General features: G+C 39.3%; 1 protein-coding gene across 1 annotated transcript; it reads left to right on the top strand.

Moving 5' to 3' along the window:
- Positions 1 to 29,925: 29,925 nt before the first annotated feature.
- Positions 29,926 to 71,089, top strand: PDZD8 (PDZ domain containing 8). Its single transcript, XM_083363388.1, has 5 exons — positions 29,926 to 31,387; positions 43,338 to 43,460; positions 47,356 to 47,458; positions 65,126 to 65,288; positions 66,545 to 71,089. Exons 1-5 carry the CDS (start codon positions 30,531 to 30,533, stop codon positions 68,854 to 68,856), a joined length of 3,558 nt encoding a protein of 1,185 aa, XP_083219514.1. The 5' UTR covers positions 29,926 to 30,530; the 3' UTR covers positions 68,857 to 71,089.
- The last annotated feature ends 1,000 nt before the right edge of the window (positions 71,090 to 72,089 follow it).

Below are 72,089 nucleotides of genomic sequence, written 5' to 3'. Positions count from 1 at the left end.
CATTATATTACAATTAAGATTAGAAGAAACAGTGGGAAAGGCTCTGTCCTGTGCCAGCAATATGGACTTTTAACAGCAGAAACATCTTCCAAATAGCTTTTCCTGCAGCTGTTAATAGCTGGAGAAATTAAAAGTGGGAGAGGTGAGGCAACATCTGCCCCTAAGCCATTCAGGGCTTTAAAACTCAACACCTTAAATTGTGTCCAATGCAATTAGCAATCAGCAGATTTTTTAGTATGGGTTATTCTTGACCCTATGGACAGTACCAAAAGGATATGACGCTGGAAGATGAGCCCTTCAGGTCAGAAGCCGTCCAATATGCTACTGGGGAAGAGCAGAGGGCTAGGAGTAGTAGCGCCAGAAAGAATGAAGCGACTGGGCAAAAGCCAAAAGGACGCTCAGCTGTGGATGTGTCTGGTGGTGAAAGGAAAGTCCGATGCTGTAAAGATATTTTCTCCATAGGAACCTGGAATGTAAGATCCATGAATCAAGGAAAGCTGGACGTGGTCAAACGAGATGACAAGACTGAACATCGACATCTTAGGTATCAGCGAACTAAAATGGACAGGAATGGGTGAATTTAATTCAGATGACCATCAGGTATACTACTGCGGGCAAGAATCCCTCAGAAGAAATGGAGTAGCCTTCATAGTCAATAAAAGAGTAGGAAAAGCAATACTGGGATACAATCCTCAAAATGACAGAATGATCTCAGTTCGAATCCAAGGCAAACCATTCAATATCACAGTAGTCCAGGTCTATTCCCCAATCACCGGTGCTGAAGAGGATGAAATTGACCGGTTCTATGAAGCCCTACAGCACCTTATAGAACTAACACCAAAAAATGATGTCCTTATCATCATGGGGGATTGGAATGCTAAAGTAGAAAGCCAAAAGACAACTGGAATAACAGGCAAGTTTGGCCTTGAAGTACAAAATGAAGCAGGGCACAGGCTGATAGAATTTTGTCAAGAGAATACGATGGTCATAGCAAACACTCTTTTCCAACAACCCAAGAGACGGCTCTACACATGGACATCACCAGACGGTCAACACAGAAATCAGATTGACTATGTGCTCTGCAGCCAAAGATGGAGAAGCTCTATACAGTCAGTAAAAACAAGACCAGGAGCTGACTGTGGCTCAGACCATGAGCTTCTCATTGCAAAGTTTAGGCTTAAACTGAAGAAAGTAGGAAAAAGCACTAGGCCACTCAGATATGAATTAAATCATATCCCTGTTGAATATACAGTAGAGGTGACAAATAGATTTAATAGATAGACAGAGTGCCTGAAGAACTATGGACAGAGGTTCGCAACATTGTACAACAGGTAGCAACCAAAACCATCCCAAAGAAAAAGAAATGCAAGAAAGCAAAATGGAAGCTTTGCAAATAGATGAGGAAAGGAGGGAAGCGAAAGGCAAGGGAGAAAAAGAAAGATATACCCAATTGAATGCAGAATTCCAGAGAATAGCTAGAAGAGATAAGAATGCCTTCTTAAATGAACAGTGCAAAGAAATAGAAGAAAACAATAGAATAGGGAGGACCAGAGATCTTTTCAAGAAAATTGGGGAGATGAAGGGAATGTTTAATGCAAAAATGGGCATGATAAAGGACCAAAATGGCAGGGACCTAACAGAGGCAGAAGAGATTAAGAATAGGTGGCAAAATTACACAGAAGAACTATACAAGAATGAGCTTAACGTCCCTGATAATCACAATGAGGTGGTCACTGACCTTGAGCCAGACATCCTAGAATGTGAAGTGAAGTGGGCCTTAGAAAAGCTGAGCAACAACAAAGCTAGTGGAGGTGACAGTATTCCAGCTGAGCTATTCAAAATCTTAAAAGACGATGCAGGAAAAGTGCTACACTCAATTTGCCAGCAAATTTGGAAAACTCAACAGTGGCCACAGGATTGGAAAAGATCAGTTTACATTCCAATTCCAAAGAAAGGCAGTGCCAAAGAATGTTCAAACTATCGCACCATTGCACTCATTTCTCATGCTAGTAAAGTTATGCTTAAAATCCTACAAGCTAGACTCCAGCAGTATGTGGATCGAGAACTACCAGAAGTACAGGCAGGATTTCGAAGAGGCAGAGGAACTAGAGATCAAATTGACAACATACGCTGTATCATGGAGAAAGCTAGAGAGTTCCAGAAAAACATCTACTTCTGCTTCATTGACTATGCTAAAGCCTTTGATTGTGTGGATCATAACAAACTGTGGCAAGTTCTTAAAGAGATGGGCGTATCAGACCATCTTATTTGTTTCTTGAGAAACCTATATGTGGGCCAAGAAGCAACAGTGAGAACTGGACACGGAACCACTGATTGGTTCAAAATTGGGAAAGGAGTCCGGCAAGGCTGTATACTGTCGCCCTGCCTATTTAACTTATATGCAGAGCACACCATGAGAAAGGCAGGGCTAGATGAATCAAAAGTTGGAATTAAGATTGCTGGAAGAAATATCAACAACCTAAGATATGCAGATGATACCACTCTAATGGCAGAAAGTGAAGAGGAACTAAAGAGCCTCTTGTTGCGGGTGAAGAAGGAGAGTGCAAAAGTTGGGTTGAAACTTAACATTAAGAAAACCAAGATCATGGCATGTGGCCCTCTCAATTCCTGGCAAATAGATGGGGAAGAAATGGAGGTAGTGACAGATTTTATTTTCCTGGGCTCTAAGATCACTGCAGATGGGGACTGTAGCCAAGAAATTAAAAGACGCTTGCTCCTCGGGAGGAAAGCCATGACAAATCTAGACAGCACACTAAAAAGCAGAGACATCACCCTGTCAACAAAAGTGCATATAGTCAAGGCTATGGTCTTCCCAGTTGCAATGTATGGCAGTGAAAGTTGGACCATAAAAAAGGCTGAGCGCCAAAGAATTGAGGCCTTTGAACTATGGTGCTGGAGAAGACTCCTGCGAGTCCCTTGGACTGCAAGGCGATCAAACCGGTCAGTCCTAGAGGAGATTAACCCTGACTGCTCTTTAGAAGGCCAGATCCTGAAGCTAAAACTCAAATACTTTGGCCACCTAATGAGAAGGAAGGACTCACTAGAGAAGAGCCTAATGCTGGGAAAGATTGAGGGCAATAGAAGAAGGGGACGACAGAGAATGAGGTGGCTGGATTGAGTCACTGAAGCAGTAGGCATGAGCTTAAATGGACTCCAGAAGATGGTAGAGGACAGGAAGGCCTGGAGGAACATTGTCCATAGGGTCGCAATGGGTCGGACACGACTTCGCAGCTAACAACAACATTCTTGACTTACAATTGGTTACTTAATAGAATAGAATAACAGAGTTGGAAGGGACATTGGAGGTCTTCTAGTCCAACCCCCTGCTCAGGCAGGAAATCCTAAGCCATTTCAGAGAAATGGTTTTCCAATCTCTTCTTAAAAACTTCCAGTGTTGGAGCATTCACAACTTCTGGAGACAAGTCGTTCTACTGATTAATTGTTCTAACTGTCAGGAAATTTCTCCTTAATTCTAGGTTGCTTCTCTCCTTGATTATTTTCCATCCATTGCTTCTTGTCCTGCCTTCAGGTACTTTGGAGAATAGCTTGACTCCCTCTTCTTTGTGGCAAGCCCTGAGATATTGGAACACTGCTATCATGTCACTCTTCATTAAACTTGACATACCCAATTCCAGCAACCGTTCTTTATATATTTTAGCCTCCAGTCCCCTGATCATCATTGTTGCTCTTCTCTGCACTCTTTCTAGAGTCTTAACATCTTTTTTAAATCATGGTGACCAAAACTGGATGCAGTATTCCAAGTGTAGCCTTACCAAGGGATTATAAAGTGGTATTAACACTTCACGTCGAAGTTCCAACAGATCTACCTTGGTGCTACCTATGATCCAGATTCAAAGTTCTTAGCATTTTCCCACCACCACCTGTGGTCATATGACCAAACTTTGCGTGCTCAACAACTAGACTGTATTTTTAGTAGTTTGCATCATCCCATGGTCACATGTCTGTGTTTTATGACACAGACACCTGGCATTTACTTTCATTTTTTGGCAAACCATACCAATTGTGCACCATTGGCTCACTTAATGACTATAATGTTCACTTAACTGCAACCACTGTTTTATGATTACCACATTTGCTTAATGACTGTAGGAGATGACCAGGCTGAGTCCGAGGGCAGGGTCAAATGCATAATCAGTCTGGAGTCCCTACATCCTCAAAAGAAACCTAAGTCCAGCCCTCCTTGAAGTTCATTGACTCTTATCTGGCACCTATCTGTCTTGACCTTTAGAAGATCAGATTCCTATGTACAGGTTGCATGGAATAACAGCACTTTTGAATTCTATCCTGGTTTCTGATTTCTTGCATTTGACAATGACTGCTACAAAAAAGGTCATAAAATTGGGTCAGTTACGTAACCAACCAGTTTTATGACTGTCACAACTTACAACCACAATGAGCAGGCTCCATTACAGTCATAAGTGAAGTCAAGGACTACCTGTATTGGATACCACAGGGCCCTTGAATTCAACCTCTTCCTCAATGCTCTTCAACCTCTATTCGAACACATCCAAATTTGTGAAGCTTAACACCACTTGGATAATTGGTTCCATTGTTGAAGTGGTCTAATTATCAGGATGTTTTTGCTAACATTTGATTGCAGTCTGTCATCCAGTAACTTAAATCCATTATTTGGTGACCTGCACTGCTTAAGAAGAGAAAATAGATCTTGATCTTTTTTTTGTTTGGTATCTTTTCAGATTTTCAGGAGAGCTGCCACCAAAAAGTGTTATTTAACACCCCCTTCCCCCCAACCTACCTATCTTTTCTTCTGAAGACTAAAATTTAACCATGTCTTTCAATCTCTTGTAGGAATTAGTTTTTAGTTCCCTAAATATCCTCTTTGTCTTTCTGTGAACCTATTCTGTTTCTTTGAATCCTCTTTAAAATGAAGTAAACAGAACTCAACATACTGTATTTCCAGTATTCTCTAAACCAGGCAGAACAAAATTGTACAATTAGTTCCCACAATCTGGAAGCTCTGTAATTATGGATGCATTTGTCTTTTTTTTAAATCACACTGCTGACTCATACTTATTTTGTGATTAATAGCTGTTCCAAGAACTTTTTCACAAGTACCATTTCAAACCAGGTATTTCCTTCCTCCATTTTAATGCCAAAGTTTACATTTGTCTCTCCCTTAAATTTTTATTAGCTACCTTCAATGTATTTCTCTGTTTACCTATCGACTCCTTACCCTGGGATAGGTAGATCTGGATTTTTGATGCTGTTACAGATATGGAAGGTGTTCCCAGTAAAGCTGCCTTTTGCAATTGACTGATGGTGAATTTGTCAATTTGTCAATGCCGATGGTGTCCAAGTGGTGTTCCAGTTGTTTTGGGATTTCACCCAAGGTGCCTATTACTATTGGTACTACCCTTGCTTGCCTTTGCCACAGGAATTCTATTTCTATTTGTAGGTCTTTGTATTTTGTTATCTTCTCCAGTTCTTTCTCTTCTATTCTGCTGTCTCCAGGCACAGCCACATCTACTATCCACACTTTTTTTATCTTTCTGATCGACAAGTCTGGGGTATTAGTATTATTATTATTCAGTCCATGTAGAGTTTGTTTTTAAGTATACACAAGTCAGTGGGCTCCAAAACACATGTCCCTAGGCAACATACATATAACTACTCACTGCTCACCACTTCTCCACTCTTCCCCACTGCTACCACACTTCCTACTACTGCTCCTCAAATTACTTCCCCTTGTGAGTTCTATTACGGGGGAAAAGTATGTATTTCTAGCTGCTTCAGGCTATTTTATTTCCACCTACACCTCCTACGCAGCAATACTATCTCAGAACAACTTTTATAGCTAATGTTTTTGTGCTGGCTGGGGAGAGTGTTTAAAGAGGCAGGACAACAGCTGGCCATTTTCTAGGCAGCCTCCCCTCTCGCAATGTTCTCCATTTTATTTTCAAAATAAATTGGTGAGATCTGTTAAGCCAGGGGTGTCAAACTCAATTTCATTGAGGGCCGCATCAGCATTGCGGTTGCCCTCAGGGGGCTGGGTGGGTGTGGCCAGGGTGGGTGTGGCCTACTGGGTGGGCATGGCTAGACTGCGTATGGCCTACTGGGTGGGCGTGGCCAACTCTACATCGTTCGCATGAAGGGTGCATATGGGGGCCTGGGCAGGAATGGGACAGATCTGAGGGTCTCTGGCAGAAAGAGGGCCTCTGGGCCAGGGCCAAGGCAGTGGGGGCCTTTCCCTCACTGTTTCCAGGATGGCGTCGTGGGCCACATGAAACCACTTCACGGGCCGGATCTGGCCCTCAGGCCTTGTGTTTGACATGTCTGGTGTAAGGACTCCTGCCTTGGCCATGTTCTGAACCAGCCCTCTTCTCGCACCCCTAATCAAAAGAAGAGTCTGGAAAGCGTCCAAGACCAAAAGGCTTCTGCCAAGTTTTAATTACACTGATACAAGAATACAAGAGCTTGACTTCTCAAACGGAAAAGTTGCTTTCAGCAACCAGCCCCTCCCCAAACACTTCTTTTATAGAGAGCTCAGGGCGTGGTCTCCCTGTGCCTCCTCCCGAGGAGTCCCATAGCCTTTCTTTGTTTGTCCCTGCTCGTCTGCCTCCTGCGTCGGGCGTCCTTGAACAGGGCCAGCTGTGGGTCATCATCCTCCGCACTCTCGGGCTCACACAGCTGAGAAGAGGTTCCCGGCTGAGGACTCTGCAAAGTCTCCAAATCATCATCAGCCGGTTCGTTTCCCTCCTCCCCCACATCTGAGTCCTCCGATACATCGGACCCGGCTGTCGGACCCACAGGCTGGCCCTGAGTCACAACAGGCCAAGGGGCTAGACTAGAACACTTCCAAGTCCCTTCCAGCCCTATGATTCTATGACTCTAAGGGTAATGTTGTTTCATTAACAAATTTGATCAGCATTCTTCCCCTCCATCTCAGCATGTATTTAGGCAGACAAAGGATATCTATGGCAGAAATATCCTGGAAGTGCATGGCTTTTGTACAGCTTTTTGTTCAGCCCATGTATGATTTTATTGATTTATTTATTTAAGATAGAAACTGAATTTCCATCAGATGAGGCCATCAGTCTAGACTGAACAGTTTATACCATTGTTGAAAATAGCAGTGATCTTGCCCAGAACAATATGCACTAGTACTGTATATGCACTACAAGTAAACGGAATGCCTTAGTCAGTTTGTGAAAGCAGGCGGAACATTTCAACATCAAAATATTCTACCTTGTTCTGACTTTGAAAGCGCTATTCCAATTTGGGATTTTAAGAGTTTCGATCTTATACGTGCATCTTTTCTATTGTTCTTTCAACTTTATAGTGAAAAAAAATCACAGTTTCAGGAGGCAAGATATTCCAAATTGTGAGGGACAGCAATCAGGGAGACACGTACTGACTTTACTTCTTTTACTTTGCATGTGGTGGGGATCCTCAGAATGTCCTCTCCATAAGTATGCAAGGAGAAGACTAAATCTATTTGGGAGAGACAACCCTGGAACAATTTTTCTACAACTTAAAACACTTGATTCTTAACTATTTTTCACAATCCATTGAATGATAGCTGATTTTTCACATTATCAAACATTCATGGAAGGCATGGAAATACCAGCTAATTTTGACAAGCTGATTTGACAATGTCTTCAACTAGCTCTTACCAGTACTTTAAGGTCCTTAAGGTCTGGATGAGAAGCATCCAAAATGAAGGAGGGATTTTTCACATACCTACAATGTCTGTGTGGATTCTTATGTGTTCCAAATTAATTTGAAATGAGTTTGAATTCTCTCGATACTCTGTCTAGTTATATTATCTATAATATTCAGAACAAAGCAGTTTCATTATAGTAGAAGCCAAATAGACAATAGATAATGAGCACCAATCATTCCCTATTTCCGCATCATAATCTATCTGCATGATCCATCTGCAATATTTAGAGATCATTTATAATATAGTGCAATATTATCAAGTTTGCCCATTTTACCAGAATCACTTATGTATTCTCATATAAAGGTATTCCTATACTTTCATTGAGTGTCAGAGGGTGAAAAAGAGAATGATCATCTCTATTTTTATTGGCATTGTTAGCCTGTGGTTGGTAATGCTATTGATATTGTAAGAGCAGGAAATTGTTTACTGGGCCAATATCATCCTGTGGTTAAATTTGGAGGCACTTTGTAATGCCTTAGTGTATTTTTCCAGGATTACATGAGATCTGAAGATAGATTGTATCATAAAAATCAATGAAATATTTATTTTAAGAGCGGAGGAAATGCTCCCCCACCCAGTTCTGGAGTGAAATGCATCTTTCATTATTCATCCATATATCTTTGTTTTCCTGGTAATCAATCCAGGATGTGTGAATACATTTTACAGTATATTTATTTTAGAATAATCTCTTTCCCACTCTTGTGTTGGCATATGATGCAATTAATATACTTGCTCTCAATTTGTTGCCAAGAAAAGAATAGAGCTTTTTGGCTTCTATTCCAGAGATGCTTCTAAACCAGAGAAATGTGCTATTATATTTTACTTATTATTAACTGGTCTTGGGCAGTTGACAATAATATAAACACATCCCAAATGTTTAATCATATATTGAAAAATTAATGTTGGTTTATTTCTATACCTCAGTGAGATCCACGAGTCACTTTCGCTGCACAAATTGCTTTGCAGAGATAAATCAAAACTGCTTAATGTACACTGATGGCAATACAATCATGAAAGAATAGATTGACATTTGATGTGCAGCAATATACTGTTGCTTTATCCCAAAGGTGATTTTTCAAAAGACAACTGGACTTTCTTTTGTTTTCCTTGAAGAAGTTTCATTTCTCGTCCAAGAAGCTTCTTCAGTTCTTTTGTTGTTTTGTGTTGTTTATCAACAGTGGCGTAGCGTGGGTTGTCAGCACCCGGGGCAAGGCAAGTAATTTGCACCCCCTAACCCGTGGATTTTAGCACTCGAGTCTCTTCCCTCGCTCTGTCTCCGCACCGCACCGCACGCCTGGCACACCCCCCTCCACAGTGGGCGGTGACCCGGCGGCTCGGATCGGATTCACACAGCCAGCACTGCAGTGAGAGAGAGTGAGTGAGCCAGGCAGGGGCAGAGAGCTGCGAGTGCGAGCACGCCCCCCCAAATGTTGCGCCCGGTGAGGCCGGCCCCCCCTGCACCCCCCACGCTACGCTACTGTTTATCAATCTGAGGTAGCATCTGAGGTAGTACAACCAGGGCTTTTTTTCTCATAGAACGCTCAGAACGGAGTTCCAGCACGTTTTTTGGATGGAACCTTGTAGGGTAGGCAAGACGGGATGTATGACATGTGTGAGTTCCGGCACCTTTTTCTTTTACAAAAAAAGCACTGAGTACAACCACAAAATAGTATGAGAGCCTTAACCAAAATATAAATGAAATATATAAGACTAGAGAGAAGCTACAAATACTGTACCACAATATCATGGAAAATATCTGTATTAGAACTATAAACTGTATTATAATTATAAATATCTATATAATAGCAAGATAATTTACAGAGAATTCCACAGTTTTGCCATAAGTCTGATTCTGCAAGGGTGGCAATTGGAATTAATTCTAAAAATGTCAGTAAATCAACTGATAGTTTATTTGTCAATCTCACTTTTATGTTTAAAGGAGTCTATTCTGCCTGTATGCCTTTTCTGTTTAATATTAATGAATATGTTTTAATTGAAATGATTTAAATAGAGAAATAAGACTACTGAGGTTGGAGATCCTTCTGCATCTACTTTTGGACACAATTTAACAAATACACCATTGTTATACTGGGGAATCTACAGTATACATCTTGCCTTCAATTTGAAATGCTCTGAAAAGAGTTCAGTTGAACTGTTGCTTCCCTGCAGTCCACTAAGAGATGGGCAAAAAGAAAATGTCAGAAAGTAGAATAGAAAAAAAGAGGATTTTCAGAAAAGTAACTCTGTGGCATTCCTTGGCCATTTTGGATTCAGATCCCTCTTTTGGTTGGCTTCAGTTCTGTTTTCATGCAGTCCCATGTGGTTCCTAAGTGGAAAAACTGCCTACTTTGCATTAAAGAGAACTTCTAATAGTGGCTTCACTATTCTAAAAATATCTGTGTTTTTAATCTTAAACAAGACTGACTTTGTAGTCTGTTAGATATATTCAGAAAAGCTTGTAAGCTAGAAGATTACGCTTCCAAGGCTTAGAAAGAGAGTGCAAGTTCAACAACTTATTTCCTTACATCAGTTTAGCCTGTTCTCTAAACAAAACAATTCCCAGAATGATTCACTAAGATGAGTAAAATGATAGTCCTTGAGTTTGCAAATTAAAGGTAGTAAGTATAACACATAAGGAAAAGAAAAGAATGGGGCAGTAGTCACACCGGACAATTCATATATTTGTGTAAATTACTAACAAAGAATTAAAGGGAAACTGAGATGCATTTCTGACTTGTTAGTCGTCATCAGCCAGCTATACCCATCTGAGATTCGACTAACAAGATGACGACTAACAAGTCAGAAATGCATCTCAGTTTCCCTTTAATTCTTTGTTAGTAATTTACACAAATATATGAATTGTCCGGTGTGACTACTGCCTGTTCGATAGCCTTCAAGATAGGCTGAAAACAGGAAATAAAGATTTGCCCCATGTTTGGGGCCTAGCAAGGTAATCTAAATAGTTAACATTTGAAACATATCTTCCCTTGCAGAAAAAAAAAGCTAACAGAGCGAGAGAGACCTTGTGGCTTAGAGGCAAATAACACTGCCTCATATGCAATCAGCCCTGGTTCGAATCTCAGATGGGTATAGCTGGCTGATGACGACTAACAAGTCAGAAATGCATCTCAGTTTCCCTTTAATTCTTTGTTAGTAATTTACACAAATATATGAATTGTCCGGTGTGACTACTGCCTGTTCGATAGCCTTCAAGATAGGCTGAAAACAGGAAATAAAGATTTGCCCCATGTTTGGGGCCTAGCAAGGTAATCTAAATAGTTAACATTTGAAACATATCTTCCCTTGCAGAAAAAAAAGCTAACAGAGCGAGAGAGACCTTGTGGCTTAGAGGCAAATAACACTGCCTCATATGCAATCAGCTCTGGTTCGAATCTCAGATGGGTATAGCTGGCTGATGACGACTAACAAGTCAGAAATGCATCTCAGTTTCCCTTTAATTCTTTGTTAGTAATTTACACAAATATATGAATTGTCCGGTGTGACTACTGCCTGTTCGATAGCCTTCAAGATAGGCTGAAAACAGGAAATAAAGATTTGCCCCATGATTGGGGCCTAGCAAGGTAATCTAAATAGTTAACATTTGAAACATATCTTCCCTTGCAGAAAAAAAAGCTAACAGAGCGAGAGAGACCTTGTGGCTTAGAGGCAAATAACACTGCCTCATATGCAATCAGCCCTGGTTCGAATCTCAGATGGGTATAGCTGGCTGATGACGACTAACAAGTCAGAAATGCATCTCAGTTTCCCTTTAATTCTTTGTTAGTAATTTACACAAATATATGAATTGTCCGGTGTGACTACTGCCTGTTCGATAGCCTTCAAGATAGGCTGAAAACAGGAAATAAAGATTTGCCCCATGTTTGGGGCCTAGCAAGGTAATCTAAATAGTTAACATTTGAAACATATCTTCCCTTGCAGAAAAAAAAGCTAACAGAGCGAGAGAGACCTTGTGGCTTAGAGGCAAATAACACTGCCTCATATGCAATCAGCCCTGGTTCGAATCTCAGATGGGTATAGCTGGCTGATGACGACTAACAAGTCAGAAATGCATCTCAGTTTCCCTTTAATTCTTTGTTAGTAATTTACACAAATATATATATATATATATATATATATATATATATATATATATATATATATATATATATATATATATATATATATATAAACATTTTATTGTCATTTTGGAGATCTTCAGAGAAAAGCAAGTCTTGCTCAGGTCTCAGTGAAACCAGTCATCCATGCTAAAGTACTTTAGGATTATGGTTGCTGAATCCCCAATTTTACTCTGAAAATCTGAAGGCTCTCATACTGAAGTCAGTAGAAATGTATTCATTTTATTAACCAACCTTCCTTCCTTCCTTCCTTCCTTCCTTCCTTCCTTCCTTCCTTCCGTCTTTTTCTCAATTCCCCTCTGATAGAAGTAAAGTGATCAGGAGATGATTCTGACTATTTTATATAAAACTGTTTCTCCTGCCATTCTCACAGTTCCGGTTGGACAGCAGATGTGACTGCAGCTATTGAGAGAACTACACCCCACTTTTTGTTTATAACAGGAAATGCTGTACATACTGGGATGGTGAACATGTGATTGATGGACTAAATGTAGACTCCCCTGATCCATTTTTTTTTATTTCCTGAAAACACTCCCAAGATTATCCTGTCAAAATTCAGCCACAACAACAAATCCGACTGATTGTGGGCATTCTTGTGGATTCTTCTTAAAGAAAATATTACGGGCAAATTGCTTAATACACATATTAAAATATTATATATAAAAAACCTGAAAAAGTTGATTCCTACATGGAATCTGTGCAGGTTTCTTCATATTATTTGCAAATGGTTTTCCTTTATGTTTTCCCCTAAAAAAAAAGTGCCTACCCTAAGTACCACTGGTTATTCAGCTTATAGGTAGTCCTCAACTTATTTGTTTAACCACCATTCAAAGTTATGACAGTGCTGAAAAAAGTGACTTATGACAAGTCCTCGCACTTACAACTATTGAATCATCCCCATTACCTCATGAAAATTCAGGTGCTTGGCAACTGGCATGTATTTAGAACAGTTGGAGTGTCCCAGGGTCATGTGATCCCCCATTTGCAAACTTCCCAAGGGACTTCTGACAAAGTCAATGGGAGGAGCTGGATTCACTTAACAACCACAAGATTCACTTAATGACCACGTTGATTCACTTAACGACTGTGCTAGTAAAGATCATAAAATTGGGCACAACTCACATAAAGACTGTACTGCTTAGCCACAGAAGATTCAGTCCCAAATGTGGTTGTAAGTTGAAGACTACATGTATTCTGGACTGACACTGAATTTTAAAATATATACTATGCAGTTACGTTGCTTCCTGCTCTCACTATGATTTTTTTTAAGGTTATGAAGAAATATAGAAATTGAGTAATAAGACCACAAAAGCAGGAAACAAGCAGATGAGCACAGCAGTTTTCCCTTGCTCTTACTCTATGTAAGTACATAGGCCTGTATTTGCTAAGGCATTCTCATGGAATTTAAATGATTTATAAATCACCAGAGTTAAAAGTATGAAATCCTATAGGAAATGGCTAATTAAAATATCATAAATGCACTATCACCCATGGGGGAATAGAGGGAGGGAATATGCTACTCCTTCACATTCTTAAATGGTTCCTAAAGACGCGGTGGCTCAGTGGGTTAGGATGCTGAACTTGTCGATCAGAAGGTTGGCAGTTTGGCAGGTCGAATCCCGAGTGCCAACCTAGCAGTTCGGAAGCATGTAAAAATGCAAGTAGAAAAATAGGGACCACTACGTTGGCAAGGTAACAGCGTTCCGTGCGCCTTTGGCGTCTAGTCATGCCAGCCACATGACCACGGAGTCATCCTCGGACAAGCGCTGGCTCTTCGGCTTTGAAATGGAGATGAGCACCGGCTCCTAGAGTTGGAAACGACTAGCACACATGTGCGGGGGAACCTTTACCTTTTTTAGATAAATAAATGATTTGAAAGACCAACAAGGAAAAATAGTTTATTGTTTATTTTGTTTAAATTTTAAGATATATAAGTGTCACTGGACTTGTAGAGCAGTAGATATTTCAAGGATTATACATATGTTTAAGCTTTGAATCCCGAACATTACTCCCTCTTGATCTGGGTCCAGCAAATAAAATGAAAGTATTCCAGAAATATTTCTGTTTCTGACATAATCCTTCTCTTTCATGATCTGTATCTAGCTTCACTGATTGTCATTTAGTATAACTATACAATTTGATTCCACCTTTCGGCTAGAAGTACAGTACAGATCTCCATTTATTTAATCCTCTCAATCATTGGGCTGAGAAAGCAAATTTTGCTAGGTGAACTTGGTGGTCAGTTTGAATCTGAACCTCCATTTCACCAGTCCGGGCACAAAACGTTAAGCATGCAGAATCTTAAGCAAGTTCTTCTTGAGTTAGCTTTGTCCTGAGGTTTCTGTGGGGAAACTATTGCACAAAATTATTCAGCTACTTCTTGTTATCACCAGAAGGAACGTGTTTACTGGATTCTCTTGACATAGGTGCCTTAATGAAAAAGATGTTGCCCATTTCAGTGATATTTTAAATGCAGTTTTCCCATATCAAATATGAAAGATCTTAAACACAACAAGTGAGCCCCTTGCTCATTTAGTACTTTGTAGTATTTGCTTATGTAGAACTACCTTAACTATTTACAGAAATTTGACAAAGAATAGATGTGTTCAAAGCTAAAGCTTGCTAATTGATCCTTAATGTGATATTGTTCCATCAGTATAATGGCTAATCATTTGATCATCTGCTTACTAAAAATTCTTGTGGTGGGAATCAAAATGGGAGAAAGGTTGTATGTATTAGACAAAAAGGCTTGGAGGTGATGATGATGATGATGATGATGATATGGTAGTTATTGGCTAAAATTGCAACAATGTGTATTGGTTATTTGTTGTGTTGGAAATTTACAGTGCCAAGATTTCACTTGTTGGAAACCTAAGTGTATGTTTTTGGTAGTGAAATTATAAATAGAGCTTGGCTTCTAGACATTTGAGAAGTTTGCCTACTCACAACTAGATTGGCTGCCAATGTATTTTTGGAGTCTAAGAGATGCTTAGAGTAAGCAATTTAAGTATAAAACACCCATTTCTAAAGTCTCTCCTCATCTAGATTATCATAGTGAGGAGCATCAATTATTCCTCTATACCTCTAGGCAAAATCCTTGTTAGGCCTTTGGACTAGTTTATAGCAATCATATATTCTCTATTTTCTTGTTAGCTATCTGTGTAGTTACTTTCTATTTTCCATAAACATTTTAAGACATACTTGAAGACCATAGAGGGAAAGGGGATAGTGTGAATGTGTGGGGCTAGCACCAGATAAATACTTATGATTCCTAACTGATAAAGAAATGTAAGCAATTTGCAACCACATATGAAAAATAGACTGCTGGCAGGACAACCATAATAATTGAATTACAAAATAACAAGAGTTGGGAGTTCTAGTCCAATCTCCTGCTTAAGCAGACCTGTACAATCTCTTCTTAAAAACCTCCAATGATGAAATACAACTTCTGGAGGCAAGCCATTCCACTGTTGTTACTGACAGGAAATTTCTCCTTAATTCTGAATTGGATCTCTCTTTGGTAACCTATAAGTTACTTCTTGTCCTGCCCTCAGGTGCTTTGGATCCCCTCCTCAGCCCCTCAGATACTAGAAGACTGCTAACATGTCACCTCTAGTTCTTCTCTTCTTTACACTAGACATACCCAGTTCCGCAAGTATTCATTGTATGCTTTAGCCTCCAGCCTCCTGATCATCTTTGTTGCTCTTCTCTGCACTTTCTAGAACACTCAGAATTCTGACTATATTAGCATATAAGCTGGTTAAAAAAATGAACAAGCAAACAATCCCTGCTAGTATAGACCAGGGGTAGGCAACCTTGGCTCTTTTGTGACTCGTGGACTTCAATTCCCAGAATTCCTGAACCACCCATTCTGGCTCAGGCATGCTGGGAGTTGAAGTCCATGAGTCATAAAAGAGCCAAGGTTGCCTACCCCTGGTATAGACTAATACCAAATTTAAAGTCACTGCCTTGATTGCCACTAGACTTTCAGGCCAAATTCAAATTGTTGGTCACTATTTTGCTGCCTTGGGATACATGGGGCAATGCCTTGTCAGAATTAAATCTGCCCTTCCAGTCATCTACGGAGAACCTCTTGAGAATCCTCATTTGTAAGAAATGCATGTCTAGACGAGATAACAGCTTCTCAGTAATAATCCCCACTTCCTCCAGAAGAATGTGTCCCTTATCCCATTATCATGTTCTGCAAACAAGTAACTTTTCAACATTTTTTGTGATTGAGTATGATTAGCATAGGTATTTTGACTACTACTGGATTTTGTTATCATGTTCCTGAATTTTGTTTCTGCCGTTGTATGCTGCCTAGAATTATTTGGGATGTGGGCATATTATAAATACTGTTAAATAAACAACAACAAAGAAAAAAACAACATCTATCTTGGTTCCGGAAGATACGATTTCATTTGGAAAAGATTTGAGATTGATCATACTGAAAAGGCAGAGAATATATTGTCTGGAGTGTGAGCAAAGCTGGCTTGCACTAGGAGATAGGAAATACCTATACAATATATAAAATAGATGTAAAGCTCTTTGAAATGCACATTGGCCTGTAGCCTAGGTTTTACTAAGATTGTAAACCTCTAAATGGCTTGTTTCACTTCTAATAATGGATGGAAAGTGTTACTCTCCTCATGGTAAATAAAATGTCAAAATTAGATGCCATCCTGATTCTTCATTCCAACGTTTCTTAGCCTTTTTTGGACCATATATAATTCATCAATATTTTTATGAGACCTATGATTGTTTCTTTAAAAAGATTTTAAAAATAAAAAATATTAAAATGAAACATGCTTTAATATTTTTTTTATTTTTCTTTATGTTAATATATCAATTACAAATCTCAGTAGCACATATGTACTTAGGATGGTATATTTCTTCAGTGTCGGGCATGCCTCTTCTTTTTTAAAAGATTCTTGAAATGGCATAGCATTTAGCCTATTTCAATATACACTCTTGGATGAGAAATGAAAATTTACTTTCACAAAGACATATTGAAGGTGGTATTCTCTCTGAACTTTCATCCAAAAGTCTTCTAGCGATTTGCTTTTTTCCAACTAATTCAATGTGATGACTACAGAGAAATCTGCCAGTATCTTTCCTTTACTTACAGACAAGTTACTCATTTAGCTAGTACATTTGAATAGATCCAAAATACCACCTAAACCCTAATTTTGCTCTTGGGCTCAAGATGCTGAGAGAGACTGTGTTATACCATCTGCAATCAATGCTTGATTTGTTTTTTGTTCTTCTTAATGGAAGAACAGAATACATAATTATCCCATCTACCCCTCTTTCTTTCTGGGAAAAAAAAAGTCTAGATGCCAATTTACCACAACAGTGAGAACTGGGCATAGGGAAGTCTTTACAATTCCTCCATAACTCCTGACCATTGACGGTATCAAGTGTCTATTCTTGACTTATATGCATTATACCACAGACACTGTATCGTTTTAGGCACTAGATCTTAATGTATTTTTTGTGCCTGCTCTTTCTTATCCCTCCTCATTAGTCCCAGCCTTTTATTAAGCATGTTTATCTGCAGTTCTTTTTTCCTTTGCCTTTAATCATCAGGCTTTCTCAGTGTCTCCAGAGAACAGAGGGGTGTGTCTATTTATAAACTGAATAATAGATGAACACCATGATGCACTTATTCTGCTGTGTTCTCTACAAAAGTACATTATTTTTACATGGCGCAATATCCCAACAGCTATGTTTAAAGTCAATAAGCCATAAATTAACATCTCAGAAAGCTGATTAAGAGAATGTTCTCCTCTCTCATTAACTCGTATTTATATATTAATGCAGAGAAAAACATCGGCTCCTTCTGTAGTACACCTATCAGCTGTATTGCTGAGCAGCATACAAACATAATTCACGTAAATGATCACAAATGTTAATCCTGTTAAGTGTGGCAACTCTGAAACCAAAAAAATGTAGGTAAGTAATGAAATAGAAACGGGACGCGGTGGCTCAGTGGGTTAGGACGCTGAGCTTGTCGATCAGAAGGTCAGCAGTTTGGCGGGTCGAATCCCGAGTGCCACGTAGCAGAGTGAGCGCCTGTTACTTGTCCCAGCTTCTGCCAACCTAGCAGTTCGAAAGCACGTAAAAATGCAAGTAGAAAAATAGGGACCACTACGGTGGCAAGGTAACAGTGTTCCGTGCGCCTTTGGCGTCTAGTCATGCCGGCCACATGACCACAGAGACATCCTCGGACAAGCGCTGGCTCTTCGGCTTTGAAACGGAGATGAGCACCGGCCCCTAGAGTCGGAAACGACTAGCAAGCATGTGCAGGGGAACCTTTAATGAAATAGTGGCTGCAATAACCATCACGATAGTTTGTTCAGCTAAGTTCAAAACAACTTTACTCAACATGCTACCTTTCTGTTGATCACATATATTGAGGAATAAGGGCAATTTGTCATGTATTTTCAGTTTTGTTCACAATGTACCGTGCTGCGTAGAATTAAAGTTGCTAGTAGCCAAGCATATCCTATTAAAAGCACAGAGAACAACAGCATGCCAAAGATCACCTAATCTCCCTCTTTCTCTCCCTCTCCTTGCAGCTTTATCTGACTGAATGGATCTATTCATATCCCTGAAGGTCAGTTTTGGTGCCGTGTTCCATGAGGGCAATTGCATCCAGGTATGCCATTTGACTTTGGAGGAATAACAGCTGCACCTGTCAGCACCATTAGATTTGCTTCCATGAAGTAATTAGGAAAAAGAAGCACTGTCACATCCAGCTTCAGAAATAAAATGCATTGCAGAGCTGTTTTTGAAATAAAGTACATACCTTATCAGATGCACAAGGTTGGATACACACTAGCGCTACTTGCTACAAAAAATAATGATTGCAGCTATAACATATTATAATTTTATTTTAAACAACTTTTCGCTTTTCTATGGGACGGAACGTGGAAAGACATCTCTATATAGATACTATTAAAGATTCTAGCACACTAATTTAGAAGGTAAGGAATCCTTTTGTTGCTATTATTAAATAATAAATCCAGAAACCTTTGATCATATTGCAAGTGATCAACCAATAGACCCTTCCTTACCTTTTATCCACATCCAGCATGCCTTTGAAGTATTTTTAATTGGGAAAAAATATCTTCAAGAGTAAACAAACAAAAACCCTTTTTTAAAATAACACTACTGCACTTTTTAATTTTTTTTAAAGTGAATTACATAAAACTGGATTACAATGGAATATCACCCAGTCTTTCTTGCTGTAATCAATTATTGGTACTAACAAGCATTTTAAAACATGGTCTATGTATCCTAACAAAATAATGTATGATTAATAATATTCAAACTCCATTTTGGCTATTCAACCATGCTTATCTGGAAAGCAGACTACTTTGCAGACATAATGATTGTTAAATGATAGGAACATAAAGACAAGTAAGTAATAACGGCACCAATGATAATGGTTTTTGAATTATTATTGATTTGAGATTTTTGTAAAAAATAAACAGCAATGAAAATAAATGCACACACATACACAAATTTTCTCTTCTAGGTTTGCAGAAAGCCTTGAAAACCAGGCATGAGATTGATGTTGTTATTGTTTATTGCCAAAAGATTGGTTGTCCAAACTTTTCTTAAAAACCTCCAATGATGGAGGACCCACAACTTCTGAAGGCAAGCTGTTCTACTGATTAATTGATCTGTCAGGAAATTGTTCCTGAGTTCTAGGTTGCTTCTCTCCTTGATTAGTTTCCATCCGTTGCTTCTTGTCCTGCCTTCAGATGCTTTGGAGAATAGCTTGATCCCCTTTTCTTATGGTAGCCCCTTAAATATTGGAACACTGCTGTCATGTTGCCGCTAATCTTTCTTTTCATTAAACTAGACATACTTATTTAATGCTTCTTACTGTTTTCCTCTTTTTTAGTTTCATATGCTTCCCAGAGTCTACTGGAGTTATTTATTAAATAAATAAATGTCACAGGATATGTTTAAGGGTCTGGAAGATCATCAGAAGGAGAGCCATCTTGGAAATTAGGAATTTCCTAATAGTGAAAATTATTAAGCAGTGGAATAGCTTGCCTACTGAAGTTGTAAGTATCCTATCATTGGAAGTTTTCAACGGACAACCATCTGTCCATAACCATTTGTTCAGGATGGTATAATGATTCCTGCCTTGGTTGGGGAGTTGGACTAGACCTCCAAGTCCCTTCCACCCCTATATTTCTATGACTGGAAGAAACATGACAGAATTCCATCCCCCACCCAAACTTCAAACTATAAATAAAACACATAGCAATCATCTTTGCAAAGCTTAGTTGAAAATGGAAATATTTTTGTTTCCAGATAACCTTTACAGACATGATTTATAGTGAACACTTGTTCCTCACATGCTTATGTGTTTCAAAAGTGAAAACATTTTTTCTGAACTACACCTTTCAGTTCTAGTAGGTTCTAATCATCTTGGTGCACAGATTATGAACTAAGGTTAACATAAGGTAAAGGTAAAGGTTCCCCCGCACATGCGTACTAGTCGTTTCCAACTCTAGGGGCCAGTGCTCATCTCCGTTTCAAAGCTGAAGAGCCAGGGCTTGTCCGAGGATGTCTCCGTGGTCATGTGGCTGGCATGACTAGACGCCAAAGGCGCACAGAGCGCTGTTACCTTCCCACCGTAGTGGTCCCTATTTTTCTACTTGCATTTTTACGTGCTTTCGAACTGCTAGGTTGGCAGAAGCTGGGACAAGTAACAGGCACTCACTCTGTTACGCGGCACTCGGGATTTGACCCGCCAAACTGACAACCTTCTGATCAACAAGCTCAGCGTCCTAACCCACTGAGCCACCGCGTCCCTTAAGGTTAATATACATGTGCACTATTGTAATTCATAGGATGGAATGGAATGGAATGGATTGGAATAGAATAGAATAGAATAGAATAGAATAGAATAGAATAGAATAGAATAGAATAGAATAGAATAGAATAGAATAGAATAGAATAGAATAGAATAGAATAGAACAGAACAGAATAACTTTATTGGCCAAGTGTGTTTAGACACACAAGGAATTTGTCTCCACTGCAGCAGCTCTCAAGCGTACATGCAAAACATGTATCCTACCCTACCCTACCCTAGCCCATATAACTAGCCCATATAACAGATGAAAGTAATACAGCCATACTACAAGAGTAAATGCTTAGACATAAGACAGTACTGTGGGAATTAGGTATTCAACAGAGTGATGACAGGAGGAAAAAAACCTGTCTCTGTATCTATTGGCATGCAATGCCTGTAGTGGTGCCCTGAGGGGAAAAGTTGAAACAGTTTATGTCCAGGATGTGTATTCTCTCAGCCCTCTTTCTGACCCATGCAGTATACAGGTCCTCAATGGAAGGCAGGCTGGTTGCAATAGTTTTTTCTGTAGTCCTAAATATCAGTTAAAATCTGTACCTGTCCTGTTTGGTAATTGTACCAAACCAGACAGTTATACAAGTACAAATGACAGATTCAATAATTCCAGTGTATTGAGTATACAGTTTGGGTGTTTGATATAATTTTCCCAAGCTGTTACTTTCTATCTGTCAGAAAGCTTATAATCCACCTACAGATATGGACAGATACTAGGATGATAGTAGAGCATTTGAACCAAGCAGGAACATAACACATCTCCAGTGATTTGTTAAAGATGTGTGTGAAGATGGGGGCCAGTTGATCAGACAGACTTTCAAGCAAGAAGGAATTACTCCATCTGGGCCTGGTGCTTTTCCAATCTTTTGTCATGAAATAGGACTCACACATCTTTTCTCTAGGATCACAGCTGAGGGATGGAGACAGGAGTAGGAGATTTGGCTATGATATTTTCCAGGCTTTTCTGCACATTTGCTGGTTCATTTGCTGAGAACTGATGGCTCAGCTTTTCAGGGTAGCTTTTCTTTGCTGCCCTGATCTCCCATGTTAATATATTCCTGGCCTGATTGTACAGCATCCTGTCTCCATTCCTGTAGGCTACCTCTTTGGCACAATGTAGCTGCTTGAGCTTAGCTGTGAACCAAGTTTATTATTACTGTATATATGCAAGGTTTCGGTCGGCACATATATGTCCTCACAAAAACTAACATATGATGTCACGGTATCAGTGAGTTCATCCAAGTCCACTGAGGCAGCTTCAAAAGCACTCCAGTCTGTGCAATTGAGGCAAGCCTTTAGCTTCATCTCTGTCTTCTCAGTCCAAGACTTTCATTGTGTTCTACAGTGAAATTCAAGACTTCACTCTAGAGTTCTTAACTCTAATTCTAGAGCTAAGGAAGGACTTTTGGCTATTAGTGGCAATATTTTTCTAATTCAAACAGATGAACTGGCAACTGGCCTTGATTTAGTTTTGACAAGCAGCAAGATCCTTTGATTTTTATCTCTTCTGTTATCTTCAAACCCACCAAGAGACATCTCTCACCCTAATCCTGTTCATCTTCAGCATTCTTTTCCTGGCTCATGCCCTTGCTTTTTGCTAATTACTAACAAGCTTTCCACAGTTACTCGATTTTATCTTTAAAAAACCAACAGGCATTCTTATGTGTGAGTCCCCTTAAAGACAATTGCTTAAAGCAGGCATGTCAAACTGCCAGCCCACAGGCTGGATGCATCACGCCGAAACCACGCCCACCCCATTGCCAGCAATGGGGAAAAAGTTGCGATATGTCGTGCGATGTCACGTGACATCGTGAGTTTGACATACCTGGCTTAAAGCATTTCCCACTTGTGATCAACTGTTCACATGTAACTGCTGTAATTGGGTATCATGGAAATGCCTACATTCTACAACCCCTGGTAAAGGAGTAAGGAATTTATTAAGGGAACATGCACACATACACGTGCACACATACCAGTCAAGGCAATTGTTTTCCCTAACCTTCTCTTTTAGCATTCTCAGATTTCCATTAAGATGTAGCTAGAATCTTTGCGTATATCAATCATACAAAGTTTAGGAACAATACAACTTTATTGACGCAGAATGCTGAATAACCACATGTTCATATCCTGACTTTTCTCTTTTTAATTCATTCTTATTCTCTCAGGGCTTAGCATCTGTCTAAAAGAATGGGGAGAATCCCTTCCAAAATAAGAAGTCTCCACTGAGTTTTAATGACTAGTTTATAGTTTACTAATTGCTAGGCAGGAATTCACAGTACAATAATGTTAATTAATTTATTCCCACTTTTTGTTTTTTTCTTCCACCAGTTTCCTAATTTCCTCAGATTTTTCTCTCTCTCCCCTTTCCTCTTTGGAATGCACACTCAATATGCTTGCCTCCAGATAATGGTGTCTTTAGGGATTTAATTCCCTTGGTTTTACTGGCGCTAACATTTTAGGAAGATACTTTAAATCTTGTCAGAAAAAGAGCTTAAGTCATTTTAAGTTCACTAGCCACACTTTGTCCTGAAACCAGAAGTCTCCCTTCAGCAGCCATTAGATTTTTCTAAGTTCATGTTTGCCATATCAGCTGCTAGCAACAACTCAGTAGACTATCAGTAAATACAAATGAACAGTCTTATGATACAGGAAAAGAGGAAGGAGTTGTTCTGGTTTCTGATATCTACAGAAGTAATGTCTAAAGAATTCCTTCCTCTTTTCTCTTTGAAGAAGCATCAAATAAACCTGTGCGATGTTAATAACACTACTCAGCTGAAAACGGGTATGATGCCAAACTGTAGTAATGAAAATCAAGGAATTAATGAAAAAAATGAGACTAAAATTAAATAAAAAGGTACTTTTGTAATTCAGTTCTTTAATTTTTTTATCTATTTCAGCACTTACGATAACATCTAACCATCGCCATTAATAAGCCTATGAACCAGTGGTGGGATTCAGCCAGTTTGTACCAGTTCGGCAGAACCGGTAGCTACCGTAATTTTTTGTTGCCCAGGCCCAGAATGGAGTTCCGGAAGTGGCATCCACACAGAGAACCGGTTGTTCACATCTTTGAATTCTACCACTGCTATGAACAAAATATTTCTAAAACAGAATTAAAGTGATTCTAAATAAAATAATATTAACTCTGAATAATTTAATGCATAACTAAAAAGGCACCCTCATTACTTCCAATTTTACTGTATTGGGCTTAGATTAGTTGCAATTTTAGAAGGAAAAATAGGAGATTGATATACAGACCAAATAAAAAAGGAGATGGAGTCGCTCTCTATATAAGAAATAATAATAATAATTTAATTTGTATACCGCCCTTCTCCCGAAGGACTCAGGGCGGTGAACAGGGCAATACATAATAAAAAACAGAATACAAAAATTAAAAAGCCATTAAACCATTATGCCCATAAAATTAATACATATTAAAATTAAAACTATTTATAAAAACCCAACCCCATCCTGTCAGACCAGGTCAGCTTGTTCGAAAAAGAAGGTTTTGAGATCGCGCCGGAAGGAGCGGAGGTCGGGGGCCATCCGGAGCTCAACCGGTAAGCGGTTCCAAAGGTCTGGCGCGCCTACAGAGAATGCTCTCCCCCTGGGGGCCACCGATCGGCATTCTTTGATCGGCGGCACCCTGAGGAGGCCCTCTCTGTGGGAGCGCACTGGACGGAGGGAAGTTGACGCCGGCCGCAGGTGTTGCCGTAGGTAATCCGGACCCATGCCATGAAGGGCTTTGTAAATCATCACTAACACCTTGAACTTCACCCGTAGAGCAACCGGTAACCAATGCAGCTCGCGGAGCAAAGGTGTAACATGGGAGTATCGGGAAACCCCCAAGACAACTCGCGCGGCTGCATTCTGCACCAGTTGAAGTCTCCGGGAGGACCTCAAGGGCAGCCCCATGTAGAGAGCATTACAGTAGTCTAGACGAGAGGTGACGAGCGCATGAGTGACTGTACGCAAGGCATCCCGGTCTAGATAGGGCCTCAACTGGCGCACCAGGCGAACCTGGGCAAAGGCCCCCCTAGTCACAGCTCCAATATGCTCTTCCAAAGAGAGCTGTGAATCTAGAAGGACCCCCAAGTTGCGAGCCCTATCTACGGGGGGTAATAGCTCACCCCCCATGGCCAAAGATGGAATAATCGGAATTTCCCGGGATGCCGGCACGAACAGCCACTCAGTCTTGTCAGAACTACATCTCTACAGAAATAGAGCACAACAATAATGAAAACTGTAAACTTGAATGCATTTGGGTCAATATAAAAGGGGGGGGGAAATGACATCTCCATAGGTGTATACTATAGGTCACCCAACCAAACAGAGGAAAGTCAGCTAGTCAGCTAAGGTGTGTAGGAAACACATCACAATAGTAATGGGGGACTTTAACTACCCTGATATCAACTGGGAGACAAACTCTGCACCAAGTGGAAGATCAAACAGATTCCTGACAAACCTAGCAGACAACTTTGTCACCCAAAAAGTAGAGAACGGAACTAGGGGATTAGCCATTTTGGATCTAATTCTCACTAACAGAGATGAAATGATACAAGGTGTTGAAGCCACAGGAACCTTGGGAGGAAGTGATCAGGCAATATTGGAATTCAACGTTATGGAAGCACAAGCAATAGAACACAGTCAAACTAGAGTCTTGGACTTTAAGAGAGCTAATTTCAATAAACTTAGAGAGGGCTTGGGAAGGATTCCATAGATGAGAATCCTCAAGGGGAAAACAACTCAAGAAGCTTGGGAAATTTTGAAAAATGAGATAATAAACGCCCAGTCTAGCACAGTATCAGCGAAGAGGAAAAATAATATCACACAAAAGAAACCAGCATGGCTGCATAAAGAATTCTCTGACAAATTGAAAAATAAAAAGGACAAGTATAAGAATTGGAAAGAGGGGCACATAACTAAGTCAGAATATCAGCAAATAGCCCAAGCCTGCTAAGATGAAGTGAGAAAAGCTAAGGTTAAAAATGAACTAAGGCTTGCGACCAAAGTCAACAATAACAAAAAAAAGCTTCTTTCAACATATAAAAAACAAGAAAAAAGTGAAGGAAATGATTGGTCCATTAGTGGGTAAAGTGGCAAGAAGGTGACAAGCAACAGGGAGAAAGCAGAACTGTTTAACTCATTTTTTGCATCTGTCTTTACACAAAGGGAAAAAACAGACCAATCTATCAAAAATAGTGCCATAAAAACAGAATAGAAATGCAAGTTAAGATAGGCAAGAAAATGGTAAGTGAGCACCTGTCCAGCCTAGACAAGTTCAAATCACCAGGACCAGATGGATTACACCCCAAGGTTCTCAAGGAACTGGCAGACGTGATCTCAGAACCACTGAACTATATTTTTCAAAGATCCTGGAGCACTGGGGAACTACCAGAGGATTGGAAAAGAGCTGATGTAGTTCCCATCTTCAAAAAAGGGGAAAAAATGGATCCAGGAAATTACAGATCTATCAGCCTGACCTCAATACCTGGGAAGATTCTGGAAAAGATAATCAAACAACAAATGAGCAAGCTCCTAGAGGCAAACAAAGTCATCACTAAAAGTCAACATGGGTTTATCAAAAACAGATCATGCCAGACAAATCTTATTGCATTCTTTGACCAAGTGACAAAATTAGTGGACCAGAGGAATGCTGTGGATATAATTTACTTGGACTTCAGTAAGGCATTTGATAAAGTAGATCACAATCTTCTACTTGATAAGATAGAAAAATGTGGGTTAGACAGCATCACCACCTGATGGATTCGTAGCTGGCTGACTGGCCGTACTCAGTGTGTGGTCCTCAATGGAACCGTATCTACATGGAGGGAAGTGTGTAGTGAGGTGCCCCAGGGCTCTGTTCTGGGCCCAGTGCTCTTCAACATCTTCATCAACAATTTGGATGAGGGGATAAATGGAGAACTCATCAAATTTGCAGACGACACCAAGCTGGCAGGAATATCCAACACTCCAGAAGACAGGCTTAAGATACAGGAGGATCTGGACAGAATTGAACACTGGGCGCTATCTAACAAAATGAAATTCAATGGTGAAAAAAGTAAGGTTCTACATTTAGGCAAGAAAAATCAAATGCACAGGTATAGTATAGGGGGTACCTTGCTCAATAGTAGTAACTGTGAGAGGGATCTCGGAGTCCTAGTGGACAATCACTTAAATATGAGCCAGCAGTGTGCTGCAGCTGCCAAAAAAGCCAACACAGTGCTAGGCTGCATTAACAGAGGGATAGAATCAAGATCACGTGAAGTACTAATACCACTTTACAATGCCTTGGTAAGGCCACACTTGGAATACTGCATCCAGTTTTGGTCACCACGATGTAAAAAGATGTTGAGACTCTGGAAAGAGTACAGAGAAGAGCAACAAAGATGATTGGGGGACTGGAGACTAAAACATATAGGGAACGGTTGCTGGAATTGGGTATGTGTAGTTTAACGAAGAGAAGGGTGAGGGGTGACATGATAGCAGTGTTCCAATATCTCAGGGGCTGCCACAAAGAAGAGGGAGCCAAGCTATTCTCCAAAGCACCTGAAAGCAGGACAAGAAGCAACGGATGAAAACTAATCAAGGAGAGAAGCAACCTAGAACTAAGGAGAAACTTCCTGACAGTTAGAACAATTAACCAGTGGAACAACCTGCCTCCAGAAGCTGTGAATGCTCCAACACTGGAAATTTTTAAGAAGAGACTGGACAGCCATTTGTCCGAAATGGTATAGGGTTTCCTGCCCGAGCAGGGGGGTTGGACTAGATGACCTCCAGGTTCCCTTCCAACTTTTATTTTTTTTTTATTATTATTATTATTAGCTATTGCAGCATAGGCAAAATGTAATCCTTAACTTATAACCAGTAGTTTAGCAATGCTGAAAAAAATGACTTATGACTAGTGTTTGCACTTACAGCTGTTGCAGCATGCCCATGGTCACATGATCAGAATCTGAGTGCTTGGCAACTGGAATGTATCTACAACAGTTGCAATGGGGTTTTTTGGCAGTGGTTTGTTCTTCCAGTTTGCCTATTTTGCTTCTGGACGTTTCGTTACCAAACTATGTTAACATCTTCAGCGGGATTTTGGGTGAAGTGTCTCGTTCGGTTTTTCTTCTGTTGCAGTGTCCCAAGGTAATGTGATCACAATTTGCAACCTTCCCAGTCAGATTCCAGCAAGCAAAAGCAATGGGGTAATGCCAGATTCACTTAACAACCACATGATTCAGGTAACAACTGTAGTGATTCGCTTAACAACCGTGGCAAAAAAGTTGTAAAATTGGGCACGACTCACTTTGACAATCACCTTGCTTAGCAATTGAAATTCTGATCCCCATTGTGGTAATAAGTCGAAGACTATCTGTATCATGTTCCTTTTATAAATCATTCAGTGTATTGAACCATGGCTGTATATCCAATGTAATTGGACAAAGATGGGTGCACATACCAACCTTGGTCCCTGCCAGGCTGATGTGCCTGATGTGCCTGTTTACATTTTAAAAAATTTATTCAAAAAGTGAGAAACAGACATACTTAAAAGCTAACTCCCAGGCTCTAGTATTTCCTTTATTTCCAATAACTCATCTAGGTTCGAATATGCTATATACACTTAATTATTATTTAATTATGAAATTAATAAGCAGAAATTTTAAGAACCAGCTGGGAGAGGAAGCATGAAGTGGTGGCTGGTCTGATAAATCACTTTCTTAAGATGATCATATTACAGTTAGTTATGGGTGCCATTAGATAAGCCCAATGATCCAATCAATTTTAGGAAAATACCCATTGTATGTTCTCAAAATTCCAAATGTTTCCACTTCCAAAAGGTTGACCCATTGTCTCTTTGATTTCTATTTCAACTTCAATATTTTCACTGACAGCCTTTTTTTCAAGGAATGTTTTTATTCTACTTTGGGAAAGCAGTTCTGCAAACAAATATGATCATCACAATCTTGACTCCTCTGAAACTGTTGTAAATCCTGAGACTTCTTCTGTTGTTTACAGCTGTGTATTTCACATAGCCTACAACTTTTCAACTTAGCTTTTTGTATAGTTTAAGAATGGCTTTTATCCAATTATTGCTGCTGTTTAAATTATATTATTGTATTTGCATTTTTAATTAGAATGGTTGTTTTTTGTTGTGGCTAAACCACTTTTATCACTTTTCCCTAGTTAAAAGGTAAAGGTAAAGGTTCCCCCGCACATGTGTGCTAGTTGTTTCCAACTCTAGGGGCCGGTGCTCATCTCCGTTTCAAAGCCGAAGAGCCAGCGCTTGTCCGAGGACGTCTCCGTGGTCATGTGGCCGGCATGACTAGACGCCAAAGGCGCACGGAACGCTGTTACCTTCCTACCGTAGTGGTCCCTATTTTTCTATTTGCATTTTTACGTGCTTTCGAACTGCTAGACAGGCATTTCCCTATTTCTAAATATCATGAGCATTTTGTCTTAAAATTCCCAAAGGGGAGGAAATGGTTGGAGATACAATCCACTTCTGCTTAAAAGAAACAAGGTAGGTTATCATGGCTCCTTCGGAATAAGCACAGATAGTCCTTAACTTACAACAGTTCATTTAGTGACTGTTCAAGGTTACAACAGCACTGAAGTGACTTATGACCATTTTTCACACTTCTGACCATTGCAGCTTCCCTAGTCATGTGATGAGAATTCAGAAATTGGGCAAATGATTCATATTTATGAAGGTTGCAGTGTTCCACGGTCATGTGATCCCCTTTTGCAGCCTTCTGACAACGGGGGAAGACAGATTCACTTAACAACGATATTTCTAATTTAATAACTGTGGTGATTCACTTAATAACCGTGGCAAGAAAGGATGTAAAATGGGGCAAATTTCACTTAACAAATGTCTCACTTAGCAATAGAAATTTTGGGCTCAATTGTAGTCGTAAGTCGAGGACAACCTGTAGCCAGTGACAAGCCACGGGCTAAAAATTCGTCAACGAACCTGTTCACCCGTCTTTTTTCATTTGACATTGAAAAGGGAATCCCTCATCTGTGCAGGATGATGATCGGTCAGTAAGACAAAGTTGATCAGATTGACTGGCCTGCAAAATGAGATCATTCTTTCTTTTCCAATCCGCGCACGTTTCTCTTCTTCTCTTCTACCAGCCGAACCTTCTCCGCCGGCTTTGAAGCACCGCGCTAGGGAAGAGGATGGGAGGAGGGAATACGCATGCGCACCTACGCAGTTGGGATTATTTTCCCCCCCCCCTTTTTTTTGGGGTTGTTGTTTCTTCCCTCCGCAGTATTATGAGGTCAGCGCGAAGGGACGGCGTGCCCTATGACGTAACCCTCCGCACCTCCCCGCTTCCTCCAATCCGGCCCTACGGAAGGAGCGGAGCAAAGGGAGAGAAGCAGCAGTTGGTTTCTGCTCCTCCCAAAGGGAGGGGGGGTGGGGGTTCGGGAAGAGGCGGAAGGAAAGGAAAGAAAGACCCGGATGCTGCTGCTGCCGCCGCCGCCGCCGCCGCCGCGAGAAGCTAAGCGGGCCAGAGGAGGAGGAGGGAGTTGTGCGTGCGGCGGCGGCAGGAGCGGCAGCTTTTCGCCTCTTCGTCTGGGGCGGAGCAGGGAAGACGGCGCCGAGTTTCCCGTCCTGACTGAGCGCGGGGCCCGTTTCCCTCAGGTCGTTGTCGGCAAGATGGAGGAGGCGGGGATGGCTGCGCCGCTGCCGGATACGGCGTAAAAGGTGCGAAGGGCCGGTGGGCTGTCCGGGATCGGCGCGTTTGCTCGAGGCAGCAGCGAAAGGCGCTGAGGCGAGGCGATGCTGTCGGTCTATGGAATCTTGCTGTCAGCTCTGCTGGGCTTCTTCCTCACGCTGCTCGCCCAGCTTTTTCTCTTTTATCGGAGGCAGCCCGAAGCCGCGGCCGGCTCGTCCCGGCTTCGCAGCTCCCACTTCTTTGTTACGAGAGTAATGCCCGACTCGACCCTCAAGGACTACTTAACCGGCTTCCTCACGTTGGGGCAGGAAGCGTTTCTCCCCGCATCTTTGGGCTCTTCCAAAAACGAGCAGAACTCGAAGCCTCCGAGCCAGGAATCTCCCGCCTTGGTGGAGTGTACGGAGGAGACCCTCTACTGGCTCAACGCCATCTGCCTCTTTCTCTTCAGGGAACTCAAGGACACCTCCTTGATCCGCCACTGGGTCACCAGGAAAATCAAGGTAGAATTCGAGGAGCTTTTGCAGACAAAAGTGACTGGCAAGGTGCTGGAGGGTCTCAGCTTGCGGGATGTCTCCTTTGGGAACGTCATCCCCCTTTTTAAAAATATCAAGATATTGCGGCCGGTGACGTGTAACGAGGAAGGCTGTCCAGAGGAGCTGGACTTTGAAGTTGACATGGAGTACGATGGGGGCTTCCACTTAGCCATTGATGCAGACCTTGTTTTTGGCAAGTCAGCGTATCTGTTTGCCAGAATCTCTAGAATTGTGGGTCGACTGAGGCTGGTCTTCACCCGTATACCCTTCACACACTGGTCCTTTGCTTTCGTCGATGAACCTTTGATTGACCTTGAAGTCAAGTCGCAGTTTGAAGGAAGACCCTTGCCGCAACTTACTTCCATCATCGTCAATCAGTTCAAGAAAGTCATTAAGCGCAAGCATACATTACCTCACTATAAAATCAGGTAAGTTGTTTTGGATTAAGGAGATACAGTTACACTGCATGCTTGTGTGAAATGGGTGGGAACGGAAGAAGAAATACTTCACCGGGTTAATCTGAAGACGTTTGGTAAGGACAGTGTGAAATGTAACAGAAATGTCTTCTGGAAGAGTGGTAAATGAGGCAATTGAATAAACTTGGCTTTCAGTGTATAATTCACCAAAACAAGCCATGCTCATTTTCTGAAGAAAGTGTTGTGGGCTTTGATCGTGAATAGTATGCTTAATTTTTATACCCACATTACTTATTAACTATTCCCTTTCTTGGGAAGCAGCATTATGAATGGATCCTAAAAGGAGTAAGAAACAATAAGCCAAAGGAATTAATACATGAATTTTAAAAAAGAGGAGGAAGTATACCCAAATCTAATTTTCTACCATAATAATTGGGCTTTTCTTACATCTCTGTTTTGCAAAGCCTTATTTCACCTGGTCCATCCTTGCATTTTGTTTTTTTTTTAATTATATACAGGTAGTCCTCAACTTATGACCACAGTTGAGACCAAAATTCTGTTGCTAAGTGAATTTTGCTCCATTTTATGATCTTTCTTGCCACAGTTAAGTGTATCACTGCAGTTGTTAAGTTTGTAACATAGTTGTTAAGTGAACCTGGCTTTCCCATTGATTTCGTTTGTGAGAAGGTTATGAAAGGTGATCACAGGACACTGTAAACCATCATAAATAGTTGCCAAGCGTCTGAATTTTGATTATGTGATTATGGGGACGCTGCAATTGTAAATGTGAAAAACAGTCACTTTTTCAGTGCCATTGTAACTGTTGTAATTTCAAACGGTCATAAATGAACTGTTGTAAGTCAAGGATTGCCTGTAACTGTTTTTCAGAATTTCAGCAATTCCATACAAACACAACTTTCATAGTCTTCCCCTTTTTCTCGACCTATTTACTCTTATTTCATAGATTTGTTTTGAAATGTTATCTTTATTCCTTCCCTTCATATCAACAAAATACATAAAAGTTCTCAATTCATATTGGTCACTGCTATCAGATTCCTATCCTGAGCAGGGTTGGAAGATGTTGGAGGTCCCTTTCAGCCCTTGATTCTATGGCATATTCACCCCACATTTATACCTCATCTGCTCATTCAGTTGAGAATGACAGCATTGATTTCACTTAATCTGTAATCTTTGGCAGAGTGAGGATGAGACTTGTGTGACCATCTGGTTCTCCTTGGTATTGATTATGAAGTGCTGGATTGCTAGAGGACTTGGGAGTGGGAGATGCAATGTTGCAATGGTTTTCCTTCTTTTTGCAAAGCTAGTTTTTACATAGGCTCCGTCTTTGTGGGATGCCTCAGGGCTTGGGACTCTCACCTGTTTAACATTTACTTGAACCAACCTGGGTAGTATCAATTACCATCAGTTACATATGATGATACTCAGTTAGATAGCTTAGCCTTGGTTGAGTGAGTGAGTGATGAGGTTGAGGTCTTGTTCCAGTGCCTAAAGATTATTGGAGTCTGGATGGGGTAGCTATGGGTAGCTGCCCAAGTAGGTATGGTTCATAGTTCTTCCAGTGCCAGAGTTTCTCCATTTTTGGTTATAAATAATGTTGCACTTCCCCAGACAGAACTGGTACACAATCCTGGGCTCATAGCTCCTCAAAGAGTAGGTGACAGTTGTGATCTGGAAATTAGTTTGGTGCACCAGTAGAACTCTTTTATGGACCAAATCTCTTCTCACAGTTATTTATGCCTTGGTCATCTAACCTGGATTGTGGATTGTTGCAATGGGCCTTGTGGGAGATCATTTAGACGCTGTTGCGCTTGTTATATTTTGCTTGATTTTAGATCATGTGCTTACTTTTTTTATTTGTACACCATCCACAGTCAGTGTTGAATTGGTTATAAATAAAACAAATCAGTATATAAAATAGGCAGCTCTCTCACATGGTGGAGTTATGGATCTAAGGTATTACTTTAAGAACCTTATGCATATTAAAAAAGCAAGGGTTCTAATTAGATGCAATCTTCAGTATAAAGTCAGAGTCTAAATGTCACAGTGGCTAACTTGAAAAGTGCTAGGAGAAGTTTGATCTCTGTCTTATATGTGACACTGAACTGTGGCATACTACTTTTAGCAGCCTAAATCTTGTTACTCACAGTGCTGGTTTTTGGTTGCTGTACCTGCATTTTGGAATAACCTTCTCCCATGCATTTGATCCGCCCCCTTTGCTGTTGGCTTTTCGTAAGTCAACATAAACTGGGAAATAATTTTGATTTTGCAAATCCTTGAGAGGGTCTTGTGGGACGACCACTCTTTAAGAAACACTGCTGTAAACTATTAAAAACTGAGCTTTTCCAGAAAGCCTTGTTTATTCTTATTTTATTAATTTTTACTGATAGATGTAAACTAATAGTCTCTTAGAATAAAGGTGGAAGGATATATCCAATAAAAACATGCATCTCTGAAAAAGAGTAATAACCATGGGTTAACTGATGGACATTTGACAAAAGCAAAGCTTACTTTTCATTCATCAGTGGGTGGGAGTTCTTTTCTGTATGCAGTTTCAGATTTCTAGACAAGTTAAAAAGATTTTGTAACTCTAGAGCAGGAAAAGGCTTTAGAATATTACCTTTTACTTGCACCAGTGCAAAGTTTTCTATTTTTGAATCAGAATTACTATAGCAAAATTAGCATTCATCTTTTCACTCTAGTATGTTTGCACATGTCTTGTGAATTCTTTTCATTATTTTAAAAGTATTCCTGCATTTTTTCTTGTAAAGATTGATATTTTAACCCGGAATCAGATATTGTATGTTCAGATATGATTCTCATTTGAGTAGTGTTTGTGGTGATTGCCCAATTTCAATAAATACAAGGAAGTCCTCTTTTAATAACAGATGTGTAGGTTTTACAAATATTCTGTGTATACATAAAAGGGGAAGAAAACCTGCTTGATTAATTATGGACAGTCAGATTGGTTCTTTAGTGAGGTATAGTCAAAAGCTGAAGGCTACTTTGCATATCTGGGAAGAAATTTATTATTATTTATTTCTCATACAAATCTATATGGCTGCCTGACTCATGGACAGGTGATTCCAGGCAGCTTATAATATTAAAAATCCACTCCTTCTTCCAAGGTATGCTCCTATTTTTTTTCCCCTTGGAAGATCAGACAGACAAGCATAGAAGCAGGATGGTTTCATGCCTGCCCTAATCCGATGGAACAGATTCCTCCCAGATTAAAATGTCTCCCTCCCTAATATCTTTCAGGAAGGAGATTAAGTCCATGTAGCACTACGTATTTGGTGCCTTGAGGATTGGTTATGAAGATTATTATACTGTACATATTGTTGGTTTAAAGCTTTTATGATTCATTATTTGAGCTGCCAGACATACAAATGTTAAATAAGTAAGTGGGGCTGGATAACATCTAGCTTTTCTGTGTAGAAGATTTTTACGGTATTTTTATAGCAGTACAGTAGCAACTGAAAACTAGAATACCTTAAAGAATACATTAAAGTGGGGGATTTGTCAGACTCAAGATGTTGAATTACACTATTCCAGAGCTGTTGCTAGCGTGAGTGATGATGAGGGGAATGGTAGAGGCTGTAGTTTAGTAACATCTGGAGAACCACCTGTTCTGTATCTCTGGATTTAAGAACAATATTTGTAATAAATGCACAAGAGTGAATAGGTAGCCTCCCTATACATTAATAAAATTAAAACAAAATTGGGAGTTTGTTTTAATTAATACATTTATTTAGCAACTTAAATGTCACATCAGTAATCAGAGTAATTCTCGGCAGCTTATATATTAGAGCGTTTCATTATCAAATGAGGTAACATCAATAGCGCTAGTAGGGAGTGAGGTTTCCTCTCATTTTTTCATACTAAGAAATGGTGGGTCTCTTAGCTCTTTCAATATGGCAATCAATGCTTTACAGCTGAGACCTAGAGGATGCCACCTGTACTGTGCCAACTCTTATTGTTTTGGAAGAAGGATTAGGGGAAAGATGGTCCTGAAGTTAACCAGGTCCTAAGGATGTTGAAGGTGACAATCGACACCTTCCATTGCACCTGGACATTACTGTAACTTGTGCAGCTTGCAGAGTGGAGATGTTACATAGGTGAAGTAGGAAATGCCTATAACCGCTCAGGGAAGTGTGTTCTGGACCAGTTGTAGCAAGCTACCAGGGTACTTTTTGTTGTACTGGATTTACAAAGAGGCTTGTTAAAGCTTTAAAGAATCTTATCAGAAGAGACAGAAAAGAAATCAATTTCTACAACATTATTTGAATGGACTAAAGATTAAGCCTGTTAAAAAAAGAAAAAAATATAAAATTAGTTTCTTTGATGAAGGTTAAAATGAGATATATTGTAATAGGCTTTCAGCTGATACCAGGACTGAGAAGATTGTACTTTATTCATTAGTTTATGCAGTTAATCCTCGATTTACCGCCACTGTTGGCACTGAAACTTTCCACTAAGCAATGTGGTTATTAAATGAGTTGTGCCTGATTTTACTACCTTTTTTGCTGCAGTCATTAAGCAAATCTAGTTTCCTCCATTGACTTTGCTTGTCAGAAGGCCCTTGGAAAGACCACAACTGGCAAATAGGTGACCCGGACATGCGGCAACCATTGTAAATATATGCGGTTTGCCAAGCTCCCAAATTTTGATCATGTCACTGCAAGGCTGCTGGAATAGTCATATGTCCAAAGACCAGTCATAACTCATTTTTTTCAGATCCATGTTAACTTGGAATGGTCCTTAAACAAACGGGTCATAAATCAAGGACTACCAGTAATTAAGAGATGGGGTATGGGATGAAGAGATCATTGGTTGCAAACTAAAAGGGGTGCAGAGTTACTAAAATTATTTATCCTTGGTGGGCTAAGTTTGAAAGTCATTTCTTTATATATTTTTTCTTTCTTTATTCTTTTTTTCTTTCTATTTTTTTCTTTATTTTTACTGGTACCTTTCATTCTTTTTTCTATTCTTTTAATTTATATTAGATTTCACTATTGTAATTAGCATCCTTAATAAAATTATATTTTAAAAAGTTTGCATGTATTTAGCCTCGGTTTACCTAGTTATGCATCCCTTTTTGCATGCACTTTAAATTGTTACCAGTAATTTATGCTTTTGTATATAATTATTCCTTTTTTTCTCCAGCATGATAAATGCTATTTCCTTATGGATGCTACTTTCCTAACACTAGTGACAGATGACATTGGATTCTGCTACTGGTATTTATTTTACATTCTTAAAACTCTGCAGGACTTCTGTGTGTGTGCTTAGAAGGATGGGTCACTACATTGATTCAGAAACATTTATAATTGTGATATGAGAATGAGATCTTGTAGTCCTCATAGTTACTTGCTCTGAACAATTTATTTTTAATTATCTGTTGGAGCAGGTGTTAATGTACCTGATAATCTGATGTGGGTACACAATTGGCAAACCTATTTGTTATTTCAGATGACATTATTTGAACATGCATGTTTGGTGGATACGGAATATTCTTGAATTTTGTCTATAACATTCTATTTTCAGTGCGCATGTGAATTTTCTGGAAAGAGATGAAGAGTTGGAATTGTGATGCTGAGTCTTTAAAACCAATCTTCATTTAAAAATAACTCTTTTGAGAATTACCGTACTTGAAACTTTGTTTTATGGTCTCAGTAAGCTAATTATATGCTAACAAATAGTAAGAATGCAAATTGGTAAGTTTCTTACAGTACAATAAACACATAGAATATAATTGTCTATGTACACAATTTAGTGTGTGATATAATAAAAATATGTAATTGATTACCTTTTATCTGATTCACAACAAGATGTTAATTGTCATCACCTTTCTCTCTAAGACTTCCGTAAGCAAGTTTAGCATGGTTATCAGGGTATTTTTGTACATTTTGCAAATTATTTTTCTTTTTTCTCTTTCATTTCCTGTGATATATTTTACCCAGGCAGAACAGGACCAAATTCTCATAGGGCTGTGGTTATGATTGGGTAAGACTTATGGTCAGGGAATACTGGCACCTATCCCTGCTTCTTATCCAATTTAGCATGCAGGCATTTCAAGGCTGTGCCAGTCTGGTGTGTGTGAAGTGGTTGACATCAGGCTACTTTGAGTGGGCATGGAAAGGTAGCGTCCCATTTTTGCTCTTGGCTTGGTGAGACGTTATGTAGAACCACATTGTGGTAAATAATGTAATTACATATTTTCTCATGCATGTTGAAATACATGTCTTGGACTGCATGAGGTGTTGACGTGTTGCAAGACAGTGGTAATGTCTGACTTAAGTTAGCATAGTGGCATGCAATTTTCTTATTGTTAAGGAACCTAAGAACTCTGTTCACCACTGGACAGATTCTGTTCTCTAAATATGTAAAATATAGTGGAATGACCAAATATTCTCTTATTAAGAAGAATATTTGCAAGGTAAATTAGCATAATTAGTTTTGTCTTCTTTACAACTTGGAAAATTATCTTCACAATTTCTCTGAAAGGTAAAAAGTACTTTGTAATTACTAAGCTCTGCATAAGACAAACTACTAGGCAATCCTTATGTAAAAAAATAATGGAATACAAAAACAAAAATGGACATAATTTAACCATTTAGGGGAGCATTTTGATTTTTCAGAAAACTGCATAATAACGGATCATCCATACAGTGCTGGGATTACTGTTATTAAGCAAAGCAGCCACGTGATGTCTCATTTAATGACCACCTTACTCGGTGATTGAGATTTGGTCCCAATTGTAGTTGTAAGGATTATTTCTACCACTAATGTAAAAATCACTACTGAAAATGTGCCAAGAAAACTGCCAGAACTTGTCTAGGCAGTCACAAGGAGTTGAGATTGATTTGAAGACACACCCTCTTAAAAAAAATCCACATAAAAACACCCAGCTAGTGGCAGGATCTAACTGTCATTGATTATCACAAAAAGCAAGGTTGTACCTGGGTAATACTTGGCTGGCATTGTGGAGGAAAAATGTCTGTATAAAGTCGTTTAATAATTATGATCAGCTATATACCCCTCATCATATGAAACACAAATTATATTTTTATGGCACCAGAGGTTATAGAAGCAACTTAAAAAGAGTGAGGATGAGTGAGTTTACATTAGAATATACTTATTGCATACAGCAAAGTAACTCTTTGGATATACCAAGATGTACTGGGTTTAGAGAAGTCAAATGGAGATGGGTATGTGTGTGTCTGTGAAGTAGAATTATAAAAGCAGTGGTATAGTTTTTTTTTAAAAAAACCAAAGACAGGATTCTCATGATTTCTTTCTCGATAATTACTTTTATGGCTATACTGGCCTTGCTTCCTAGCACCTATGCTTATGTCCTAATATCTTATGCCACATACTTCTCAAGTCCCTGGGAAGTGGAGTGTTAAGCTTCTCCTAAACAACACCTTATTTTCTCGTACAACAGCACCAGGAAAATCCTGGAAGAATGCAATGGTGAATCATTTCCATGTCCATTAAGTCATCAGGAGTAATATTCAACTTAAAGGAGACTTTACCTTAAAATGAAAATTGATATTGATTGAGGAAATCAGGCACCCTCTTAGCTTTCTAAGTTAGTGAGTTACCTGGGATAATTTGGCCTTTAGAAACCAGTGCTTGAAATGAAATGCAATCAGTTATTTATACATTTTTTAAAATAGATTACAGTACACTTCAGGAGTGTTTGCAAGATCTAGCTCGTTTAATCAGAATGAAGAAAGTCTTTTTGTGCCATCATGCAACAATCATCCTTTTGGGCATGTTTTTTTTTTAAATAAATAAATGGTAGAACTTGCGTTACAACACAGCAACACTGCTTTTGACAGTTTGACACATCCTGCCTGCTCCTGTGGAGATTGCCATTTAAGTTTTCCATATTTTTATAGCATGGATTTTCCATAAGTGTTATAGACTGCATATCCTTGAATAAATGCTTATAACTTTCTAGCATAAAAGTAAACACGTGGATATTTTTTCAAGTCTTTGGGGAAATAAAACCTTAAATGTGATCACAAATAGTATTACTGGGAAATGGGAAATAATTACAAGCACATGAACGGTGAGAGAGCGGCTGCGGTAGATTCACCTGGTTGACTCTGGTGAGAGCCGAGTTGTACTGAGTTGGGGGGATTGAGATGCTTATCCTGGCTCATAACATCACATCATTATGGTCATCTAATTGCTCATTGGTTTATGGCCCTATGCAGTTGTTATCATGATATGGTTCATATACAATACTCTAGCACGGACTTATATGCTCTCAGGGGGCTCCTCCCTCCTGGATATGACCGGTCGCCATGTCCCTTACTTCCCTTAAGGACGGGCCCAATTGTTGGGACCCTGAGAGGTGGCTGGGCTTAAATAGGGGCCTCTGGTGGAAATGCATTAAGAGGCCCCTTGTATGTTTTTTAGCCGGTTGTTTTAAAGGGTTAGGGAGGGGTGGGAATGGGAGGGAGGGGAGGGAATTGGGGAGGGTTTTATCAACCGGCTGTCAGTCTGGGCCTCCACTAGTTCCCGGTGAGATGGGGTTGGGGGCGTGGGCTTTTGGTTCCGTTGGTATGGGGGTGGGGTTGAAAACCCCCACAACGATTGGGAATGGCAGCAGGCAGTTACACGGAGGGCCGTATCAATATCCTGGACCGCACCCCCGCTATCTTCGAGCGGTGGCGTGTTCCGACCCTCCGGTTAGTACCCTTGTATCCGGGGGTGAGGGGGATCAGGACCCTGAGCTCAGACTGGTGTATTTCAGTGCCAGATCCGTGGTGAACAAGGCTCCCCTCGTCCGGGAATTGATCGAGGAGGAACACGTGGATCTGGCATGCATTACGGAGACCTGGTTGGGCCCAGAGGGCGGTGTCCCTCTGGTTGAACTTTGCCCTCTGGGTTTCTATGTGCTACACCAGTCTCGGGCTCAGGGTAGGGGCGGTGGGGTGGCGGTGGTTATACGGGAGACCTTATGTCCGTGGGAGACCACCGTTGTCCAGATAGGCGGGAGTGAGTCCCTTCTCATGAGATGTGGCCCTCGGGCTCAGTTGGGTCTGTTGCTAACATGCCTGGCACCCAGCTGTGTGGCAACGGCCCTGCCTGAGCTGCTCGACACCCTCTCAGGGTTGACGGTGGAGTTTCCCAGACTTATAGTTCTGGGCGACTTCAACCTGCCTTCCCTGGGAGAGTCGTCAGAGTTAGCTCGGGAGTTCATGGCTTCCATGACGGCCATGGACCTGACCCAAGTAATTCAGGGCCCGACTCATGGGGCGGGTCACACCCTTGACCTGATTTTTCTATCTGGACAATGGTTGGATGATTTGGGAGGGGGCTCGTCATCTGTTGTCTCCCTGTCATGGTCTGATCATTATCTCCTGCGGCTGGTCTTCCATTGTGCCACCCCCCGCTGCCGGGCTGTGGAACCGACCAGATGGTTCCGTCCCAGGCGCCTAATGGACCCAGAACGGTTCCAGATGGTGCTTGGGTCCTTACCTATCTCCCTCACTCACAGCCCGGTCGATGCCTTGGTTGATGCCTGGGAAAGGGCAGCTACCGAGGCACTCGACCGTGTTGTACCCTTGCGACCCCAGACTCGGCACAGATCCCATTGGGCTCCATGGTTTACTGTGGAGCTCCGGGAGATGAAGTGTCAGAGACGGGGTCTAGAGAGCGGTTGGAGGTCTACCCGGTCTGAATCTGACCGATTGTGACTAAGAGCCTTTACAAGGTCTTACCTTGCTGCGATGAGGACGGCGAAGTCTAATTACTTCGCTGCCCTCATCGCGTCCGCAGATAATCGCCCAGCCGCCCTGTTTAGGGTGACTCGCTCTCTCCTTAATCGGGAGGTGAGGGAGGAACCCTTACAGGGTCGGGCTGAGGAGTTTAGTCATCATCTGGTGGACAAAATCGCTCAGATCCGGACCGGTTTGGACTCTGACTGGGCAGAGTCTGGCATGGAGGAATCAAGCGGTCTTGAGCATGTTATCTGGACTGAGTTTGACCCTGTTTCTCCCGATGACGTGGACAGGATTATGAGGAGACTGAGCTCCACCACTTGTTTACTGGACCCGTGCCCCTCCTGGCTGGTCTATGCGGCTCGGGAGGAGACACAAGGCTGGTTCCAGGCAGTAATAACTGCTTCCTTGAAGGAGGGTATCTTCCCCGCTGCCTTGAAGGAGGCGGTGGTGAGGCCTCTCCTCAAGAAGCCTGCCCTGGACCTGGCTGTTTTAAATAACTATCGTCTGGTCTCCAACCTTCGCTTTTTGGCGAAGGTTGTTGAGAGTGTGGTGGCGCATCAGCTTCCTCTGTTCCTGGAGGAAACTGATTATCTGGACCTGTACCAATCGGGTTTCAGGCCCGGGTACAGCACGGAGACGGCATTGGTCGCACTGGTGAATGATCTCTGGCAGGCTCGGGACAGGGGATGTTCCTCTGTCCTAGTCCTTTTAGATCTCTCAGCGGCTTTCGATACCATCGACCATGGTATCCTACTGCGGCGTCTCAGTGGGTTGGGAGTGGGAGGCACCATTTTATGGTGGTTCTCCTACCTCCTGGGCCGCTCACAGTCGTTGTTGACAGGAGGGCAGAGGTCCGCCCCGAGGTTTCTCGTTTGTGGAGTCCCTCGGGTCGGTCCTCTCTCCCCTCCTGTTCAACATCTACATGAAACTGCTGGGCGAGCTCATTTGTGGTTTCGGGGTGGGGTATCATCAGTACGCTGATGATACCCAACTTTTTCTTTCCACCCCGAACCAACCCAGTGATGCACTCGACGTGATGTCCTATTGCCTGGAAGCGGTCCGGGTTTGGATGGGGAGAAACAGGCTTCAACTCAATCCTGCCAAGACTGAGTGGCTGTGCATATCGGCATCTTGGATAAACCAGGTTGTTCCATCATTAATGATGGGGGGTGAGGTGTTACCCCCCGTCGATAGGGCTCGCAACTTGGGCGTCCTCTTGGATTCATGGCTCAATTTTGAAGATCATATAGGAGCCGTGACCAGGGGGGCTTTTGCCCAGCTTCATCTGGTGCGCCAGTTGCGGCCCTATCTGGACCAAGTTGCCCTACGCACAGTCACCCATGCGCTTGTGACCTCCCGGCTAGACTACTGCAACGCTCTCTACATGGGGCTGCCCTTGAGGACCACTCGGAGGCTTCAGCTAGTGCAGAATGCAGCTGCGCGAGTTGTTATGGGAGTTTCCCGATACTCCCGTGTAACACCTCCGTGAGCTGCACTGGCTTCCGGTTGCCCTCCAGGTGAGATTCAAGGTGCTGGTAATGACCTATAAAGCTCTAAATGGCTTGGGTCCAGATTATCTAAGGGAACACCTGCTGCCGGCATCAACTTCCCATCATCCTGTGCGCTCCCACAGGGAGGGCCTTCTTAGGGTACCGCCGGTTAAGGAATGCCAGCGGGTTATTCCCAGGGGAAGGGCGTTCTCTGTGGGCGTGCCGGCCCTTTGGAACCAGCTTCCCACGGAGCTTAGGACCGCCCCCGACCTTCGCTCATTTCGTAGGGACTTGAAAACTTGGTTTTTTGAGCTGTCTGGCCCAGACTGAGGGGTTTTAATTATTTAATTAATGGGGTTTTAGTTAAGTTCAGGGATTAATTTAATCTTAGTTTTAATCGATTTTAATTGTATGTGATGTATTTTAACTTTTAATTTTCCCTGTAAACCGCCCTGAGTCCTACGGGAATAGGGCAGTATATAAATTTAAATAAATAAATAAATAAAATAAACTTGTTGCCACTATGAGATCCTGTACAAAAACCTTTGGATGCAACAATGATTGCAATACATACTCTATAGTTGGCCATGATGATAATGATTATTTCATTTCTGGGGCTGTAGATATTTTCTGTCAAGAGTCTTGTAACAACAGAATGAATTGCTAAAATCACAGTTCTAAATAAATAATATGTACGTATCTTTTGATTAGGTTCAAACCATTTTTTCCATTTCAAGTTGTGCCACCTGAAGAATATAGAGACCGGAACCTCAGTATACAAGGTTTCTCACTAACGGAAGGAAGGCTGAAAGTTTCTTTAATAGAATGTTCAAGGTATGTTCTTGACACTTCTTGTAATACTGGTTTTGTTTGTGTCTTAAAATCAAGTGACTGGGTAAACAGGATTAAGAAAGGGTTAAGGTTAAAGTCATGGTTCTTCAAGTTAAGGATTTATGTCCAGTTTATTTTTCTGACAGAAGGTTTTCATTAGCAAACAACAGAGCTCAAAACACTTGAAGCGTCTGATGTGGTACATGCTGTAGCTAAGATATCTCCTGAAGAATCAGTTGCCCCAAGCAGATTTTGCCCTTTTGAGTGGCAGTGATACAGACTTCATGACAAAACTACACTACTTTGCTGATCTCAAAAACATAAACTGTGTCAGGCTTGGCTAGTACTTGGATGGAAGACTGCCAATAAATACCAGAATACTCTAAGAGAAGAAGTACTCAGGGGCACTCTCATAGTTTATTTGGCTGTGGGTTCACTATGAAAGCTAAATTCATAGCATGGCTCTTTTGGAAGAAGCCAAGTGATGGTGAAAAAAGTCATTACTGGATACCCTAACCAGGCAGTTTATCGTCTCCTAAGACAGTCGGCTTAGATGGATTGTAAGCCGCCCTGAGTCTTCGGAGAAGGGCGGGATATAAATGGGATTAAAAAAAACAACTTAAGAGTTGGCTGAACAATCACACTCAAAACTGCTCATTAATGGCACCACATTAGTTTGGAAATATCAGTGTGCTATCCTGTGTCCTAAGCTCTTCAATAATATAATCAGTGTCTTCTTTGAGGGAGTTGTGGAAACACTTACGTATAAAGTTTATACCTTAGATAAGAGAGTACACTAAAGGTTTAGATGGATTTGAGCAGTAGACTGAAATAAACAGAATAAAATTTAACAAGGAATAAAATAAAGTTCAGCATCTGGGTAGGAAAAATGTATAGCACAAATATTGAGCGGTGATACCTGGTTTGGCAGTAGTATATGTGTAAAGAAATTGGGTTTCTTCGTCAGCCACTTGTTAAACACAAGCCAGCAGTGTGATGCAGGTGAAAAAAAAAGACAGATGCACCTTTGGGCACGTACATTATCATCAAAGCTTAGAACTCATTTAATAGATCAGAATTGCTCCATCTGTCCAGTTCTGGGCACCACAGTTCAAAAAGCACAGTGAGAAAACAGAGCAAGTTCAAGAAGGGCCACCAAGATAGTGAAAGTTTTAGAAACCAATCTCCATGAGAAATTTTTAAAGGATCTGGGTATAAAATTCAACTGAGTGGAGCTATGGTAACAGTATCAAATATCTGAATGGTTGTCATACAGAAAAGGGTGCAGATGTATTATCTGTGGCCCAAAGGGCAAACCAAAACCAGAGAGTTAAAAATACAAGGAAATTCACTATAGTCATCGGGAGTAATTTCCTGATAGTACAAACTGTCAACCTGTGAAACAGTCTGCCACATGAGTTTGAAGACTTGAAACAGCTGAATGATTATCTTTCAGGGATTCTGTAGTGGATCAACTATGGAACTAAGACATTCCATGGTGAATATAATGCTATGTGCTGTGTTTTAGCTCAGATGCTGATTTGTATGAATCTCTTGGGGAAATGATTGAACATTCATCTAGCAACAAATAAATTTAACAAAACTGGACATTTGTAATCTCTCCTTTAGCCAGATAGATTCTCAGAATGGCCTGCAAAGCAATAAGCCAAAGCTGAAAATCAAAAAGGAGAGAATGAAGAGGATGGAAAAGAAAACGAATGTTTAGGAGCTAATATGCTATTTATTACTGATATTACAGTGACCAGGTGGAATGCGAAAATAATTCAATAATAACTATAAAGTAACGAGAAGTTGCTGCTCTTATCAAAACAAATTGGCATGGAAATGGCTAAGAGAAGAAAATTTCACATTTCTGGTCTCTTTAGTAGCTGAAGTCATGGTATAGTTCTGCTTCCTGTTTTTCCTTCTGGTTATAACTTGATGACTGCTGAGTCATCATTAGTGGCAAGATAGCAGTTGATAGTAAACAGTCCTGTTTATGTAGGATAGAAGGGTGATAGGCAAGACAGAGGCTTTTCTCTCTTTATCAAAAAGATACATCTTGGGCTAACTTATCAGTAAGATAAAAAGCTCAGGAAACTAAAGAAAAACTGCATGTATTTTGGGTAGTAATAGCTAAGAATGCAAATGATTTGCAAGCTCTAGTAATGAAAGTCAAGGAACACAATGAAAAAAATAGGAATTAGATTAAACATAGAGAAGACCAAACTAATAAAAGCAGGAGCAACAACCAGCTTTAGAGCCGTCGGTGAAAATATTGAAATAATGGATAGTTTCTGCCTTTTAGAATCAGCTGTCAACATTAAAAAAACACCTAGCAATGAAAAAAATGTGATGCAGATTAACACTTGGTACAGTAGCAAAGAAGGACTTGGAAGAGATACGCAGATGCAGGGACGTGTTCATATCTACAAAGATGAAAATCATACAGGCAGTAAGTGAAAGTAGGACTTTGACAAAGCAAGATAAAGTTTTGACATTTTTGAACTTTGTTGTTCAAAATCCTGAGAATATTTTGGATAGACAAAATAACAAACTAAGGGATCATCAAACAAATCAACACAGAGTTTTTCCCTGAAGAATCACTAACCAGATTCAAATGATTCTACTTCTAAAAGGTCTTATATGAAGACCTATGTCTCTGAAGAAGTGTCTACCGCAGGAAAAGTGGAAGGAAAGAGGAGAAGAGAACAACCTTTTAGGTGATAGATGGTCAGTTAACAATAGTCATAGATGCTCCATTGGAAGAAATGTAGAACCAGGTTAGAGACAAATCATCATGGAGAAAATCTATCTTTGTAGTCACTACGAGTCAATACTGACTTGATAGCATATAAATCAAACCTATTGGGTAACACTAGCCAACGTAGACCTATTTTAAAATTTATTTCTTATAGATTAGTCAGAAAAAGTGTAATAGAGGAGACTAGTAGCACTTCCTTGATCTTTAATCTAACCCGTTTTTCTTGTTTGGCAGTTAAGCTATTAAATAACAGTTGAGTAGAATTGCAAATATTCCTATAAAATGAAGAATCTTCACATACAAAGCTCTACTGAGTATATATTAAAAATATGGATTAAAAGGCTATTCTAATTAGCTGGCAGGTACATTTCATAATGCATATATTTTCAGAAGTACATAAAAGTTATGAAGACAGTTGCTGCAAGATTGGTGTGGGCCCAATATTGGAAGAGGGATGTTAGCCCACCCGACCAAATAATAATTCAGAAAATAATAAACTGTGCGGAATCAGATCGGCTTACTATGATGTTAAGGGGACGAGGGGACACAGAATATTATTTATCTTGGAGTCAATGGTACAATTGGATGTCAAAAAGAGTTGTTAATTGAACTTTATTACTTGTTATATGTAAGAATTTTTTCTTTCTTTGTGGCTATTTTCTTACATGTAATGGGACAATTTTATCTCCTATTCGCAATGTGATGTAGACCGCTATTGACTTAATGTTTGTTTGTTACACAAATAAACAAAAAAATGCAAAAAATAAAGTTATGAAGACAGATACATGTTTGTCCTGTCAGAAAAGAATAATATTTTTCCTTTAGAAAGATTTCACTAATTCACATTTAATTAAAATTAGTTTTCAGTCACAGTTTCTATACTATTTACTTTTCAATGATGCACAGTTACACTTGTTATCTACTTTAGTGCATATATTATCTACCATATATGAAAAATGTAGAAATTGTGTCCTTGCTTTCATTTCCTACCTGTTTCCACTAGAGGGCGCAAATTCTTTAAAAAAAACAAACTTCTGATATTCTCAAATAGTGTACTATGAATAAATTTGTAAAGAAAATGTAGCAGCTGTAAGCAATTAATGGTAATTTAATAATTATATGTTTGAATTTCAGATTATTTATTTTTGGATCCTATGAGAGAGAAATAAATATTCACTGCACAATTGAATTAAGTGACAAATTCTGGGAAGAGAAAGAAAGGACTTTCATCAAGACGGTAAACCATCTTTTCCATAATTTCAGTTACATACAACAGTGATATTTGGAATATTATATATAATACAATATACTATATAATATGTAACATGCTATAAGGTAAAGATGAAGTTTCCCCCGCACATGGGTGCTAGTCGTTTCCGACTCTAGGGGCCAGTGCTCATCTCTGTTTCAAAGCTGAAGAGCCAGCGCTTGTCCGAGGACGTCTCTGTGGTCATGTGGCCGGCATGACTAGACGCCAAAGGTGCACGGAACGCTGTTACCTTCCCACCGTAGTGGTCCCTATTTTTTTACTTGCATTTTTACGTGCTTTCGAACTGCTAGGTTGGTAGAAGCTGGGACGAGTAACAGGCGCTCACTCTGCTACGCGGCACTCGGGATTTGACCCGCCAAACTGCCGACCTTCTGATCGACAAGCTCAGTGTCCCTACCCACTGAGCCACCGCGTCCCTGTAACATGCTATATTTGATACATAATTTTACAGTATGAACTTTAAATGTTCCCAGTGTAAATTTGGCCCATTATCTCTTAGACCAGTCACTTCCTGCAAAGAAAGTCACAGTTTTGTTGTGGGGATTGTTGTGGGGAAAGTAGGAGGAGAGAACATAAGGTAGCTGCCTTTGACGTAAAAAAATTAAGGTGGGATATAAATTAAATTACATTACTTTACTTGAACAATGGGCAGTATCCCGGGGTGGGAGGTGGGGAAAGCAGTGGTTTTCCATCCTGTTTAATGGCTGTTCCAAACTTTCTTAGGATGTGTGTGTGTGTGTGTGTGTGTGTGTGTATATATATATATATATATATATATATATATATATATATATATATATATATATATATATATATATATATATATATATATATATATATATATATATATATGTATATATATATATATATATATATATATACACCTATCTTTGAGAATAAGTGTTTTCCCTAGTTGCTGCCAGTGATGGCATAAGATTGGCAATGCTCACTCTATGAGTAAGATGCATGGTATCCAAATCTAACGAATAAATAAAGACATGACACTTACTTTTTGAGAATCATAACTTGATGTAGCATTTTCTTTTTCTCAGCCCATGTAATAATTGTATACTTTTGAACAGTAGGTGGCAGTATTGCTATTTTTATGCATTAGTAAATTAAAGTATCAGGGAAGGTAAGACTACCTGAATTAAGATTTTAAACTTATTCTTAGTATATCTTCCACAATATCACTGCCCTTGTCAGAAAACACCAATTGGAAACCCTACTTTATTCTGTCACTTACTATTTCTGTTCATATAAGCAAAGTTAAATAAGTAATTTGAGTTGGATACCAATTGTATGACAAACAAGAATTTTAGCAGAGGAAGTCTTAATGTTGCCATCACTTTCACTGGAGCAAGGAATATTGAACTTGTCATCAGTTGTAACCCCCAATCATTCTAAAGAAGTCTGTTCTTGATTCTTATCCCCTTTTTTGATTACATGAGTAATAAACTTTCAGGTGATTCCCACTTAATCTCAGAAAGGCCTGTTTGAAGCAAGGCTCTTGAACTATTCTCATCAGAGCAAGAAAGGTTTTTTTCATCATAACTTTTTTGATATACTCCCCATATACTGTAAATTTGATACTTTTGTGAATAAGCTTTCATAGGAAATAAAGGGGGAACAGTGATTCTCTTATGCTAAAACACATTCAGACACGGCCCAAACTAAACTAGAATTACTTTTTCAGAAATCTTTATTTGATTAATCTAAAGAAAAGTGAGCAACTTTATCATATTAAAAAATAATATAAAAATCAAATCTAGCTTTCAGAATGCCCAAAGCATTTATTTCTCTTTACAGGGTAAATGGTCCTATAATCACATTTCTTCAATTAGAAAATTGTGTAATGAATCACGTAGAGATCATAATGACTGCCACCTGGAATCTATTTTAAAACACCATTTTATACTGCTGGCAAAGCTTATATTACTTTCTTCAACCTTGTAAGATGGCATCATAGTGTCCAAAATGTTCAGTGGAAATCATTTGTTGCATGGGGCTTTGATGGTCAATGCAGGATTTAAAAATAATTCAACTGATATTATACAGTAGGATCGAAGGAGTTGAGACTGCAAAGCATTTTAAGGTCCGAATTTTGGAAAAGATAAATTTTGTTTTCCATACTTTCAGACTTCACTGGGCATTTATCCTTGCTTTGGTTAGTAACTGGATTAAGGAATTTCAGAAATCAGTTTTTCTTTACACTCAACTTGCTAGATATTATTAAAACCATTGAAAGTGTAATAGGAAGTATTTTTTAAAAAGGGATTCATTAAACCAGACACCAGGACATATTACATTGAAGCATAAATTGCTGTATTAACACCAGAGGAAGCAGAGATCACCCTAAAGAAGGGAAGGGTTACAGACCCCCTTTGTAGATTTTTACAGACAATAGAATGCATGTGATTGGCTAAAGCAGTAAAGCATTTCATTGGATATAAATACACCATGTGCCTGATGAGGTCACAGGCCATTAGGGTATGAGGTAATGGGGCAGGACTAAGACAATGGAATTTTGAAAGAACAAATATAGACTTTCTTTCAAGGCAATAAATACTTCTTTTGCTTTGCCAGAGCTCTGCTCTCCTCAGTAACTTTTCCCAGGTTATCAGCATTCCTTTTTACTTCTGGAAATCTTACATTATAGTATAATCTTTTAGTTAAAAATACTGGGTAAATCTATTTATTGAGTAAACTGAGCCTTTCATAATATTAATTTGGATCAACTCAGCCTTGGATTTTTTTAAAATTTTTTTTTTTCTAAAATTAAAAATGAGTTTCCAGAATTATTATTAGAAGTTTATTTAATACAAGCATTTCTGATTAGTTCTGTTTTTCCATATTGCCTTGTTGTTTCTGAGATTTTACAATGACTGGATGTTATAGAGCAGACATGTCAAACTCGCGACGTCACGTGACATCGCGCAACATATCGGGACAGTTTTGCCGTTGCTGGCAATGGGGTGGATGCACCTTCCGTGTGATGAGTCTGGCCCACGGGCCGGCAGTTTGACACCCCTGTTACAGAGGAACAAACTGTGGCTTCTATGCAAGTAATTTTTTTGTTAAAGATAGTTGAAGGAAATTGATACCATTTTTTATTTTACCTCAGGAGTAATTAATTTGAATGTCCTATCTTGGGGTAGGCAACCTTGGCTCTTTTATGACTCGTGGACTTCAATTCCCAGAATTCTGGGAGTTGAAGTCCACGAGTCATAAAAGAGCCAAGGTTGCCTAACCCTGACCTATCCTGATAAAGGAATGGAAGTTTGTTTTAAATAACATGAAATTAATTTCCTATCGTCTGAAAATGAGATTAAACAAAAACATGTTTCATGCACTTTGGATACCTTTGTGAATGGTTAATAATATTGCTTGTTATCACCAAGATACAGCTTGAAAATTAGCTCATGGTTTGGACATGTTCTATTATTGCCACATTTGGAGATGATATCAGTAAGATTGTTAATAAGACTGTGCATGGATATAGTCCTCTTGGCTATACCTCTAATATTTGGAATCTGTCAAGATCTGTGGAATTTTCAAACATAGCGGTTGGCAAAAGGAGCTTTATAATATAGAACTCCCCACTAAATTACAGTGGTGGATTGTTAATGTGTATCCTTGTTTGAATTAGTTTTGTATGTTACAGAGGAGTGAATTTTTTAAAAATTTATATTTTATATAAATTTATATTTTTTTCTTTTTTCTTTTGATGTTTATTTTTAGAGCACGTTATATTGTTAATGGTTATGATTTAAAATACAGGTAGTCCTTGAGTTATGAGTGTAATGGAGCCTGCTCATTCCACTCGTAAGTCGAAAACTTGTAGAGTGAATCTTGTCGAACAAGATCGCTCCCTTGCTCGTTAAACCGCACGCAGCTTGTTAAGCAAACATGAGGTGTCTTAAGGTGGGAAAGGCCATGGAGGGGCCTAGTGATAGAACAAGCCCCCAAGGCCTCCCTGACCCACTAAGATACCGCATGCTTCCCCCTCCCTTCCACACTGGACTCACCTGGAAAAGATCCTCCTCTTTGCCGCAGTTCCTGCTGCCGCCCAGATCTGAGGCTGGGGGGTGTTTCTGCAGCCCCCCCATGGCCCGATCTGGGTTCCAGAGGCATTTTCCAGACTATTGCTGCCAGGATCTGTGGCCGACAAATGCTTTTGCCGCCCCCCCCCCCGGCCTGATCTGGCCTGGAAAATGCCTCCGGAGCCCAGATCAGGTTACCGGGGGGGGGAAACAGAAGCATTCAGTGGCCACAGATCCATGCAGCAGCACCCTTGAAAAGGCCTCCAGAGCCCCGATCCAGCCTCCGAAGGCACATGAAGTGTCCCCCAGCTTCGGTTCCGTTCTCTGTTGCAGAGGACAGAGGCCTAAAACACCATGAGATAATGCAAGATCAGTAGTACTTTAGGCCCCCATTCTCTACGAACGCACTGAAAGCCTGGAGCAGCCAAGAAAGCGAAGGATCTCAATCTTTGCAGGGTGGGTACTGAAGGCTTGGTGCTTATGGAGACTCAGGACGGGTTTGGAGAGAGAGGGAGGGAGTAACCAGGGTGAATGTTGCAGAGCCACTGTGGTCACTCGTAAGGGCGAACGACTGCCGTGCTGCAATATTCATAATTTTGGGACTTGCTCATAAGCACTGGGGGTGGAGCTCATCACGTAACTTTGAACAAGCGTTAAGTGAACGCTCGTAACTCAGGGATTACCTGTAGGTTAATTAGTTTGATATATTTTTTTTAGAAAGAATGAAAATTAAAGGGGAAAATGGCAAGAAAATGATAGATGAAAGTAATTCTGGAAGTTACCGTCCTCCATCTTTAAAAGAATTCATAAGTTTGCCAGAGCACAATCTCTACATTTTCTGGTAATCCTTTCACAACATCCTTTTACAGCCTCAGCTGTAAGCGAATGAAATAATGGAGAAAAGCATAGTAAAATGTCACTTCCTACATTTCTTTAATCCAACAAAAATTAAAGACCCTGTTTGAACATTTGAATGTAGAGAAAAACATTGATTACTTAGTTCTAGTTTAATTTACTGGCGGGGGGGGGAAACAATTTTTGCTCTGCTAAAAATGAACTATATATTTTGAACAATTCTTGGTTCTCAGATAACTGAAGAACTGGTGAACGAATAGATACTGATGGGAGTTTTACCCCTCAGATTTGCTAATGGTTTAATCCAAAAGTTTTTGGCTACAATAAAATGCTTCTATATAATTTCAATAACCATTATTACCAAGTTGAATTTTATATTTCATGCTGATTAGATAAGTATCATTATTATATACTCTTCATTTTAATCATTTATTTCCTTGTTTCTCTATTTGACCCTTTATTATTGACTTTTAGCATATGCTGCTGAAAAAGTTTGAAATACAGTATTTGATACAGAGCAAAAGTTAAAGTCTGTAGTTTGGGAACATCTGATGAATATCATATTGACGGGGAAAAACCCTATCATCACCATATTGGTGATACCTTGTCTAATGGAATTTCAGCATTGCTAAACTTTGAGCTGCATATCTAAAATATTCACATTTTGTGTAATTCACTGAAATCAATAAATTGCAGTCAAGATAATATTAACGGCAAACCTGGAATAGAAATACCTTTTGTCAGATACCAATTGTTTAAAAATGTCTGGATCTGTTCAGTAATTTCATATAAATATTTAAATGTGTTTAGAGATATAGAGAGTAACAACTTTTACCTTGTGCACTCAAGCTCTTTGTGAAAAATACTAGCCCACTTTGGGTTGGCATTTTCATTTTTTACTTTATTAGTGAAGATAAGTTAGACAGCTTAGTCACAGTGATAAACGGTGGTAACACTTTAATCTTATCACATCAGCTACAGTATATTGGTACATAATTGATTGTAAAAGGAGGTTCAGGATTATTAAACCTATCCAATATATTGCTTCAAATGTCAGTTGACAATATGTGCATATCTGTTTCAAGCACATTTGTAATTTTCTGTCCCTGGTTTAATATAAGTTGATGATATAAATTTAATAAAAATAAAATAAATATACTGTAACATGTTTGCTATATAATATCAGTGTGCTTCTCCCTCCCCCCTTTCATGGCTAGGTTTTGTCTAGATCAGGAGCTATACACTATTTCATTTGCATTTCTTTCCCTCTAATATTCTTGTTCAATGTATCTGTCTTGTAACTACTGTTAGTAACAAAGTCACTGGAAATGAGGACAAAGCTCTTCGATTCTCTCTCCTGACAGAAAGTAGATGGGTCTTCCAGTGAGTCCTTAAGACTTAATTTTAAACATAAAATCAGAGGACTTCCCTTGACCACTGTGTTAGGGAACTTAATCTACACCTGTAGTGGCGAATCTATGGCACGGGTGCCACAGGTGGCACGCAGAGCCCTTTCTGTGGGCATGCGTGCCATCGCCCTAGGCCTTCAGCTGGGTTTTATAAAACCTTTTCGCTTTAGGCCTCTGCCGCCATGTGCAAAAAAAAAAAGGTTCAATCAATCAATCAATTTCAGCTTCTCGCAGGAAAAAAAAGATCTCGCAAAGTTGGAATTGATTGATTGAACTTTTCAGTCCCACCCAGTCTGCTGTTACCACGCCCACCCAATGGGACACACCCACCCAATAGGCCACACCCATCCGGCAACCGATGATACATAAGTGGGTTTTGGGTTGCAGTTTGGGGACTCGGTCTCCAAAAGGTTCGCCATCACTGATCTACACTGATTGGCAACTATTCTCCAGAGTTCAGACTAAAGTATTTCCTAGATCATCTTGATGATTATGGTGATGTTATCCATTCAGCCGTGTCCAACTCTTGGCGATTCTGTAGGCCAGATCTCTCCACATCTTCCAATCTTATACTACTTTTTTGAGTTTTTCTGTGCTCTGACTGGTGGTAGCTTTGATAGTGTGCAGCCATCATGTTCTTTGGTGGCCTTGTTTTCTTTTACCGCTAACTCTTCCAAACATAATTGCTTTTTCCAGTGATGATCTATATACAAAGCAAATGAGATGGGAACTCAGCAGGAAGTATTGGAGATGCTCCCTACCTTTGTTATGGATATTCCATTTCTATTTTGTATTTGTATTTTTGTATTTTTACACAGTTATTGGTTAAAAGTAAAGACATGAACTTAATAAACTAGGGTCGTTAAACTGCAAATAAATCTAGTAATCTGCATGCTGTCATTTACCTTTATTTCATATTGGCTTTGTAGACTTAAGGGATTGTACCTAAATATGCAAATTGTACCCAATCATTTTTAATAATGCTAGAGCCTGTACAGTTGTGATTAAGGGGTTAGATTAAGGTGCTGGGCAAGTTCAGATCCCTTCTCCATTGTTTACTTTGGGCCAATCTGTATCCGCTTAACACAGACATGTCAAACACAAGGCCCGGGGGTTGGATCCGGCCCGCGAAGTGGTTTCATGCAGCCCGCGACGCCATCCTGGAAACAGTGAGGGAACGGCCCCCACTGCCTTGGCCCTGGCCCAGAGACCCTCCTTTTGCCAGAGACCCTCAGATCTGTCCCACTCCTGCCCAGGCCCCCATAGGCACCCTTCATGCGAACGATGTAGAGCTGGCCACGCCCACCCAGTAGGCCATACGCACTCTAGCCATGCCCACCCAGTAGGCCACACCCACCCTGGCCATACCCACCCGGCCCCCTGAGGGCAACCGCAATGCTGATGCGGCCCTCAATGAAATTGAGTTTGACACCCCTGGCTTAACAGATCTCACCAATTTATTTTGAAAATAAAATGGAGAACGTTGCGAGAGGGGAGGCTGCCTAGAAAATGGCCAGCTGTTGTCCTGCCTCTTTAAACACTCTCCCCAGCCAGCACAAAAACATTAGCTATAAAAGTTGTTCTGAGAAATAGTATTGCTGTGTAGGAGGTGTAGGTGGAAATAAAATAGCCTGAAGCAGCTAGAAATACATACTTTTTCCCCGTAATAGAACTCACAAGGGGAAGTAATTTGAGGAGCAGTAGTAGGAAGTGTAGTAGCAGTGGGGAAGAGTGGAGAAGTGGTGAGCAGTGAGTAGTTATATGTATGTTGCCTAGGGACATGTGTTTTGGAGCCCACTGACTTGTGTATACTTAAAAACAAACTCTATATGGACTGAATAATAATAATACTAATACCCCAGACTTGTGGATCAGAAAGATAAAAGAAGTGTGGATAGTAGATGTGGCTGTGCCTGGAGACAGCAGAATAGAAGAGAAAGAACTGGAGAAGATAACAAAATACAAAGACCTACAAATAGAAATAGAATTCCTGTGGCAAAGGCAAGCAAGGGTAGTATCAATAGTAATAGGCACCTTGGGTGAAATCCCAAAACAACTGGAACACCACTTGGACACCATCGGCATTGACAAATTGACAAATTCACCATCAGTCAAATGCAAAAGGCAGCTTTACTGGGAACACCTTCCATATCTGTAACAGCATCAAAAATCCAGATCTACCTATCCCAGGGTAAGGAGTCGATAGGTAAACAAAAATGCCAAACCCAGTCTGAACATCTGGCTGACTGTGCAATGATCAATAATTATAATGATGCAATACCAGGTGATTGTGATTTGCAAATTGAAATTGAGCAATCATGGAGGAAGAAATCAATGGTTGTACCAATAGTAATAGGAGCCCTTGGAGCAATACCCAAAGGGCTGCCTAGATAAATGTAAATTTGGAACTTATTAGACCCGAATATCCTGACTTTGCATTAAAAAAAAACCCCACCCTACTCGGAATTGCCAGCTCTTAGGTCCTTGCTCAGGACCTGAACTGTTAAAGTTTTACCAGTACCAGATTGAATTGAATTGACAATTAACAATAACAACAACAATAATAATATATAAAATAGTGAACATTTTTGTAGGAAAAAATATCAGGGTTTGAAGTACACAGTTAAAATCACTTGTACTTTGCTGCTTCATGCCTCATGAGAAGAAAATGCATAGTTTCTTGGGTTGTTCCTGAGAGCTTAACCACTAATTTATAAAAATTCTGATGAAATGTCATTTTTTCAAAAGACATTAATTTCATTCTTAAAAGACCTTAAATCTTGACATGTGATATTAATGTTAAGTTTATCCGTGTCTTAGAAACAAGTATATGACATCTTATTTTAAGAACTCATGTCTCATTTGAAGTAATGGTGAATTAATAATGTGTGAGCCTTTGTTAAATGCCTCATATGGTTAGCAATTTACTGTGCTTACTAAAGTCTGCCATTTCACTTGTTAATCCTGTCAAACAAGAACTGAGATTAAGAGGAAGAAACTGCCTTTTTGAAAATGTCACTTTTTACAAAAAAAAATCTTTTAAAAGTCAATATTTGTAAATATTCTGGGGATAGTTTTGAAACTTGGGGGGTTATGTAACATATAATCCTTTATATAAATTTGAAGTTGATCTGTTTTTTCAGTCTGAGTATCAAATGTTTAACTTGTTTTGTTATCTTGACTCCAATGATTGTAGTAGTTGTATTCTGTTATACGTATATTTTCTTGCCACAATAGCAGTATATACTAACTAGACAATCCATGCCTCATTGGGTCATCTTTTCAGAGATGTTTCTTTACGTAAGAGAGAAACAGAATGACCATTGGTGGGCAAAAAAGCAGTGGGAATAGGAGGAACTGCTGACTTCTTACTGGATTGCCCATTGAGTTTCCTTGTGGAAACTGGTGGGAAGCATCAGCAATCTCTTCCTTCCCTCCCTCCCTCAACAAGCATTGTCCTCCTGCTTAACATCTACATGAAACCTCTGGGTGATGTCATCTGCAAGTGAGGGGTCCGGTGCCATACGTATGCTGATTGATACCTAGTTATATCTTTTGACCTTAGGCTGGCCAAGTGAGGATGTCAAGGTTCTGTCCCAGTGCCTGGAGGCTTTGTGGGATTGATCAGGGAGAAACCAGTTCTGAGTCAATCCTACCAAGATTTAATGTTGTGGCAGTTAAGACCACCCAGATCCAGGAATTATCTTTACTTCTCTGGGTGAGTTACTTCTTCAGTCAGAAGAGTGTGCAACTTGGAACACCAGTTATGGTCTTTCCTGCTTCATTTGACACTCATTGTAAACAGTCACTTGTACTCTTGTCACATTGTGACTCAGTTATCACAATGTGTTTTACATGAGGTTGTCCTTGAAGACCACTTGGAAGCTCCCGCAGTTCTAGAATGCAGCAACATGAGCAGTAATGCCCATACTACTTCGTGGGTTGCATTGATTGACAGTCTTCTTCTGGGTGTGTTTCAAGGTGCTGGTTACCTATAAACCCCTATCTAGCATAGAGCGCAACTATTTGAATGGAGCACCTGTCTTCCACTGTTTTTGCCTGTCCAGGGTGTTCTAACTGAATAAATGCACTTTCATTCCCTTTGATTAAACAGTGTTACATTTCAAGATCCAGGAAGTATGCCTGTATAGCACTGCTTACCCTCTGAAATGAGGTCCCTTTGAGATCCATACAATTTCCCACTGATGATGATCTGAAAGGCTTGCAAACATTATTGTAGGATGGGTTTACACTTCGTTTGTTTTTGCTGGAAGTCATGTGATCACTGGTCTATAATCTTTTCCTATAAGTATTTTGTATGGGATTTTTAAAAATCTAGACAACTTTATTTGTGTAAAGGGGGAATGTAGAGCAATGAATATTAGAGGAAGGTTTTGTCAGGATATGAATATCATCTCATCTCCAGATGACTCTTACTTTAAAAGGTGTATGCATGTCTCAGAGCTAACCAGAATAAAAGTTGCTTAACTATGAAGCTAGTTGTTCAATTAGACAATAATTAAATTAGGCTTGATCTATAGTCACAATGTAATTGATGGTCCTTTTTGCATGGTACAATTGACAGCCTTAAAACTCAGAAGCTGCAATGTGTTTGGAGGCAGAGATGTTATATTTGATAACTGCTGCTTGAGACAATTACAAATACAAATTTAGCTTTTAAAGAATCATCTGTACTTGATATAAAATAGAAATACTCTCACCTGAGAACAGGAATTTATATATTTTTATCATTCTGGGGATACAGAAAAGAGTGGAGATTAATCTTTAAGAATTACACGGTAGCATGGACGAAGCCAAACCAACTCATGTTTTTCTCTTAAAAATATTGAGTGTAAGAGAGTCTGGTGATTAATTTAAAATCCTAACTAATATACAAGCCTGTACTTCCCGAAATTTGCCCGCAATCCTAGGCAAAATCTTTCTTTGTGCCTTTATATCCGCGTATATCATGCATGTTTCTGCCATGTCCGTGTTTCAATTTATTCAGTGCCTTTTATTCACATATACAAAATAATTATGAGATGAAATGAATTGCCCTATAAAATGATAGTGTATTTAAAAAAATAGATTCTCATTTGTATAATGCTGTTTATTCTCTCTCTTATACATGTCCCTGTCACATGCACAAATACAAAGGTCCACTTCTTCCTTCTTTCTGTTGTATATTCTTGTATATTGTAAGCCTCCCAGAGTCATTTGGGGCAGTGAGATGGGTGGCATACAGATTTAATAAACAAGCAAACAAATATTTCTGCAAGGTAAGAAAAAGGAAAACAAAAAGATTAGGATAGATGTGGGGTGAAAAGGGAAGAGAAAGAGAAAAAGTGGGATAAAACAGGCAAATGAGAGGAAATGCAGTAGCTGGGAAACAAAGAAAAGAGAAACGCTGCAGAGGTTAAGATACGGAAGGGTAAATGTACCAGGTAAACAGCCTCTCCCAGCAACAGCTATTCTTCAGGTTTTCATACACATCCCTGCTCAACAGAACCAGTTGTCAATACCTGTTGACCCCTCCAAGAAGCTTTTTCAAACAACTCCTAGCGAATAACAAATGTTTGCCTTTTGTCTGGAGTTTTTTTTAAATGCTCACAGCTGGGTACATTTAATTTTATATGTTTCTAGAGGCAAAAGATTTAAAAAAACAAATATCGCGAGAAGCCACATCACCTCCTACTTATTATCAGCTTCTAATTTCCTCAGCTAACTGAAATGTCATTCAGGAGAGAAGGTAAAAGCTGAGTAAAGCATGAAGCTACAATTAGAAAAGAGAAGAGGCATGAAGATATTTGGGGAGAGATGTCTGTATATTAAAAAAAATAGCCAAAACATTAAAATAAAAGATCAACTGAGATCAGTACAGTAGTCCTCGACTTACAAACGTTCATTTAGTGACCATTCAGAGTTACAAAGGCACTGAAAAAAGTGACTTACAACCGTTTTTCACACAACTGTTGCAGCATCCCCATGGTCACGTAATTAAACTTCAGACGCTTGGCAACTGTCTCACATTTATGACTGTTGCAGTGTCCTGGGGTCAAGTGATCACCTTTTGCGATCTTCTGACATGCAAAGTCAATGGGGAGGTCAGATTCACTTAACAACTGTGTTACTGACTTAACAACTGCAGTTATTCACTTAACAACAGTGGCAAGAAAGGTCAGAAAATGGGGGAAAAGTCGCTTAATAACTGTTTCACTTAGCAACAGAAATTTTGTGCTCAATCATGGTTGTAAATTGAGGATTACCTGTAATTCATTGTTTCATTCATCACAAGCCATAAAATGTGAACTTGCAGGGGTATTTCCTTCATATTGGTTTGCATCAGTTTAAGCAAAAGTAAAAATCACTTTTACCCAATGTGTAAAGGTCACAGAATCTCACTTTTCATTTTATATTATTTTCTATCTAAAGATTTTTGCAGTATCTAGAATACTAATTCAGTGTGCCTAGAAAGAGAAGTATCATGGGGAGAATTGTTTTGTTTCTGCCAATTGGCAAACTATCAAGTAGCAGGATTAAATGCAATTTTAAAATCCCTAGTTCTTTAACACAGTCTCGTCATTTCCAATTCTCCGGTATAATATATAACCATCGAAGAAAATTTATCATATTAACTAATTCATAAATTAAAGTTGTTTTAAAAAATAAGTATCTAATCCACGTTGCTTAATTTTAATAGCTCAGAAACCCAATTCAGTCTCTTTTTGTTTGTCAATTAATTTAAATGCCAACACATTGTAGAATCTTTTCACGTTTAATTATTTTGCCACTCTGCTGTTTAGAGGATATTAAAAAATATAGGTCACAGGATATGAACAGCAAGAGTTCAGTGATGAAAAAAGAGGTTTATTTTCCATGATTTTCTGTTGACATTTGGAGATTAACAAATTTCTTCAGTAAGAAATAAGTTTCTTATACATACAGTGTAACTGACCCAACTGAGTGATCTTGAAATGATAAAGTAGTACAGAACTCTTTCAGTTTATAAGCAAGAAATAAAGTAGGCCCACTTTTCCGAATGTTAACAGTGGCCTTAATCCTCTCAGCTTTTCTGTGATCTTGGGAAAGCTCACATGAAAGATAAATTACTGTAAAAGCAAAAGCAAATGTTTCTTGTCATATTTAAATGCCATTTTTTTTACATATTTAAATGCCATTTAACCCCTTAACTTCTATTAGTGAAATGTCCACAAGACATTGAACAGATTGTACTCTGTATCCTTGGACTGTGCAGAATCTGTTCCAGAACATGCTTCTCTAAAAACTCTAGAACCCTGAAGTGAGACAAAAAAATTGGAGATTTTTCAACTAGTGACATGGGGAGGAGCTGTTTCCAGCATCAGATTTCCCCCTCCAAGTGTTGATCTTTCCTCTATCGGAAGAAAGTACTTAAACACCCTGTCAGCTGTGGTAGTATATCTTTTAATCAATAAACATTTTGTTGTTGTTGTTAGCTGCGAAGTCGTGTCCGACCCATCGCGACCCCAAATCAGAATTAATTTAAGAATAAAAAGTTGAAGTCTGTTGTTCCCCATCCAGATCCCCACCGCCTCCAGGCAGCACAAAAGGACATCACTCACTTGCCCTAGGACAGAGAGGTGATACCTCATCTAATGATGACAGATGTTCTCACTAAGAGGTTTCGTGTAGATGTTAAAAAGATGTGCAGAGAGCAACATGCCCTATGGCACCCCATAAAAGAGAGGCCATGTACTGGACCTCTTGCTCCCTGTTCACCAATTGAGACCGGCCTCAGAGGAAGGAGGTGAACCAGCACAAAACTGTGCCCCCTGTCCACGCCCACCCCTATTTCATCTATTTGAAAGACAAATAACAATGACCTAGCTGTATTAAATTAAATTATGATTGAATACTCCTCATAACAAAATAGGTTCTTTGAGCAATATTATAAAACAACTTATTTTTTATAATTTGCTTTTCCTTAAAGACTATATCTGTATTTAGTTTTCAGAATTTTCTGTGCTCAAATGCCAAATTAGAGGATTTTTCCCCCCCTATCACTGTATATGAGGAGGGTGAAAATTGTAAAAATAATTTTCTTCCAGGTCTGAGATAGCATCCCAGCTACAATTAGCAAAGATTAAAAGTCAAAGAATAAGACATATTCAGCAGGAATCACACTGGCTAAATTGTTCTCTTTGATGAAAGAGCTGCAGAATTGTGTAAAAAGCTTATGGTCTTTTTAAAAAGCCAAACTAATACATACAGCCTCTTATATTGTTTTTGCAGTTTGTGTCTTCTCTTTTCTGGTTTGGTAATTGTAGCTTACTTGGAATACCTGGGCAATTTGTGCTAATTGCTGATAGGTTTACTTGCTAGCCACAGAAACTAATTATTTCTGTGTTTTTATTTATTTATTTATATTTCATGTTACTAGATCACCCAAGGAGGGGCTCTGGGAGGTTCAAGTGTATGTTATTGCAAGTATGCTGAAATAATTAGGAGAACATTAGGGCCATTTGTTAAAAATTTCAATCAGATTCTGACACTGGAATTTTACATCAATGTTTCTAAAATGTTAGGCAAATATATAGCGTTCATATTGAACATCTGTTTTCCAACTGGAAAAGATTCTGGAAATTCTCAGAAAATAAATTTTTCCATGTGTTCAATCACGTTGCTCTTTCAAGACAATTTATAAAACTTAAAAATCTTTTATAGTTCACAAGCGAATTGATAATCAAATAGATGATTTTATAAGCAGTACTGATCCTCATATTTTACGATATCAGTTGATAGCACTTCTGATTTCTATTATTGTGTATTTTAGCTGCTATTAGTAAAGTTAATAATCTATGTTCTACATTTATTTTACCTTTTACCTTTTATTCACTGTGGACTTGGACTTGAACCAACTGCTGTGATTTGTTTAAAATTAACAGAATTCATTGTTTCAGAATATGTATGCAGACAGAAGTTAGATGTCCCTTTGTAGCAGTATATCATCAGAATAGACATATTCTGAGGGACAACAATTCAATCTTAAGCTTGAAATGTTCTGCTCTAAGCAAAAGTCTAAGCAAGTAGTTATCAATAAGAAAGTGGTATGTTGTGTTGTCTCTGTAACAACTGTCAAGCGTCTGTGGGCTTGCCGCTAACGGGAGGGGGGAGGAGGGGACAAGACCATCATTTTGATGCATCCGGAGACCAGCAACAGAGGCGGCAGCAACAGCCTTTTCCCTCCCCCGTAACCTGGATGCTGGAAGGGGGACCCTGCGGAGTGCAGCTAAGTGGGCGTCAGCTCCGCAGCCATTGCGCCAAACACCTGACCGCCACGAAGGTAAAGGTAAAGGTAAAGGTAAAGGTTCCCCCGCACATGCGTGCTAGTCGTTTCCGACTCTAGGGGCCGGTGCTCATCTCCGTTTCAAAGCCGAAGAGCCAGCGCTTGTCCGAGGACGTCTCCGTGGTCATGTGGCCGGCATGACTAGACGCCAAAGGCGCACGGAACGCTGTTACCTTCCCACCGTAGTGGTCCCTATTTTTCTACTTGCATTTTTACGTGCTTTCGAACTGCTAGGTGGGCAGAAGCTGGGACGAGTAACAGGCGCTCACTCTGCTACGCGGCACTCGGGATTCAACCCGCCAAACTGCCGATCTTCTGATCGACAAGCTCAGCGTCCTAACCCACTGAGCCACCGCGTCCCTATCCGCCACGAAGAAGCAGCGAAAAGCTGGATGCTGGCTAGGTGGGTGGGGGTAGGGCCGGTCGGGAGATATGTATTTAGAGCGCTGGGAGGCAATTGCTCCCAGTGCTAACTTTGCTGTTTCTTTCGATACCGCATGCCAGAGCATTCTGTGAATAAATCAACCACCTGTGAACTCAACGGCTTATTTCTTGTTGGAGCCAGGGGTGTGGCAGGGACTTCTGAGAACAACTCTATTTTCAAATGAACCTTGGTTTTAGGTAGGGCAGTCACAGGGAAAAAACTACGGTGATATCTGAAGAAAAGTGATGGCAACTTCATTAAGTGAGATTAATTAAAATCTCTTACTGTGAGAAATGTGAACAACTTGACACTCAAAATTTCTGGAATTTGATCCAAATGCCATGAAATAATTTAATGATGATGCCATTAAGTTGGATGCAAAGTGCAAAACTGAATTAATGTTTCATTGCATAATTAAGATTTCAGAAGGGCAGTACTGTAAGAAGAGAATATTTCCAAAGATTTGAGAATTCTGAAACTATTATTATATTGTATGTTTCTTATAATTACCAATGGCCAACAGCTTGTAGGTTCACAAGGTTGTCTCCAAAGTAGAGTTTCTTGTTTGCATAGAGTAGTGTAAATATGTGTGGGATCAAACTGGGTTTTAGTTATACTTGTGGCGCACTGGCCATAATGTTCCAGAACTGACCACTACTATATTCATTGTTAACAGCAAAGTAGTATCAGCTATGATTGATAAGCTGATCTGTTTCTCTCTTGCTAAAAAGCATTGTTTGAAACCCTCAATTTTCCTCAAAACCATAATGGGCAGCTATGATATATTTTTTCCAGGACCATCTGGTATCCATCATGGTATGTAGAAAATTGGAACTTGGAATGTAAGAGAAGTAAATGGTAGAGCATATATTAATACAGAAAAGAAAAGTAGTATGCTTTATGCCTGTGGAACTTAGCGAAAAGAAAAAGATGTGATAAATATGAATGAAGGTGGTGTGAACAAACAACATATAAATAATATAACACAAAATTATCCTATAGGCCAGCTATTTAGCTAACAGTATTAATTTTTCCCAATTTGAGGTTGCATTTATAAAGCATACTGACATGTTAAAAATGCTTGCTTTTATATCAAAGAAAGTAAATAATTTTGGAGTAAGAAAACAACTTGATTTGGAATAGAAAATATAAAGGTTATAGAATTTTCATAATTCTGGTTTTTTTGTTATGAATTAGTTTAGTTGATGTCATGAATTACATTTCTTCTTGCTAAATGGGAGTATGCTGTAAATTACAGACTATTCTTCAAATAATTTTTTTAAAAAGTATTGTATTAATAATATCTGATTTGAGTAGAAAAGATCATTTTAAGCACTATTTGGATAATAAGATATAAAGTATAATAAATATTCTGTTTGAAATAATTAGTATTGACCTGTGAAGTGTACTGTGTTTTATAAACCCATTTCCCCTTAAAGCATAGTACTTATATGATATACACCTTTATCTCTCTCAAGTACAATTTTGCACAAGATGCTAGCAGAAAAGCATTTAATTTTATGAATTATAGAGCCTAATATTAACAATGAAAATTATTTTCCATTTTTCCCCCCACAGGCAGAACTCATAAAAGGAAATTCACCAAGTATTGGACTGACATTGCGTCAAATACAGGCTAAGGAAGGAGAAACAGGTCACGTTGTTATTGAAACGGTTACACCAAACTCTGCTGCTGCTACTGCTGATCTCCAGAGAGGCGACAGGCTATTATCTATTGGAGGTATGCAGTGAAACTACATGAACTAAGCTTAATAACATTTGCTAAGTTATATGTAACTTGGGAACTGCTCAGAAGGTATAACAAATGATATTATTGGGAAATGTATTAAAAAGTTTCATCCATCCTTTATTAGTCATAACCAAGCAAAATCGTAAACAGTTTTATTATATTGAGGGCAATAGCGCCCTAATAAAACAATATCATAACTTGTTTTCAGGTGCATGCTATAATGATATTTTAGTGTAGTTTTTAGAATAAAAATACTTGTTACGTTTTTAGATATATTTTTCTCAACCCTGAAAGGGCATTATATTTGGAGAAAGAAAAGATATAAATATTTCAGAAAAACATCAGTATTTGGTATCAACCTTGGCAGCTGCTGCGGAAATGGTTTTCGTTCAGTAGAAGAGATACAAACAATTGAGTGCCTAGGTCACTATTTATGTACAATTTTTTTGGGGTACAGAAGAATTAAACTTGGGAATATGATACTTATTATTGTCATTATTATTTACCCCTCCATCATCTGATTGGTTTGCTTTGTGCTTTCCAGTCAGAATTCCTGGCAACTGCCTGGACAAATTCCTGCAGTTTTCTTGGCAACATTTTTGGAAACACTTTGCCGTTTCCTCCTTACTATGGCTGAGAATGAGTGACTGTGTCAGGACCCACCCCAATTCACATCTTAGGAAATAAGGACTCTTGGAGCCGAGTTGTCCAAAAGGAAAAGATCATTTCCCCCCCTTTGTTCCCCCAGATCAAAAGTTCTTTGAAAGCAGCTACAGATAGACTGAATAAACAATCCCCCCCTCCTTCTACCAGTATGGCAGAATCCCGGTAGGCACAATATTTTAACCATACATTTATGAATGTGATATCAATGGATTCTGACAGACTGGCCCAAAATTGCTCATTTGGCTTTGTGCCTGAGGTATCTTGAACTCAGATCTTCCAGTTTCTAGCCTGGTGCCTTAACCACTACACCAATACTGGCCTTCCCTCCATCATCAGTCTTAATCTAAATAGGATTTTTGTTGTTATAATGCAGATGGTCATTGCTCTACTTCCTTTTTACATTACTACATGTATTAATAATGTTGATGAGGAATAAATTCATAGGACAGTCCCAATTTCTGTATGGAAGGGAAAAGGATTGCATGGCTTCTCCTTGACTGGGCAACATTCTCGGTTTAGGTATTTATCAGTTGCTTCAGAAAATACTAATCTTTATTGTTTTCTTTTCTGTTTTTTAATAGGAGTCAGGATTACATCAACAGCACAAGTGTTAAAACTTATCAAACAGGCTGGTGAAAGAGTCACCATATATTATGAGAGACCAGTTGGCTATAGTCAGCAGACTTCATTAACCCAAGATAATATTTCGCAGTTGGAAGATTCAGCATTTTCAGATGAATATTTGCTGAATGAAATAGAAAACAAAGAATTAGATATAGAATTTGAAGACCTGGCAAATGCACTAAAGTCAAGTGAATTCAAAGATGATTCTTCAAGCAGTCCCAAGCACATGCCAAGTTCACTTGCTGGTAAACCACCTGGAACTCTATCTCCAGTGTTAAATCGCAAGTTACATCTAGGAAGTCATCAGGCATCTTCAAGGGTAATTTTCAAAGAGACATCCAAACAAGCAATACACAAAACACCTGAGAACCTGGATATAAGTCAGCAGACAAACAAACAGCCACAGTTAAATATAACCAAACCACCTGTACCTCCCAGACCACAGATTAAAGTGTCAACAGTTTCTAGTGAAGTTCAAAATAAATTAGAAACTGGCGATTTATCTTCTGAGAAAGTGGACAAGCTCCCTCTTCCTGCCAGTAATGGAGACAAGAATTCAGAAAAGGTAATCAAAATCATTGATCTAGGAGAAGAATCTGCAGGATCCAAACCAATTGCTAAGGAGCCTTTAGAAATTTCACAGAGTTTTAGAACAATTACAAATAAATCAGAAACATTAAAAGAAAGTACAGAATCTCAACAGACTATTAAAGTACCTATCAGTAAATCTGTTACAAACAAATCAGAACTACATAAAGACATATCAGAGTATTCACATTCTTCACTGCCTGCTAAGGCAGTAGAAAACCATAATTCATGGGAATCACCAGAAATTCCTTACCGTAATCGAGCAGGTAAATGGGCAAGGACAAAAGGCTCTTCCTACATATTTGAAGTAGGAAAAGAACATACATACCTAAATATTGGTATTTGGTGTAGAGACCCTTTCAAAGTAGGTGGGCTGGTTTGTTTGGGATATGAAAGTGTAAAACTTGAAGATGTAGCTTTAGATTGCATAGCTACATCCTCCATGGAATTCATTAGGCTATTTCGACTAAATCCCCCTGCACCTAAAGCTGCAGTAACTAGAACAGCATTGCGTAGTTTTATCTCACACAAAGGTTTCAATGAAAAGTTTTGTTATGGTGATGTCACTATACATTTTAAATATTTAAAAGAGGGTGAACCTGAAGACTCAAGTTTTCTGTTGGAAAAAGAGAAAGAAAATATTTCAGAAGAAGCAATAGCTCCTATTCTTTCAAAAGATGATCCTTACTTTGGACAAATTACTTACACTGAAAATAGGCACAATTTCCAAGATACTCAGTTTCAAAATCCAACTTGGTGTGACTACTGCAAAAAGAAAGTTTGGACAAAAGCAGCATCGCAGTGTGTGGTTTGTGCATATGTTTGCCACAAAAAATGTCAAGAAAAGTGTCTGACTGATGCTCCCTTCTGTTTAGGAGCCACAAGACGGCTGGAACGGGTTTTACACACTTTGAAATTTGAAAACCAAGATTCTCAGTCCACACCAGGATCTCGTGTTGATTCAGAACTGAAAACTGCAAATAAAGCAACAGGTCTAACAAGACACCTTCTTAATACGAGCAGCCGATTCTTAAACCTTCGTCAAGTTCCTAAAGTTCGTATTAATGAGCAAGGACCTGAAGTGATAGAACCTTCACCGAAGCAGACCCCACATCCTTCTGATAATGAAGGTAGCGATACAGAGACTGGTGGCCCTAGTAGCCCTTCCAAGCAAGTATCCACTCCGGGGATTAAGTTGCCAAGGAAGGAAGGAGGACTTGATGACAGCGTTTTCATTGCCGTGAAAGAAATTGGCCGAGACCTTTATAGAAGTTTACCTACAGAAGAAAGAATCCAGAAATTAGAAATTATGTTGGAAAAACTTCAGTATGAAATAGACCAGGAACTGGAGAGCAACAATTCCTTAATTAGAGAAAAGAGAGAAGCAACGGATGCAAGGAAAAAAAGGCTGTTGGCTGCTGCGTTGGCTAAATCAGGTGAGAGGTTGCAAGCCCTGACACTCCTCACGATTCATTATAAAGCTGGCATTGAAGACATAGAAGCTTTAGAAAATGCTGCTTTAGAACCTGGATCTAGAAAAGAGGATAAAGATGAAGAGGACAACAACTTAGTGGAAGAAACAGATAATGAAGATGAGGCCGCTTTAGTCATGGCACCAGTACTTGAAACCCTCCTAAAGGAAGAAGAGAGACTTGAATCCCAGAATGCACCTGTAGACTGATATAGCCCAGTTGGTCTTGCAGATGATAAACTGGGGAACACTTTGCACTTAAAACTACATCAGATATTTCAAAATTGTAATTAAAACACTGAGATAATATATACAAGCTGCTTCTCCATTATTTTCAAACCCATGTAAGGAAATGGCTTTTATTTCCAGGTACAATATGATTTTATTTGGTTGAACCATGTTATGTTTAAATAACATTTTGGGACTTTATACTAGATGATTTTTAATTTATTTGAACTTTTTTCTAAAATGTATTTCTAAAAATATATCAGGATGAATTGCAAAAAAACAAAACAAAACATTCCGAGAGATGTTTTGTTGGAATGAGTGAAGCAGCCACTTCCTCCACGAGACTTAACACCTCTTTTGAGGGCTTTCTGGAGTCATCTCCACAGACATGTTCACACCCAGCTTACTTTCTGGCAATCTCAATGGCAATGTTGTCTTCTAAACTGCATGGCTGCCTCTCTTGTTTCAAGAAAGAGGCCTTTGCTCACACCAACACACTTCCTGAATTGCCTTTGAAATGCTTTGCACAGTTTCTGTTCGGGGCGGGGGGGGGGTTGTTCCTTTCATTATTCAGTTTTAAAGCTTTGCATTTTTATTTTGTGTTCAAATTAGAACTACTGCAGCAGCTGCTGATGGGCCAGTTTTCGAAGATTTTTGTTATACTTTGCCATTTGCTTATTCAGTATATTTTGGAAAGGGGATTATTGTTAAGTTTCAGGTGTTTTTGGTTGTTGTTTTTTTTTTTGCCAATGATGCATTATAGATGACATGCCTTTATTTCCAGTTATTTGGTAACATTAGTATTCCAATGCCTGGTTTCTCTGTTTTTCTTTCACAGAGAAGTCTGAATTTTTGAAAAGGCAATTTACATTTTACTTTTTCCTTCTGTGAATTTATTAGAATCTTTAGCAGGGAAGACCTTTGAAGCACATATCACTGGAACAACTGTCATCAGGTTCTAATTTCCCTACTCAAAAACACCATAGGCATTACTTTTTCCCTATACACATATTTTATAGAAATGTATTGAGAATGTGCCACAGGTTTTTCTTTGTTCCTGTAACTAGATGGAAGTTTCATAGAACATACTCTTCTGTAATGTAATAACGTTAAGCACCCATGAGAAAATTTAAATGGTAACCTTAACACTAAATTGATTTATTCTCCAATAGTTCTGGTGACAAAAAAAATAAAAAAGACATGCTCAGCAACTTAAGATTGCCCCCTGTAGCCCTCACCCACCCATTGAATCCTAAGCCCAACAACACTAAAAATCAATTGATCCGAGATGAGGATTGTTAGTTAGGGTTATCTTAATGTTTCACACCCATATTTCTTAATGTTTTATTTTTTTGTGCTTAATCATCATTTTTGGCATTGTGTTATGAAATAATTTTGTAAAACTAAATAAAATGATAGCATTCTGCATTATTCCTACTTGACTAACAAGCAACCGCTTATGCTACTGTGTAGAAACTTTTTGCTATTATAATGGGAGTGAACAACATCCTAACATTTTTAACTTTACAACTTGTCCTGACAATAAAAAAGTAAAATAGTTCAACAGAACAGCTACCAAATTCACATAATCCATTTTTTTTTTAAAAAAGGTAAAACAATTTTAGGTATTTTCCCGAATGAACCAATAATATTCAATCAACATTATATTCAAGGAATATTATCTTTCAGAAATCATCAACTTAACAAAATTTTGTATAAACTAAGACATTTTCCCTTTAGTTTCTGTCCAGATACTAACGCAGATCAGAATACAATGACACAAATACTACAGATACTAGGTTTACTAAGCTAACATCATATAATAGTTACCTTTTTATGAAAGAGGCATGAAAAGTTGAGTATCAGTACTCCACTATGATGATTGTATAATGTAAGTTAAATATAGTGCAATATTCTAACCGTTGCGTGAGAATGGCAGCAAAATAATAGTAAGGTAGCATCAAGAAAAACATATAAAGCATAGAATTATAATAATTACTGTTTTTAAAAACTATTGATACATTCCTTTTATATCTTTTGCTTCTCTGCTTTACTATACACAGCTGAAAATAATAAATACCACTGGATCCAAGACTATCTTGAGGTGGTGGTATGTTATTACTTGACACTAACATATATTTATGGAAATCTGCCTGAGATGATTGTCAGATGATTTTATCATGAAAACAAGCTTTAATAAAAGTTTTTAAATAAATTCTGTTTCTTTGTTATAACCTGTTAGATATTTAAAGAGTATTTTGGCACATAGCCATAGGTTTATTTATTCCATGCTATGCTATTTTCTAGAACAATGGCTTCCAATGTTTCTTTATTCAGTAGAACTTTCGTGGAAGGGTTGCGGATGACAAACAAAAGGCCTGTTTATCTGTAATGATGCTACATTCTTTCTTAGGCCTAGGTAGAGTTAGGAACACACCTACCCTACCTACCCACAATTGAATCTTTTGTGGACCCTTTCCTCTCCTGATTCCTGCCCAATATTTTTCATTTCAATTCTCATCAGTCAGTTAGCCTTGTCTGTAATCAGAGGCCTCTACATTGGGAAAGGCTAATGCACCAAATAGAGAATGAGATTGCTGAGTTACATACAGTAGGTAGTTGACTTTCTAATAGCATATTTTCTAAGGAGCTTCTCTACATTTGCAATACTTTCTATAACAGAAGACTTAAGGTTGAGAAGTACTTATTCTTTGATTGAGAAATTCTTGATAAATAGGAGGAAATTAAAATCGTAAATTAAAACATCTTGGGAAGAGTAAATTTATTTACAAGTGTGTGCACTAGGGTTTTTTTGTATTTTCATAATGGTTTTCGTATTAAACTTCTAATAACAGAATACTTAAACATACTGTGTGTTGCAACTCCTTGAGGTTATAGCAGTCTAAGACCAAATATAGTACTATGGATTATATTCAATATCAAAATCTCATAGAAGCAGTTTGGAATGCTTAAATATGAAAACTTGTGTTATTCTCTAAGATTATCAGTATGACTTTCGACAGATAACCATTATCTGAAAACATGTTACTTCTAAGCATGCTTATTAGCATGTTTATTATATATATGATCAGAATACAATGACAGAAATACTAGATATTAGGTTTACTAAGCTAACATCATATAATAGTTACTTGTTTATGAAAGAGGCATGAAAATTTGAGTATCAGTACTCCATGATGATTTTATAATGTTAA

Source organism: Vipera ursinii (genome assembly GCF_947247035.1).
Source record: "Vipera ursinii genome assembly, chromosome: 5".
Taxonomy (NCBI): Eukaryota; Metazoa; Chordata; class Lepidosauria; order Squamata; family Viperidae; genus Vipera; species Vipera ursinii.
Note: the sequence above shows the minus strand (reverse complement) of the source record. Positions and strands in the feature narration are given on the sequence as shown.

What these genes read in the sequence shown, in the direction of transcription:
- PDZD8 (XM_083363388.1), top strand. Translation starts at nt 30,531, where the DNA reads ATGCTGTCGGTCTATGGAATCTTGCTGTCAGCTCTGCTGGGCTTCTTC. An exon ending in TCTTTAATAGAATGTTCAAG is followed by an intron (nt 43,461 to 47,355) that starts GTATGTTCTTGA and finishes TTTGAATTTCAG; the next exon opens with ATTATTTATTTTTGGATCCT. An exon ending in CAGGCTATTATCTATTGGAG is followed by an intron (nt 65,289 to 66,544) that starts GTATGCAGTGAA and finishes GTTTTTTAATAG; the next exon opens with GAGTCAGGATTACATCAACA.